At 38.0% G+C, this 72,089-nt stretch overlaps 2 protein-coding genes across 3 annotated transcripts; one reads left to right on the top strand and one right to left on the bottom strand.

Moving 5' to 3' along the window:
• Window positions 1-37,970: 37,970 nt before the first annotated feature.
• On the top strand, window positions 37,971-38,576 carry LOC107783667 (stearoyl-[acyl-carrier-protein] 9-desaturase 6, chloroplastic-like). The gene has a single exon (XM_016604673.2). It carries the CDS (start codon window positions 37,971-37,973, stop codon window positions 38,574-38,576), a length of 606 nt encoding a protein of 201 aa, XP_016460159.2.
• Window positions 38,577-52,416: 13,840 nt separating this feature from the next.
• LOC107812165 (alcohol dehydrogenase 1) lies at window positions 52,417-58,668 on the bottom strand. 2 transcript variants are annotated; one of them, XM_075232977.1, is made up of 11 exons: window positions 58,457-58,668; window positions 56,156-56,585; window positions 55,254-55,390; window positions 54,285-54,331; window positions 53,868-54,193; window positions 53,697-53,779; window positions 53,523-53,598; window positions 53,366-53,427; window positions 53,172-53,267; window positions 52,898-53,080; window positions 52,417-52,745 (listed from the first exon to the last, which is right to left on the bottom strand). In XM_075232977.1, the coding sequence occupies exons 2-11, from the start codon at window positions 56,193-56,195 to the stop codon at window positions 52,629-52,631; spliced, it is 1,167 nt and encodes a 388-aa protein (XP_075089078.1). In that variant the 5' UTR covers window positions 56,196-56,585; window positions 58,457-58,668; the 3' UTR covers window positions 52,417-52,628. The 2 variants fall into 2 exon arrangements, with proteins under 2 accessions (XP_075089078.1, XP_075089079.1); XM_075232978.1 differs by having other exon boundaries at window positions 52,919-53,080.
• Between the last annotated feature and the right edge of the window lie 13,421 nt (window positions 58,669-72,089).

Genomic DNA, 72,089 nt, shown 5'->3' with positions numbered 1-72,089 from the left:
CTCTAATACTTCTATGAATACAGTCATTTATGGAATTTATGCATTTGCACGTTTTGTTTGTGTCGTGTAGATCATGCCAAAAAAAAAGAAGGGATAGCCTTAACATACCCGGGGAAGGAAAAACTCCGATTGTGAGAATCTCGTTGTTAATATCTTGTAGGAGCTTGAATTTTATGAATGTTTCTAGCGTTCTGCTTGTGACCTTGATGTAAAGATATGAGAAATTAATCTCTTATTCAAAGCTTTGAAGTTGACGTTTTGGATTTGGTTGAAAGATGTTTCTGCAAAATGGCTAACACTTGGTTTGGTCCTTTTCTTTTTGTAAGAATGAATATTATGTTATGGAAAGTCTTTACTGATTTTGAGATTTAAATGAAGGTGTATTTTGCCACCTATCTTTACAATGTGGCTAGCTGCCACATCACTTGGGTTGTAATTTTATTAATTTTTATCCACTTATTAGTTAACCGGGTAATGTCCCGTTACCCGGTAATTAACTAATTTCTCGAATAATTAAGAATTATCTCAACTTAATTAAAATACTACTCACTTTTAACATACCTTATACACCTTACTATCATGGCCATGTGGTACCTTGTATGGTACTAGTCCATAAATACAGGGTATTTTAGCTCAGGCCATATTTTATCCCATCATGCAAACTTTGATGAAACTCATTTTCTTTGATTTAGTTTCCCCTCTCACCTTCACGAATTTACTCGTCACTTTTGAAATAGCATAATCCTTATAATCTCCAAATAATCTTTTACTTGGACTGATGTCAATTACCTTACGATAAATTTAACGTAAAATATTACATGGTGCAATATCGTCGTAACTTAATACTGCAAAGCATGACATTACCATATTGTAATACTGCAGGGTGAAACATTATCGTAACTTATTATTGTGAAGCGTAACATCATCGTAAAGTAATATTTCAAGGCATAACATCATCATAATATAATACTGCAAGACGTAACATTATCGTAATATTGCGGGGTGTAACAGTCGGCCCGGGCATCCACGACCTCGGCCTTCATCTCCAAAAGGTCGGACTCGGGCCTTGCAATCATGCTCATCTTAATCGAGCTATTTTTACGGGCATTCTGGAGTTGTACCTCGAGGGAAGAAACCTTGGCCAAAGTATTCTTCTTGGCCGCAATATGTGCATCTATTTGAGCCTTTAACTCGTCACACTCATGCATGGCCTGGCCAACCTCTCCCCAAAGGCATTCCAGATCCTCTATCTTACTCTACAACTGCAGTATCAAAATATTAATCTCTGAGGATAAAAGAGGAAGCATGCATTCCCTCGGAGAAAAGGTTACCTAGTTTTCAAGATGGCTTTCGTAGTTCAGGCTTCGATTCGCCTCGTACCGCAGGTATACCAACTCCTCTCCACTTTTGTCACAAAGAAGCCTGAGGGATTTCTCCTCGTCCAAGGCTTTTTGCAACCTGGATTCACAGCGAAGCAGCTCAGACTTAAGCTTGTCAAAAGCCTACGAAAAAAGAGCTCAATAAGTAAATGAAAGTGCAAAAATATAAAACCAATACAATCGACCAAAACTCACCACGGAACAGAGCCGCTGAGCCTCCTCAAAGGTTGAACGCACACCTACCGGTATGGTCTCATCGGCCGTAGCAGAACCGCTCCTAATAGGAATGTGATCGTTCGATACCTCGCTTGATTTAGGCAGCCCCTGGCCTCGAACACCCCCCGAAGTATCTTAGACGGGAAAAGAAGACGGTGGCAGAAAATCCTTGTCCCTCGAAGTACCTTTGATGGGAAAAGGAGACGATGGGAAAGGAGGAACCATTTTTCTAAGGCTAGAAGCCTCGAGTGTTGTAGGCTCAGCCGAGACATCTTCTCTAGGCCTTCGGGCAGGACTTGTCTCGCTATGAGCACCTTCCCCCTGCAGGGGTTCCTTCTTTTTGTTATTATTCCTCGATCCCGAAGCCGATGACTCGTTCTCCTCTCCGAGGGAGCACGATCTTAACTCAGGAAATTCTCCAATGCCTACGGTGGCAGGATTAAGAAATATAAAAGAAAGTACCTTTAAAGAGAATAAACTACGCAGCACGTACCGTGGTGTTTTGCCTCCCATCTACCCTTCGACAAGTCTCGCGAGCTGCCAGCTTCCATCTAGATCGAGCAAGCTGCCAGCTTCCAAGACTAATCCGCCAGGTCGGGGACCTCGTATGGCAATCAGGGGATTGTTGTACAAAGGAAATGGAAAACATCTTTACGGAGTCTGCCTCCATTATGAGCAAGATGATAAAAATGCAAGTGTACCACTTACGTGTGAAATTCTATTCCTCAGGAAATGGCAGGAACTCCACAGGGATAATATCGACAGTCCGTACTTGGATAAATCGATTTATCCACCCTCGGTCCCCATTTTCTTCATCATCGGCAATAAAGGTCCTGGTGGATCGGCATCGCAAAGCTATCAGGCCTCAGCAATGAAAGGACCGGTACAATCTGAAGAGATGGCTAAGGGTGAACTCGAGCTTGGCTTCCTCCGCAAAGAACTTCATTATCAATACTATCCTCCAGAACGACAGGTGAACCTGTGCCAGGGTAGCTCGATATCTTCGACAGAAGTCAAGCACGACTCTATCGATAGGGCCCAACATGAAGGGGTATGTGTACACGTTCAAAAATAAACTCTGCATGAGCTGTGATGTTCTCTTCCGGGGAAGGTACCTATAGTACCACCTTTTTGTCGTGCCCCCTTTTTTCCCTCCGCAGAGAGAAGTCCGGGTTTCAACATTCATGGGGGTAATAACTCATTTCCTTTTGAGAATTGGGTATTTTAAGAGCCGCCACCTAACGGATTATGGTGCGTTAGGGCACCTAGAGCGATTAACTCTTGGATTGGTTTGCATTACCAGAGATTTAGGGTAAGGGCTCGAAATAACCTTGAGGGGAAGGTGTTAGGCACCCCTCTCGGTCCACAATGTTGGGTCCCTGCCGAACTTATACTTATGAACAAGTCTATTAACAAATAAATAGTTTTAAACACATAATTACAAATAAGAGCAGGTTTCGGACATTACATGACTCAAATAATGAGACAAAGGAAAGGCTTAAACAAATTGTATACACATGAAGAGTAAAGGGAATTTAGGAAGGAGGGGTCGTAGGTTGGTTAGCCTACAGCATCACCCCATGCAATGTCTGGTAAATACTTCTCAATTAGGGGCTACACATGACATTAGCGCGTAGTCATCATATCCATATCTACCCTTCCCACCCCTCAGCGGTTATTAAGCGAATGTTATTTAGTGATCTTTATGTGTGCTATTACTCGACCCTTCTTAATGGTCCTGGAGGAAATTAGGACCTCTACCTATAGGCAGTTCTAGATAAACCCCTAAGGTTTAAAAGAGAAAATACTAAGGCGACAAGCAAGAACACATAGTACTTTAGCAAATAAAAGCAGGAAGGAGTAAATAAGAGGCTCAGGTTTACCTCCGCAGATAATGCATATAAACAGCACGACTCCAACACAAACAAAGGCAGTATTATTAAATAGGATCCTAAGACATGTCTAGGTGAGTATCATAACACAAGAGACATGCAGATTTTTTTAAAACTTAGAAGCAGGGGCCTAATCAGTTTGCCTACTGATTTTAAGCATGTTAACCATTAAACAGTAAACAAAAAGAGGCAGTTTCTAGTTTTATAAGAAATTTGATTACCTAAGGCTTGCCTAGGCATGGGATAATGCACAATTGTTACAAGAACTATTAAAACAAGGTAGGACATAGTTTACCTAAAGCATGATGTTCTAAGTTTTACAAGATACATAATAATTACCAGTTTTACTTGAACAGGATAATTAGACGTGAGACTGTTTTATATCTTTTTTAATGCATCAATAGTTTAATTAGGTGTGACTGAGCAAGTATGAACGAGATCCTAAACATGGTATCTAATATGCACATATAAGGTTCAGAATGGTTTATATGCAAAATTCCTAAAGCAGGATTTCTAAATACACAGTAGGTTACAACATGATTTCAAAATATGCATAAGTAACAGTTTATTTTAATGTTGTCGTTTATCCTAGAAACAACATGTCTAAGTGATAATAAGGATGTCAAAATGAGATGCTGAAAACAGTATACATGAAACCTAGGAGCATGGTATCTAATGCATGATATGCTTTGCATGTATTGGTCCTAAACATAAATTCTAATGCACATACAGAAAAATATAAACCTAAAGCATGTTTTCTACCCTTTGATAACATGTATAGCTATCCTCCCCTTTCTCACTGGGCCAGCTCCAATATTTGTTTAAAATGAATATTATAAACCAGCATTGAATGAATTATATTAATAGATAAAGAAAAATAAGAAGTTACACTATAAGGAGCCTGCAAGTAGGCCCAGATTTCCATAACCTCAACTGCTCAGATTATTTCATAGCCTTTCTCAATATCTGAGTGTGTCAGAGTTCCCCAAGAACCTCAAAGGATCCCGGGCAATGCTCACACCCAGATTTCACAACCATATTTGAGTAAGTGTAGTGTGGAAGGGCCAGCTCTAATGCATCATAGTTTAGAGGGATCTCATAGGGATCCCTAAGCAGTCACACATTAGAGGGGCAGATCTTAGGGATCTAAGAATAGAATAAGAATGCTTAACATAGTTTTGGAAAAAAAAGTTTAAATAGGAAAACAATTTGAAAAGAAACTTGAAAATAGTCTTGTAAAACAATAGAGAAATTATTCAATCAGACAGTTTTGAAAAGATTAGGGCAATCAACAAACAACAGACCAACCTCAGAACCAAAACAGGTTTAGCATCATACATAGAACAAAGAACAAAGACAGGTTTAGCACCACAAGCCTTCACACAAGGGTAAATGGGAATTGGGGACAGGTACAACACATAATGGTAAACACATAGTAGATAGAAGTCTTTGGAATTGGTACAGATATGCTCAAAAACACTGATTAGACACAGTCAATCAACAATGCTTAAGGGGTTCAGTATAGGATCAACATAATTTAAAATCAAACCTAGAATCATACAAGTTTAAGAGTGCAGATTACTTTACAAGGAGATTTATACCAGAAACCGGATAGAACAAGATCACATGGAGACAGACTACATAAAGGGGGGTAACATGTTCGTATTGATCCTAAGGAAGAGGAGTACATAACATGCTAATAATGTAAACATATCAGCTATAGGTTCCACAGCAAAACCATAAGTAAAAGCAGACCAGAAACATGATGAATTGAAGTGATAAAAGGACCATATTATTTTTGGAACTTGAATTTAAATCAGAACATACTAGGAAAGAAGGTAGTAAACACAAATTGAGGAGCAAAAGAGTAGAGTAATCAGCCTTGGCTTGCAGTCGACTGACTTAGAACAATAGCAAGTAACCAGAGAAAAGAGAGCAGAAGAGAGTTTTTGTGTGAGAGGGAGTTTTTGAACCAATGTGTTCGTGTCTTTGTGCTAATGAAAGAGCAAAGTACTTATAGTTTGAAAACAGGTAGAAAATAAGGCAAGAATCATAGTTCAGTAGTAATTATGGAACTATGTACTAATTAGAATAAAATTAGTATAAGTACTTCCTTTAATTAAGGAGTTAAATTTAAACGGTAACAGGCAAAAACTAAATAATGAAGGAAATCACATAAGGCTGAATATAACAAATAAGGAAATATTTTCAGCATTGTACAAGTACACAACATGTAATAGAGACTAGGTTCAACATATTCTAATCAAGAAAAATACTTAAGAATTAGTTGACAGCATGCATGACCAAAGATTAAGGTAAGAAAATATCTTAAAGGTTAAAATCAGTAGAGAATATCACAAAAAATCAATGAAGGATCAGTCACAGAGATTCAAAGATTCAAAAATAGCAAATATTACTGATTTAAGAGAAATTAACACAAATTTATGAGAACAAGCGGAATAAACGCATAATATGCAAGAATCAGAAACCCTAATAAGCCAAATAGGGTAAAATCACACAAAGTTAGGGATTCACATAGAGCATAGCATGAATTAATAGAATAAACATGACATAGGTGGAAGAAGTAAAAGTCAGAGACACTGATGAACAAAATAGGGTAAAACCACACAAAATCATAAGGCTCAAGAGAAACAAGCACATATATAGATTAAGCGAACATATTATCACAAAACAGACTCAGAATCCAGGATTAAAACCAAGAAACTTAGGGTTTTCAGCATAATAACTCAGATAAAAAGAGAAAACTCAAATAAACATTTAAACATAGTGAAAATCATAGATTAATACTAAAATCAGAAGGAAAAGCCATTTTGAGAAGGGGTTAAGAAACCCTAGTTTGAAGATGAAGAGTCGTTTTAGAAAAATCAGAAAATCTTTAAGGAAAATAGCAAAATAACTTGGAATACACCCAGATATATTACAGATCTAAGAAATTAAGAGCTAATAGTTAGGGTTTCAAAAACATAACCCAAGAGAAAGAGAATCGGCCTAGAAACCACAGGTTCTAGCCGGAGATGGAAGGATCTTACTCGGACAGGCCAAGATTGACCTGAGAATGACATGAAAAACCATGGGGGTGAGTTGAACCACCTCTGGTTCCTTTGAGGACCTCAAGGCAGCAGTAACCCGACATAGGAAGGAGCCATAGGGGCTGGGATGGTGGTGAGACCACCATAGTTACCGGCAAGTCGACGGCCAGTAAGAGCTTTAGGTTTAAGAAGAGAGAGTTTGAGAGGTGAGGGGAGAGTGTAATGGCGGAGTGAAAGAGAGAAATGAGGGGGAAGGGGGGGATAGTCTCTAGGGTTAATTAAGGAAAAGAGAGATTTGGACCGTTGATTAAAATTGATCAACGGTCCAGATTAGACAAGGGATTGGGTTGGGTAGGATAAGGTATTGGGTCTGGGGTATTTGGGCCGTTTTAATTGGGTTGGGGTCTAATTTAATTAAGCTATAATTGAAATAAAATTGTCTAGTTGTTAAATACCCAATGCAAATTAATTAAAACAATTTACAAAAATAGCTGTTAATGATAAAAATGAATTTCATGTGTAGAAAATAATTTTAAAATGTTTATTTAGTATTTAAAAAATATACATGATTAATTTCTGGATGAAAATAGTACAAAATCAGATGATTGGGCTATAATTCCAAAGTTATTGTAATTATAGCCAAAAGGTATCAATTTGGCTAATTATGAAATAATTTGGTCTTAATAGGACCAAAAATAATACATTACATCAAAAAATGCTTTTGAAATTATTTGTGAGGTAATTTTGTAATTATTTCTTGGAAATAAAATGCTGGATAAATTAATAAAAATATAGAAAAATTGTGGAAAAATATCAATTGCTAATCAATGCATGATTTTGAAGACATATATGCAATTTGAAATATTGTTTGGGAAAAATTGGGTATCAACAGCTGCCCTTCTTTACCCGAAAAGGATGAAAGAGTTTGTCGGGTAAAGATATGATGGCCAATTTTAACCGAGCGAAATGGTTCGAGAGATTAGGCTGTATCCTGGCTTCTGAGATGCCTACATATCCCTGGTTTTACAAGAATCAGGCCATATGTAGTTCCGGATCCATCGGCGGAGTATACCGGTGAAGTCATTATAATAACGGACACAACATCTAGGGCTGGATGAACGAATGGTTTTATGGAAGAGGTTAGGTTTGATATGGTCGGGAGAACTGGAGCAGGATCTCTCCTGCTGGGATAGATGTTGCTCGTTGGGTTACCTACAAATAGAAGCAATACAAGTGTATACTGTGCTTAAATTTAAACATGATGCAAGTTCCCGTTGGACTATGAATGTTGTCTTTGGACGGTTAGGGATGACATCCTTAGACCATGACATCCTGGGCCATGAATTGCTTGATGAGAGATTCGCGGGCCATAAAATGATGTTCTCGGGCCATGAGCCTCTGAACTATGACGCCTTTGAATAATGATATGCAAAATTGAGGGATCCTTAGGCCATGGCATGGTGTCTTCTGTCTATGAGGATGATGCCTTTTAGACTATGATGCCTTCGGATAGATTGGCGATATTTCAGCCCATGATATGCAGTAATGATGTTAACAAGACAAAGATTAGTCTTGTGAAATGAAGGGCAGAGCTTAGCCCGATTTAAAAGCGAGTAGATAGTACTAGAAATAGAGCAATATTTGTGTGAAGAGGGACAACGCTTAGTCCCATGCAGATGGGGAGGAAAGGATTAGCCTCATGCAAGTATGGAGGCAAGGATTAGCCTCATGTAAGTGGGGAGCCGGGGATTAGCCTCATGCAAGTACAGAGGCAAGGATTAGCCTCATGCAAAATAGGTAGGCAGGATTAGTCTCATGCAGGTATGGAGGTAAGGATTAGCCTCATGCAGGTACGGAGGTAAGGATTAGCCTCATGTAAGTACAGAGGCAAGGATTAGCCTCATGCAAAATAGGGAGGCAGGATTAGTCTCACGCAGATATGGATGAAGGGATTAGCCTCATGCAGGTATGGAGGTAAGGATTAGCCTCATGCAGGTATGGAGGTAAGGATTAGCCTCATGCAGGTATGGAGGTAAAGATTAGCCTCATGTATATATGGAGGCAGGGATTAGCCGCATGCAGATATGGAGGCAGGGATTAGCCTTATGCAAATATGGAGGCAAGGATAGCCTCATGCAGGTATGGAGGCAAGGATTAGCCTCATGCAGGTGTGGAGGCAAGGATTATCCTCATGCAAATAGGGAGGTAGGGATTAGCCCCATGAAAATATGGAGGCAAGGATTAGCCTCATGCAGGTATGGAGGCAAGGATTAGCCTCATGAAAATAGGGAGGCAGTGATTAGCCTCATGCAAGTATGGAGGCAGGGATTAGCCTCATGCAGGTATGGAGGCAAGGATTAGCCTCATACAAGTGTAGAGGCAAGGATTAGCCTCATACAGGTGTGGAGGCAAGGATTAGCCTCATGCATGTGTGGATTCAAGGATTAGACTCATACAAATATGGAGGCAGGGATTAGCCTCATACAGATAAGGGAGGCAGGTATTAGCCTCATGCAGGTATGGAGGCAAGGATTAGCCTCATGCAGGCGAGGAGGCAAAGATTAGCCTCATGCAGGTGTGGTGGTAAGGATTAGCCTCATGCAAATGTGGAGGCAGGGATTAGCCTCATGCAGATAAGGGAGGCAGAGATTAGCCTCATGCAAGTATGGAGCCAAGGATTAGCCTCATGGAAGGAGCGAGTAGCTAATAAGAGTAGTGTATGTCTTAGCTGGAGATACATTCGATGTCTAATGTCCTGATTGATAGCGAATTTGTTACGTTTATGTATTTGCGGATGTTATTGCCATGTCAGATATGCATGCGTTCAAAGAAAAATTGTAAGTTTTGTGGGGGGGAGGTAGGTTCGTGCTTCGTCTGCCGGCCTTGCTTTGCTCCACCTTGAAATCCCTTTTCGAGTTCCCCTAAGTAACGCCTGACTGTTATGGAAATAGAGTTTTTCGAAAAATACGCAATTGTTGATAAAAATAGAGTTATTTCAGAAATATATTGATACATTTAGATTAACTAGTGACTGTAACACGTCTCAAAGGCATTGCAGCTCTCTTATGTCAGAATTTGAGGACTAATTACTGACTGTCTGACGCATGTTGGTTGGACTTGCTCCGGAATTTTGAGGACCCTTCTCAAAATTTTGCCCCAGTTTCTGATCTTGGGGGAAATGACAATTTTATTATGATATGACCAAACTCATAAGGCTGCCTATGTATCCCCTCTTAAATGGGAATCAGGTCAAGCATAGTTCAATTACATTAGATGAGAAAAATGTAAATAATCTAAGCATAGTATCTTTTGACTACGTCTGAATTGATTGGTTTTGGAAAGATTTCTCCATCCATTTCTGCCAGTATGAACGCTCCTCCCGTCAGCACCCTGTGAACCATGAACAGACCTTGCCAGTTGGGGGAGAATTTCCCTTTGGCTTCATCTTGATGTGGGAAGATCTTCTTCAGCACCAACTAACCTAGGGCAAATTGCCTTGGTTTGACCCTTTTGTTAAAAGCTTTGGACATTCTGTTCTGGTAAAGCTGACCATGACATACTGCATTCATCCTTTTTCCATCTATGAGGGCCAATTTCTCATAGCGGCTCCTTATCCATTCTGCATCGCTAAGTTCAGCTTTCTGTATGACTCTTAAAGAAGGAATCTCTACCTCGGCTGGGATGACAACCTCAGTACCATAAACCAGCATGTAGGTAGTTGCCCTGGTTGATGTGTGAACTGTTGTGCGGTATCCCAATAAAGCAAAAGGTAGCTTCTCATGCCATTGTTTGTGGTTCTCTACCATCTTCCTTAGTATCTTCTTGATGTTTTTGTTGGCGGCTTCTATGGCTCCATTCGTCTGAGGTCTGTAGGCTGTGGAATTCTTGTGCTTGATTTTGAAAGTTTCACACATAGCTTTCATCAAATCACTATTGAGATTGGCGGCATTATCAGTATCAATGGATTCAGGAACACCGAATCGGCAAACAAATTAATCCTTGATAAAATCTGTGATGACTTTCTTGGTTATAGCTTTGTAGGACGCAGCCTCTACCTATTTTGTGAAGTAATTAATGGCTACCAGAATAAACTTGTGTCTGTTTGAAGTAGTGGGCTCAATCGGACCAATAATATCCATTCTCCAAGTGGTGAATGGCCAATGTGAGCTTGTTGCATTGAGCTTGTTGCATTGAGCTCGTTTGGCGGCACTTTTATCATATCGGCATGCACCCTGCATTAAAAGCACGTGCGGACATACTGGATGCAATCTGTTTCCATGGTCATCCAAAGTAACTGGCCCTAAGTATCTTCTTAGCCAAGACGAAACCATTCACAAGTCCCAGTATGCACATCCTCAAGTAGTTTAGAAGCTTCTTTTGTATCGACATATTTTAGTAAACCCAAATCAAAAGTTCTCTTATACAAGTTTCCTCCGTTGTGGAAGAAGTGATTGGACAAGCTCCGGAGGGTGCGTTTCTGAGTGTGGTTTGCATGCTCTGGATATTCTCTCTTTGACAAATACTCCTTGATGTCATGAAACCAAGGCTTTCCATCCGCTTCTTCTTCAACATGAGCACAATATGCCGGCTGATTATGGATCCTCACCGGAATGGGATCAATATAATTCTTATCTGGATGTTGTATCATAGATGACAAGGTAGCCAATGCATCGGCAAACTCGTTCTGAATTCTAGGCACATGTCAGAATTCTATCTTCGTGAACCTCTTTCCTAATTCATGCACATGGTGCAGATATGGCAATATCTTGGAATTCTTGATGGCCCACTCTCCTTGTACCTGATGCACAAGAAAATCTGAATCACCGATTACCAGCAACTCCTGAACATTCATGTCGACTGCCATGTTGAGCCCTAGTATGCACGCTTCATATCTGCCATGTTGTTGGTGCAGGTAAATCTAAGTTTAGCAGATACCAGATAATGTTGACCCATTTTTGATACCAAAACTACTCCAATGCCCACTCCTCTGAAATTTGTAGCTCCATCAAAGAACATCCTCCAATCATCGTATGCTTCGGTAATGTCTTCTCCTACAAATGATACTTCTTCATCAGGAAAATACATCTTCAAAGGTTCTTATGCGCCTCCCACCAGATTTTTAGCAAGGTGATCTGCCAATGCTTGCCTTTTGACTGCCTTTTGAGTTACATAGACGATATCGAACTCACTTAATAGTATCTGCCATTTGGCCAACTTTCCAGTCAGCATGTGCTTTTGGAATATGTACTTCAGAAGGTCTATCTTGGATATGAGGTATGTAGTGTAGGCACATAAGTAATGCCTCAACTTCCAGGCCGTCCAAGTCAAAGCAAAGCAAGTGCGCTCTAGCAGAGAGTACTGTGCTTCCTAAGGTGTGAACTTCTTACTCAAGTAACATATGGATTGCTATTTTCTTCCTGTCTCATCATGTTGTCCCAAAACACATCCGAAAGCCCCATCCAACACAGATAGATAGAGTAGCAAAGGTCGTCGTGGCTCTGGCGAGACAAGAACTGGTGGTGTGGACAAATACTCTTTGATTTTGTCGAAGGCCCTCTGACAATCCTCTGTCCATCTTGTTTCTACATCTTTCCTTAGCATTTTAAAGATGGGCTCACATATGACTGTGGACTGTGCTATGAATAGACTGATGTAGTTGAGATGTCCTAGAAAGCTCACCACGTCCTTTTTGCTCTTACGTGGTGGTAACTCCTGAATAGCCTTGATTTTAGATGGATCCATCTCAATCCCTCGACGACTGACGATGAATCCCAATAATTTTCCTGTGGGAACCCCAAAGGCACACTTTGCGGGATTTAGTTTCAAATTGTACCTCCTTAGCCTGTTAAAGAACTTTCTCAGGCCTGCTATGTGATCTACGGCTCTTTTGGATTTGATAATGACGTCGTCCACATACATTTCTATTTCTTTATGGACCATGTCATGGAAGATAGTTGCCATGGATCTCATGTAAGTGGCCCCCACATTCTTCAAACCGAACAACATCATCTTGTAACAGTATACACCCCAAGGTGTAAAAATGTTGTCTTCTCTGCATCTTCTTCATCCATCCAGATTTGGTGATAGCCCGCAAAGCAATCTACAAAGGATTGGAGTTCATGTTTGGCACAATTATCGATCAGGATGTGTATATTTGGAAGTGGGAAGTCATCCTTGGGACTTTATGTGTTTAAATCCCGATAATCAACACATACTCTGACCTTCCCATCCTTTATCAGAACTGGCACAAAGTTAGCTAACCAGGTTGGGTACTTATCCACCCTGAGAACTTTGGCTTTGATCTGCTTGGTAACTTCCTCCTTGATTTTCAGGCTCATATCTGGTTTGAATTTTCTAAGTTTCTGCTTGACTGGCGAATACATGGGATTAGTGGGCAACTTGTGAGCCACTATAGACGTGCTCAAGCCGATCATGTCATCATATGACCATGCGAAAATATCCTCATACTCTTTTAAGAAGCGAATGTACTCTTCCTTCTCTGTTGGTGACAAGTGAATGCTGATGCGAGTCTCCTTGATGGTCTTGGCGTCTCCCAAATTTACTGCTTCGGTCTCGTCCAGATTGGACTTAGGCTTATTCTCAAAGTTTTCAACCTCCCTGACAATTTTAACGGGTATCTCATCTTCTTCATCTGAATCACTATTCTCATGTTGCGTTGCCTCATAACATGTCACAGTCACTGGTTCATCAAGAAAAGTAATAATAACGCTGTAGAAAGGAAAAATGTAAAGATAGTAGTGAATAATAAAGAGCAAATGCATTTGATTAAAACTTAAAAAATCATCTAGACATAGTACGGTTTGATGAATCGAGCATTTATTTTGAAACAAGTAAATCTTAAAACAAAATTACGAGAAATCAGAATGGCTATAAAAGTAAAATCTGCCAAGCTATCTAGGGACTCGGCGGGCTCGAGATTGTGTAGCGGTCCAATTCCTGAGAACAACTCCTTTCTTTATGGTCTGAATGGTGAGGCCTTCTTCCTCCTACCCCTTAATTATGGCATTGCAGTACATGTCCTCATCCTCCAAGAACAAATTCTTTAACCCAGCTAGTGCTTCCTCTGCAGTCCCCCCATATCGTATCAGCTTGTTGAAAAGCTTGTCCCAAACGTGGCACTGGTTGTTCGAGAGGGTAGTACAGACCACACCATGGAGGTGACCAATTTCTATATTCTTGCCATGTGTACTAGTATCCGAGCCCAAAGGTGGTACCATGATTTTTCAACTTATTGGTTTGGTGATACCTTGGAGGTTCTTTCCCAATCCTTTGTCGGGTTCATGTCTAGGCCAAGCCAATATGCTTTCTATTTTACTGCTCCACCATTTATCCTTCTCGATGGCATTGACCCGTTCAATGTGATGATAGGTTTCCCCTCCTAGCCTTCTTCTATGTCTAATAGCCGGGATGGTTTGACTAGTGTAAATGGGGTTACTCCCATCTCTGTGAATGATCACCTCCCGACGATTCCATTCGAACTTCACGGCTTGATGCAGTGTGGAAGGCACAATTCCAGTGGCATGGATCCATGGCCAACCCAACAGAAGATTATATAAGGCTGGTATGTCAAGCACCTGAAACTCGACGTCAAACCAAGTTGGCCCCATCTGCAAGCAAAGATTGATTTCCCCGTTCCTGGCCCTTTGGGACCCATCAAAAGCTTTCACGTTCATGCTTCCTACTCGTATTTCATGGAAACCTTTTCCAACCTTTTCAGAGTGTCCAATGGACAAATATTTAGGCTTGAACCTCCGTCAACAAAGACCCTGGCAATGAATTTGTCTTCAAATTGCACTGTAATGTGCAATGCCTGATTGTGATTCAGCCCGTCAGGTGGTAGTTCATCTTCATGGAAGATAATCTTATGACTTTCCAATACTTGCCCCACCATGTTGTCCATTTCTCCGCCAGTGATGTTATTGGGTACATAAGTCTTGCTCAGCACTTTTATTAAAGCATTCTTATGCGCCTCTAAATTTTACAACAGTGACAGGATAGATATCTGAGCTGGGGTTTTGTTCAGATGGTCAACAATGGAATACTCCTTTGCATGTATTTTCCTCCACATGTCATCTGGCCTGTCCCAATGACGGGCTTCCTGGTAGTGGCATCCTTGCTTGATCCTCCCAAGTGCTCAGGCGTATAGACTCTTCTAGTCCTAGTCATTCCTTGTGCGGCGTTAGATTCCTCTACCTTGGATTTCCTTTTTCGTCGAGCCTTGGCAACATAATCCCAGGATATTGCTTTTGAGTTGAATGGAGGTATGGTCAATACTGTCACAGTGAAAGATGTGACCACTTCTACTTCAAATGGAGCGGGGGTGGCTGCAGACGGAGCCACCTCCACCTCGAATGGAACTGATGCAGTTACCTCAACCTCGATTGGTGACTGAGTATGTACCACAATACGAGTAAGTGTGACTGCAACTTTAAATTCATCACTTTCTCGAATAAGTCCAATCGACCCCTCAGGGTCCCATTCTTCATTTGTCTCTATCACATGTACACCATCACCTCTATGGTCAGGGAGGGGGTTGTTGCAGACATTAGGTATGGCTTCCTTTGCCTGTATGACCTTATTGTCAATCAGTGTCTAGATCTTATCCTTCAATGTTCGGCACTTAGCAGTGGTGTGCTCTTTCATACCAGAATGGTACGCACAAGTTTTGTTTGGATTGACCTATTGGGATAGGTTTTCTTATGCCACAGCGAAAACAGGAGTGACGTAACCCACGGCTTTCAACCTTTCATACAACTGTTCGATGGGGTCAGCAATGGCAGTGTGCTGTCTAGGTGGCTTGTGGTCGAAGTTGGGTCTTGGTCTTGGAATGTTTTGGCGAGTTGAAGGTGATTGGAAATGGGATGGTTGGGAGTTATAGGTGTGGTATAGATTTCGGGACTTGGGCCACCATTATAGCCCCAACATCTCTCTTCTTTGATATGTTGCCTGATTGTAATGCCTTATTTGTGGCCTGTAGTGTCTCAAAATTTGTTACCATCCCGCTCTTGATTGCTTCTTTGATTCTTTCTCTGAGTTTGATGATATCAGAGAATTTATGATTTTCGATAACCATCAACCTTTCATAATATTGTGGATCCTGTGCTCTAACGAAGATTTTGTTCATTTGTTCCTCGTCCAAAGATGGCCTGACCTTGGCCGCTTCTGACCTCCAACGAGTAACATACGCACGAAAAGTCTTGGTAGGTTTCTTCTTAAGATTCTGAATGTAGAAAACATCCGGTGCATTCTCTATATTGAACCTGAACCGGTCCATGAAATTTGATGCCATACTTACCCAATTGGACCATTTCTTGGGATCTTGGCTGATGTACCAAGACAAAGCATCCCCGGGAAGACTCCTCATAAAGAGTTTCATTTGGATCATTTTGTCTTTCCCTACCCCAACAAGTTTGTCGCAGTAGGTCCTTAGATGGACTCTCGAATCACCTGTGACGTTAAACATCTCAAACTTGGGAGGTTTGTATCCCTCTGGCAGTTCTACTTCTGGTTGCATGCATAGGTCTTCATAATTCAAACCTTTTATTCCTTTGCTGCCTTCAACACCTTGAACTCAGCTTGTCAACTTCTTGAGTTCTTCAGCCATATTTTTAATGAGCAAGTCCTTTTTGGAGGATTCTAGTGTATAGGATGTGGGTTGGATAGAGTGAGGTACAGTTTCTACGTACATATGGTTGCTTTGATGGGTGCCAGGAACTTGGGCGTAATGGTGGTCGGTTGTGGAGTTTTGGGGATCGGGAATGGGTTGTGGTGTGTTTTGGGGAGTGTGGTAAGTGGAGGTTGGTGGGTACTGAGTTGGATGATGGTGATGTTGTGGCGGAGTCGGTATTGGCAATGGATTGAGATTTTAGGGTGGAGTTGTGTATTGATTTGCTGAGCTAGGATTTTGTGGATGTTGGTTTTGTGTGTTCTGGGGAGGTGTTGGGTTCTTTGTGTTTTGTTGGTGGATGTCGGGGACATTTAGGGTGAGTGACAAGTTTGCCAAGTTGCGAACCTGCTCAAGTTCTCCATGCAATTCCAATATCTTTTGTTCCAATCTGAGGACTAGATCATTGGGGCTGGATTACTACAGTCATCTGAGGTTTCTACATTCTCAATATTCTCCTTTCGAATACCACTTAAGACGTCCATTTTTGCTTTTCCTCTGCCTTTTGTGTTGCTTGGAGGAGGAGGAGGAGGAGGGCCTCTAGATCTGGTGTGGTATACTGACGAGGCCAGTATGAGTGAACCAACCTAAGGGGATGGGTCTAATCAAAATAAGCAAAAACAAAATGCAACAAGTCAGTGAGGGTCCTGAAATGTTTACAGTATTTAAACACATATTGCGGAAATGTAAATTCATGTCCTACTTTGGGAACCTCGTTGTGCCTGATGTAGGCCTAGCAACAAATAAATTTGAAGAACATTAAATGCTAATGAGTTCTTTATTTCATAATATAAAAATAGACGAATCCCAAAACGATACTAAGACAATAGAAAAGTAAGTCACTACTGGCACTTGACCTTATTACATTTGGAAAGCGAGTAAACCTAATCTATTTGGTCTCAGAAGGACATTCCTCAGGTTGAATGTTCCTATTGATCAAATCCTCCAGTTCGTATAGGTTCATCAGTATCCAAAAAAGGTTAGGACCTTCTCTCCCACCAGACTCGACCATTTATACATTCATGATTAGCATTTTGGCATTTAGTTCTCCAAATTAATGCACAGAACGTGGTAGTGTCCGTTGGGATTATGGAAACTCCGGTGGACTTTGGATAAGGCTCATCTTAAAGGATCATTATGTGGATAACATAACTGATCCGACTAGGTTTGACCATGATGCATGCACAATTTCAATCAGAGTAAGGTTACTATGGGGTTTTAGACTGGTACCCTCAAGCGGACAACTTGAAAGGGAAAGGCACAGAACCGTCGACTGCACTGCTGATCGACTGGTTTTACAGCAAATAAGCCTTTCCGAATTTAAGGGTAATAAATAGGAAGAGTGCAACCACTCATTAAGCGTTGCTATAGGATTTGATACGCATGAGTGGAATATGATGTGGAGCATGATTTATGCACCAATTAATAGCATGTAGTCAGGTATTTGCACGTAGGAAAAAATAAATACAGTATTTAAATAATTGAAATACAGTTACGAAAAAGGAAAATAAAGAGACAAGTTTGTTTCATGAATAAAAGAAACAAAAATGCTTAAAATAGGCAGTTAAATTCAAATAAGGGGAAAGGGTACGGGGTAAAACATTCTTGGACTGATTCACAAAAGACAAGTTCGTTATGGTAAGAGCCTAAAGGTCTCCCCAGTAGAGTCGTCATGATGTCGCGCCCCCTTTTTTCCCCTCCGTGGAGAGAAGTCCGGGTTTCGATGTTCATGGGAGTAATAACTCATTTGCTTTTGGGAATTTGGGTATTTGAAGAGTCGCCACCTAACGGATTATGGTGCGTTAGGGCACCTAGAGCGATTAACTCTTGGATTGATTTGCATTACCAGAAATTTAGGGTAAGGGCTCGAAATTACCTTGAGGGGAAGGTGTTAGGCACCCCTCTCGGTCCACAACGGTGGATCCCGACTGAACTTATACTTATGAACTAGTCCATTAATAAATAAATAGTTTTAAATATATAATTACAAATAAGAGAAGGATTCGGACATTACATGACTCAAATAATGAGACAAAGGAAAGGCTTAAACAAATTGTATAAACATGGAAAGTAAAGGGAATTTGGGAAAGAAGAGTCCTAGGTTGGTTAGACTACAGGACCAACCCACTCAATGTCCGGTAAACACTCCCCAATGAGGGCTACACATGACATTAGCATGTAGTCATCGTATTCATATCTACCCTTCCCATCCCTTAGCGGTTATTAAGCGAATGTTATTTAACGATCTCTATACGTGTTGTTACTCGACCCTTCTTAATGGTCCTGGAGGAAATTAGGACCTCTACTTATAGGTAATTCTAGATAGACCCCTAAGGTTTAAAGGAGAAAACACTAAGGCGACAAGAAAGAACACATAGGACTTTACCAAATAAAAGTAGGAAGGAGCAAATAAGAGGCTCAGGTTTACCTCCGCAGATAATGTATGTAAACACACGACTCAAACACAAACAAGGGCAGTATTATTAAACAGGATCCTAAGACATGATGTCTAGGTGAGTATCAGAACACAAGAGACATGCGGATTTTTTTAAAACTTAGAAGCAGGGGCCTAATCAGTTTGCCTACTGATTTTAAGCCTATTAACCATTAAGCAGTAAACACAATGAGGCAGTTTCCAGTTTTATAAGAAATTTGATTACCTAAGGCTTGCCTAGGCATGGGATAATGCCCAATTATTACCAGAACTATTAAAACAAGGTAGGAGATATTTTACCTAAAGCACGTTGTTCTAAGTTTTACAAGATACGGAATTATTACCAGTTTTACTTAAACAAGATAATTATACGTGAGACTATTTTATATCTGTTTTCATGCATCAATAGTTTAACTAGGTGTGGCTGAGCGAGTATGAACGAGATCCTAAACATGGTATCTAATATGCACATATAAGGTTCAGAATGGTTTATATGCAGAATTCTTAAAGCGGGATTTCTAAATGCACAGCAGGTTACAACATGATTTCAAAATATGCATAAGTAACAGTTTATTTTAATGTTGTCGTTTATCCTAGAAATAGGATTTCTAAGTGATAATAAGGATGTCAAAATGAGATGTTGAAAACAGTATACATGAAACCTAGGAGCATGGTATCTAATGCATGATATGCTTTGCATGTATTGGTCCTAAATATGAATTCTAATGCACATACAGAAAAATATAAACCTAAAGCATGTTTTCATCCCTTTGATAACATGTATAGCTACCCTCCCCTTTCTCACTGGCCAACCCCAATATTCGTTTACAATGAATATTACAAACCAACATTGAATGAATTACATTAATAGATAAAGAAAAATAAGAAGTTACACTATAGAGATCCTGCAAGTAGGCCCATATTTCCAAAACCTCAACTGCTCAGATTATTTCATAGCCTTTCTCAATATCCGGGTGTGTTAGAGTTCCCTAATGACCTCAAGGGATCCCGGGCAGTGCTCACACCCAGAATTCACAACCATATTTGAGTAAGTGCAGTGTGGAAGGGCAAGCTCTAATGCATCAGAGTTTAGAGGGATCTCATAGGGATCCCTAAGCAGTCACACATTAAAGGGGAAGAACTTAGGGATCTAAGAATAGAGTGAGAGTGCTTGACATAGTTTTGAAAAAAAAAGTTTAAATAGGAAAACAATTTGAAAAGAGACTTGAAAATAGTTTTGTAAAACAACAGAGGAGTTATTCAATAAGACAGTTTTGAAAATAGTAGGGCAATCGACAAACAACAGACCAATCGCAGAACCAAAACAGGTTCAGCATCACGCATAGAACAAAGAACCAAGACAGGTTTAGCACTACAAACCTTCACACAGGGGTAAATGGGAATTAGGGACAGGTAAAGAACATAATGGTAAACACATAGCAGGCAGAAGTCTTTGGAATTGGTACAGATATGCTCAGAAACACTTATTAGACATAGTCACAGAATTAGCAATGCTTAAGGGGTTCAGTATAGGATCAACATAATTTAAGATCAATCCTAGAATCATACAAGTTTAGGAGTGCAAACTACATTACAAAGAGATTCATACTAGAAACATAGAGTAACATCACATGGAGACAGACTACATAGAGGGGGGTAACATGTTCGTACTGATCCTAAGGAAGGGGAGTATATAACATGCTAATAATGTAAACATATCAACTACAGGCTTCACAGCAAAACCATAAGTAAAAGCAAACTAGAAACAGGATGAATTAAAGTAATAAAAGGACCATATTATTTTTGGAACTTGAATTTAAATTAGAACATACCAGTAAAGAAGGTAGTAAACACAAAGTGAGGAGCAAGAGAGTAGAGTAATAAGCCTTGGCTTGCAGGCGGCTGACTTAGAACAATAGCAAGTAACAAGAGAAAAGGGAGCAGAAGAGATTTTTTGTGTGAGAGAGAGTTTTTGAACCAATGTGTTCATGTCTTTGTGCTAATGAAAGAGCAAGGTACTTATAATTTGAAAACAGGTAGAAAATAAGGCAATAATCATAGTTCAACAGTAATTATGGAACTATGTACTAATTAGGATCAAATTAGTATAAGTACTTCCTTTAATTAAGGAATTAAATTTAAACAGTAACAGGCAAATACCAAATAAGGAAGGAAATCACATAAGGCTGAATATAACAAATAAGGAAATATTTTCAGCATAGTACAAGTACACAATATGTAATAGAGACTAGGTTCAGCAGATTCTAATCAAGGAAAATACTTAAGAATCAGTTGACAGCGTGCTCGACCATATATTAAGGAAAGAAAATATCTTAAAGGTTAAAATCAATAGATAATATCACAAGAAATTAGTGAAGGATCAGCCACAGAGATTCAAAGATTCAAAAATAGCAAATACTACTGATTTAGGAAAAATTGACACAAATTTATGAGAACAAGCAGAATAAATGCATAATAGGCAAGAATCAGAAACCCTAATAAGCTAAATATGGTAAAATCACACAAAATTAGGGATTCACATAGAGCATAACATTAATTAATAGAATAAACATGACATAGGCAGAAGAAGTAAAAGTCAGAGACACTGATGAACGAAATAGGGTAAAACCACAGAGAATCATAAGGCTCATGAGAAACAAGCACATATACAGATTAAGCGAACATATTATCACAAAACAGACTTAGAATCCAGGATTAAAACCAAGAAACTTAGGGTTTTCAACATAATAACCCAGATAAAAAGAGAAAACTCAAATAAACATTTAAACATAGTGAAAATCATAGATTAATACTAAAATCAGAAGGAAAAGCCATTTTGAAAAGGGGTTAAGAAACCCTGGTTTGAATATGAAGAGTCGTTTTAGAAAAATCGAAAAATCTTTAAGGAAAACAGCAAAATATCTCGGAATATACCCAGATCTATTACAGATATGAGAAATCAAGAGCTAATAATTAGGGTTTCAGAGAGATAACCCAAAGAAAAAGAGAATCAGCATAGAAACCACAGGTTCTAGCCGGATATGGCAGGATCTTACTCGGACAGGCCAAGATTTGCCTGAGAATGACATGAAAAAACATGGGGGTGAGTTGAACCGCCTCTGGTTCCTTTGAGGACCTCAAGGCAGCAGTAACCCGACGTAGGAAGGAGCCATGGGGGCTGGGATGGTGGTGACACCACCATAGTTACCGGCAAGTCGACGGCTGGTAAGAGCTTTAGATTTTAGCAGAGAGAATTTGAGAGGTGAGGGGAGAGTGTAACGGTGGAGTGAAAGAGAGAAATGAGGGCGAAGAGGGGGTAATCTTTAGTGTTAATTTAGGAAATGGGAGATCTGGAACGTTGATTAAAATTGATCAACGGTCCAGATTAGACAAGGGATTGGGTCAGATAGGATAAGGTATTAGGCCTGGGGTATTTGGGCCGTTTTAGTTGGGTTGGGGTATAATTTAATTAGACTATAATTGAAATGAAAGTGGCTATTTGTTAAATACCCAATGTAAATTAATTAAAAACAATTTACAAAAATAGTTGTTAATTTTAAAAATGAATTTCATGCGTAGAAAACAATTTTAAAATGTTTATTTAGTATTTAAAAAATACACATGATTAAATTTTGGATAAATATAGTACAAAATCATATGATTGGGCTATAATTGCAAAGTTATTGTTGTAACGACCCGGCTAGTCGTCTCATGAGTTACCGCCCCGTTTTTGCTTCTTATTGCTTTGTATAATGATTCTATATGTGATCGGGTTGATTGGTTAGGGTTCGGAAAGGGATTGAAAAGGTTTGAGATACTTAGTCTCTTTTGAGGAAGGTTAAATTGGAAAAGTCAATCGGATGTTGACGTATGTGTTAGATGTCTCGGACGTTTGTTCTGATGGTTCAGTTAGCTTCGGGAGGTGATTTGGGACTTAGGAGCGTGATCAGAATGAGTTTTGGAGGTCCGGAGTAGATTTAGGCTTGAATTGGCAAAAGTGGATTTTTGGTGATTACCGGTTGGTAGGTGAGATTGTAATATAGGAGTCGGAATGGAGTTCCGAGAGTTGCAGTAGTTCCGTTGTGTTATTTGGGATGTGTGTGCAAAATTTTAGGTTATTCGGACGTGGTTTGGTTGGGTTTTTTATCAAAAGCGGAATTCAGAAGATTTTGGAAACTTAGGCTTGAATCCGATGTGTTTCGGTTGATTTGATGTTGTTTGGGGTGTTTTGAAGATTTGTACAAGTTTGAATAAGGTTTTGGGATATGTTTGTACAGGGGGCCTCGGAGTGATTTCGGATGGTTGATGGGGAGTTTGAGGAATTGTTGCAGGTGCAGATTTTGCTGCTACTGGTATTTCCGCACCTGCGGATTGGGGACCGCAGGTGCGACGCCGCATATGCGGGAAAGGGGTCGCAGAAGTGGAATTTGGTAAGGTGTCAGGAAACCGCAGAAGTAGTTATAGGGACCGCATCTGCGATGCCGCGGATGCGGGAATGGCACTGCAGATGCGGAAAGTGGTGAGTTAAGTGAAAAACCGCAGAAGCAGTTGTTTGGCCGCAAATGCGGTACTGCGGAAGCGGTAAATAGGGCCGAAAATGTGAAAATGTCTGGGCAGAAGGTATAAATTGTGTCCTTCACGATTTTGAGCTATTTTCACCATTTCTAATTCGGGTTGGGAGCTTTTTGGACGATTTTGAAGAGAGATTTCAAGGGAACTTAACTGAGGTAAGGAATTTGGACCTAAAACTCGTTTCTATGCTATTATTTCACGGATTAGAGCTATGATTAATGGAATATAAGGGCTAAAACTGGGGAAACTAGGTCTTGGAAACTTAGACCTTTGCTTGAGGATTTGAAGGACAATTTGAGGTCGGATTTCAGAACTTTTTATATGTATGAACTCGTGGGGAGATAAGAAATCTATTGATGTAAAAATTATCTAATTCCGAGACGTGGGCCCGAGGGTCGGGTTTTGGAAATTTCGAGATTTTTGTCGTATTTTGATTATTTTCGCTTGGGCTTCGTTCCCTTAGCATATTTTGACACCGTGATTCTTATTTTGGATAGATTCGACGCGAGTAGAGGCCGATTCAAGGGGCAAAGGCGTCGCGAGCTAGAGATTTGACCGGATTGAGGTGAGTAATGATTGTAAATGATATTCTGAGGGTTTGAAACCCTGAACTGCTCATCGTTGTGCTATATTGAGGCGACGCACACACTTGATGACGAGCATGGGGAAGTGCATTGTTGGGGATTGTGACTTAGTCCATTTTGAATGACTATTTTACTGCGTATTTGACTGAAATCTATTTGCTATCATCATGATTTGGACTGAATGCCATATTTGGGTCTTGTGCCAACTATTTGAACCATTCGGGGATTTTTATTGATATCTCCTCACTGTTTTAACTTTATACTTGAACTTAGTCATGATATATTTCATTGTTTTCGTACTCAACCATGTTTATATGTTTTAAATACTTAAATGATCTTTTAAATGATAATTGGGCTGAGAATTACTTTTTTACTATTGCCTGAGGGGTTTGTGAGGATTTTGACTAAGTAAGGTCGAGGGCCTATGTTGTGAGGAAACATTTGATACTTATTATGAGATATGTAAGCCACGAGGTGGATTGATTAATATGAGGCTGAGAGCCTAGTGATGATGCCACGAGATGGTTTGATATTGCGCTTGGGCTGTAAGAGGCCCCTATAGGAGTCTGCACACCCCAGTGAGCGCGGGTACCCATTATGATGTGAGATTGAGCCCGAGGGGCTGGTATTGTTCTGAGATATTGCCCGAGGGGCGGATTTGTTGATACTATGCTCGTGAGGCAAACCTTTCTTAATTGACTGTCAATTATATGTTTAATTGTTGAAATAAGCTTTTCATGAAGTTATATTTGAGTTAAAGGATTTTTACCTATCTTTCACTGGTTTATTTTTTTTAAGGGTTTTACTATATCATTATAGCATGCCTTGTGCCTTATGTGATTTCCTGCTTTTAGTCTTTATTTATGATTATTACTCACTGAGTTAGAGTACTCACTTTACTCCCTGCACCCTATGTGCAAATTCAGGTGTATCTGGTCCCGCTCCCGAGTATAGATCATTTCCAGCTCAGGCGGATCCGATGAGTCTCTAAGTAGTTGTTGGCGTTCACAGCCCGGAGCTCTTCCCTATCTTATTCCTTCATGTTCTTAGCTTTTGCATTAAACTCTATAGTTTGATTTGGAGTATTTTGGATTGTTTAGATACTCACAACTAGTGACACCCCAGTATCGAGCTGTGTTGGGTTGTATTCCGCAAATTATGCTATTAACTACTTAAACCTTCGTTTATTTGATCGTGCTTAGACTATTTCTTAATGCTTAACTGTTAAATACTGAAATGGGTAGTGTCGGTTGGCCTTGTCTTCACGAGAAGCACCATCACGACCGGGTCCGGGTTTAGGGTCGTGACAATTGCAGTTATAGCCAAAAGGTGCCAATTTGGCCAATTATAAAATAATTTTGTCTTAATACGACAAAACAATAATACATTACATCAAGAAATGCTTTTGAAATCATTTGTGAGGTAATTTTGTAATTATTTCTTGGAAATAAAATGTTTGATAAATTAATAAAAATATATCATCAAGAAATGCTTTTGAAATCATTTGTGAGGTAATTTTGTAATTATTTCTTGGAAATAAAATGTTTGATAAATTAATAAAAATATAGAAAAATTGTGGAAAAATATCAATTGCTAATCAATGCATGATTTTGAAGACATATATGCAATTTGAAATATTTTTGGGGAAAAATTGGGTATCAACACTTTTCTCCCCATCCGCAGTCTCTCCTCATTGCCTCGAGGTGTCCCTCTCCTATTGATGAAGTGAACCTTGATGCATGATCTCAATGGACTTCAACATTGGGAGGTCTCTCTAATGAAAGGTCCCTCCTCGAGACAAAGCATCTTGAGGTTAGCTCTCCAGACACCGGCGGTGTACCACCGATCGAGCGGGAAGCAGAGACGAAACTCTCCTATTCTGGGTGAACAAGTTTGGGAGTGGAAGCCACAACTGTGGTGGAACAAGAGAAGGGAAATGAGGACTTAGGCGAAAGCTTTGAATTAAAGAGATGAAAGAGCTGAAGCAAGGAAAAAGAACTCTTTGAAATAGGATAGCTGCTCAAAGTAGCGGGACCCTCAAATAAAGGGAGAGAAAACTTATATATAGAGCAAACGATGACTATCCGCCTTCTTTAAAGGCCAATTAATTCTAACTAGGCCAGTATCGCTTTTGGGGAAGTATACCGGTAGGACCATCCCGGCCATCTCGTGACAATGTCAAGCGGATGACATTGTCATACAGCGTTCAAGGGATCTGAGATTCCTATGTCAACCTAGCCTCGAGATGGTGCCCGATCTCGAGGATCTCCTCTACCTCAAAGATGAGTTCTAAGGAGCCAGCAATACCAATCTAGCCTTGAGGTGGTGCCCGATATCGAGGATCTCTATCAGTAGAAAATTGGGCTCTAAGGAGCTATCAAAGCCAGTCTAGCCTCGAGATGGTGCGCGATCTCGAAGATCTCTATTACTATAACCATGAGCTCTAAGGGGCTATCCTCATAAACCTAGCCTCGAAAAGGTACCCTATCTTGAGGATCTTATCTACTACAAGTGCGGGTCATTCATCCAATCCTTCGGCCCCCGGGCCACCTAAGTCCAAGCTAGTTCTCACTCGAAAATTATTCATAAAGCCTCGGGGCTATCTCTACTGCGAGCTCGAACCGACACCTGCTCGGGTATTAAGCCCAAAGGCTACCCGAGTTTGAGCCAATTCCGACTCGAGGGCCACCTAAGTTCGAATGCATCCGTGCTCGGGAACTATCTATAGCGCCTTAAGGCTATCTTTATTTTAAACTCAAGGCCAATTTTCGCTCAGCGGGAGGCCACCAGAGTGCAAGAAAACTCTCACTCGGGGACTGTTTCTAAAGACCTAAGGGTTATTTAAATTACGTATTTTTAGAACCACAAAATCAAATCTAATTGTAATTACCATTTTCAAGGTAAACAAGCATCCTTCTGCAAGGCGACAATAATAGCCCAATCAATTACGTAGGGAGAAACATCCTGCACCACATCTGTAGTACCATTACAATTCCTCAATTCCCAATTGATAACAAGCGCTTCACGTCGCATAAGATTGAATAGAAGAGAAATAAAGGCATAAGCCTCAAGGGAATCAAATCGCACGATAAGGAATCAACAAGGAAAGCGCTCCTAACGGACATGTAGCACCTCAAAGATAAGTACAGACGTCTCTGTACCGATCCGCAAGACTCTACTAGACTTGCTCATGACTCGTGAGACCTAAGTGAACCTCCGATACCATGTTGTCATGACCCAAAATCCATTACAGCTCGTGATGGCGCCTAACACAGCTGTCAAGCAACACAACAATAATTAATTAACTTAATTACTCATTTTAGTATTTTGAAATCATAATTTCCTTCAATTAAATAATAAGAGATAAATTTACGGAGTAAATGATAATGTTTTCACCACTACAATCCTGAACAACTCATAAGTACCCCTAAAAGTCGGTGTCACAAGTGCATAAGAATCAACTAGGGAGCAAATTAAAATATAGCATCTGTCCGAAATACAAATTAGACAAGAAAAATATGAATAATTCTGTAGGAGAATTTTCTGGTTGCAGATCGTAATATGGAATACAAATTACCTAAGTCCCCGCAAATAACCACATCTCTGCGCCCACAAGGCCACTAGACCTATATGTACCTGTACAAAAATGTGCAGCAAGTGTAGTACGAGTACATAAATCAATGCGTACTCAGTAAGTATCCAGTCTAACCTCGAAGAAGTAGTAACGAGGGGTCAACTTCGGCACTTACTATAGGCTAACAATAAAATATCGATATTATAATTAAGCATGGATTATATAAAACAACCGAAAATTCAATAACAAGAAGTAAGTAAACAATTCTTTTATTAACAGGAAATTTCCAAATTTAATTTCGTCGTTTAACAATTTATATCTCAAGCCAATGAAGCAATATCAATTATTATTAGTTCCAAAGATTTATCATGCGCAAATCATGTTGAGGTCGTACGACTAGATCAAACATAAATATTTAAATTGTGCACTGCCGAGAGGTCAAACGACAAAAACCATAGTTGCATCTATCCGCTACCGAGGCGTTCGGCCCGCTCCACAAAAGAGAAAATACATTTAAAACAACCAATACAAAATTTATTAAGGGGAAATTATTCTAGAAAATACCAATTCTCATTAATGGTCAAGAAAATGAAGTTTAACCCATTACAATTCATTTACCAAGTTTCACTATGATTTAAGCAATTAAATTAACAAGTAGGTTACAAACATCGCAAGTATAACATGATTTGAGTCCTAGACTACCCGGACATAAGCATAATAGTAGCTACGCACGGACTCTCGTCACCTCATGCATATGTATCCCCCATAAATAGAAGCACATATTAAATCAATGCACATATGGGGTTAATTCCCTCTTACAAGGTTAGAAAAGAGACTTACCTTGCTCCAAAGTTCCATAACCAGCTCCAACGCATTTCCAACAACTCAAACCGATGCACATCGCTCCAAATCTAGTCAATAAATATGTAAATCCATAAATGTATACTCTAATACTCATAATAATTCAATTTACAACAATTCCAAACTCCACTAGAAAGTCGATAAAATTACTCTCAGGCCCATATGCCCGGATTCCAAAAAATTTCGAGGATAAACATTACTCGTAACCCCACAAACTCAAATATGTAATTTATTCCCATTTCCATGCCCAAATTCGTGGTCAAAATCCAAAAATATCAATTTCTAGGTCTTACTTCAAAGTACAAAATTTCTACAAATTTTCATGTCTAAATCCATAAATATACCTTGTATTTAAATCACAACTAGTAGAAATCACTGACCTCATAATAGATGATGAAATCTCATCTTCTAAAGCTCCAAAAACTGCCCAACCAAAATGAAATATGAAGGAAAATTGGCCAAATCCCGTCTTTAAAATGACACTGCCCAACACTGCCCTTCTTCGCGATCACGGAAAGGCCATCGCGATCGTGAATGCCAAAAATGCACTTCCTCTAACTTCCCCTACGTGTTCGTGATAGCCTGGTCACATTCGCGGACCTTTGACCACCCCCCCTTCACGTTCGCGCCATCAGCCGCGTTCACGAAGGCCAATCGCTCCAGGCCTGGCTCCCTCTTCCTTTTATTGCGTTCGTGGCCGACCTCATGCGTTTGTGTAGGCTGTTCCAGACCCTCTTTCGCATTCGCAGACCTTGTGCCGCATTCACGATGAACAAACATAGTAGCCCCCAAAAATCTTCTTCGCGAATGTGGGACTCCCTTCGTGTTCACGAAGGACACCACCAGAACCAACAACAGCAGCAACCAAACATCCTGAATTGATCTGAAACCACCCTGAAACATACTCGAAGCCCCCCGGGACCAAGTCCAATCACACCAACCAGTCCCATAACATAACACAAACTTTCTAAAGCCTCAAATCACATCAAACAATGTCAAAACCATGAATCACATCCCATTTCAAGCTTAATGAACTTTAGAACTTCAAACTTCTACATTCGATGCCGGAACCTATCAAATCACGTTCGATTGACCTCAAATTTTGCACACAAGTCACATTCGACATTATGGACCTACTCCAAATTCTAGAATCAGAATTTGACCCCAGTATCAAAAAGTCCACTCCCGATCAAACTTTTCAAAATCCATCAAATTTCCAACTTTCGCCAAATGATCCTAAAGGACCTCCAAATCTACTTCCGGACGCGCTCCTAAGACCAAAATTGTCTGTTGCAGTTAGATTACTAAGTATCAAATTTGATTAGAATATTTCTCAAGCAGCCATGGATTCTTTCATTGACCTTATATGTGAACTAGTTGACGAGGAAATCGAATTACCTGGTGATTTCTATAAGGCAAATAGATTAGTTTCTAAGTTAGGACTTTCGTCAATGAGAATTGATTGTTGTGAAGATGGTTGCATGTTATATTATAAAGATGATACAAATTTAAGCAGTTGTAAATTTTGCGGAAAGTCTCGTTTCAAGAGGCTTTCCAGCGGGAAGATGGTCGCTATCAAGGCGATGCATTATTTACCTCTTATACCTAGGCTAAAGAGGTTATATGCATCGATGAGTTCTGCTCCTCATATGAGATGGCACTTTGAAAATAAAAGACCACCTGGTGTTATGTGCCATCCTTCAGATGGAGAAGCTTGGAAGCACTTTGATAGGACATATCCATGTTTTGCTAGTGAACCAAGGAACATTCGGTTAGGTTTGTGTGCGGATGGATTCACGCCTTTTTTCTGTATCTACGACACCGTATTCATGTTGGCCTGTCTTTCTTACACCTTATAATATACCACCCGAGTTGTGCATGACTAGTCTATATATTTTCTTAAATTGTATTATCCCCGATCCACGTAATCCGAAAAGTTTGATAGATGTATATTTACAACCTTTGATTAATGAGCTAAAACAATTGTGGTACGATGGTGTTGAAACATATGACATATCAACCAAACAGAATTTCAATTTGCGTGCTAATTTAATGTGGACAATTAATGATTTTCCTGCATATGGAATGTTGTTTGGGTGGATGACTGCTGGGAAGCTAGCTTGCCCTTACTACATGGAAAATAGTAAAGCATTCACTTTGAAACATGGCCGAAAGCAATCATGGTTTGATTGTCATCGTCAGTTCTTGCCTGAGGGTCATGAGTTTAGAAGGATGAAAAATGCTTTCAAAAAGAATAAACTGGAATATGATTATCCACCTCCGATACTTTCAGGTGATGAAATTTGGGAGAGGGTCCAGAACTTCAGTAAAGTTACTGAAGTTCCACCGCATAGATTCCCCGGATACGGTGTTACTCATAATTGGACCAAACAGAGTATATTTTGGGAGTTGCCTTATTGGAAGGATAATCTTCTCCGTCACAACCTTGATGTCATGCATATTGAGAAGAATTATTTTGACAATTTGTTCAACACAGTGATGGATGTTAAAGGTAAGACAAAGGATAACCCGAAAGCTAGAATGGACTTACAAGAATATTGCAGGCGACCTGAATTACACTTGCAAACAGCAAACAATGGTAAGTTATTCAAGCCCAAAGCAAGTTACACATTCACTTTGGAGGAAAGATGGCAGATTTGTGATTGGGTAACGAAATTGAAGATGCCTGAGGGTTATGCGTCAAATTTTGAGAAAAAAGGTGATATGGAGGTAGGGAAGTTGAGCCATTTGAAAAGTCATGACTGTCATGTTTTCATGGAGACCTTAGTGCCTATTGCGTTTTTGGTTTGCCTGAAAGAATCTGGAAACCCATCACTGAGATTAGTTTGTTTTTCAAAGACTTGTGTTCTTCCATATTAAGGGAAGAAAACCTACGTCGGATGGATCAGAAAATTCGTGTAACTTCAGGTAAGATGGAAAAGATATTTCCATGTGGGTTTTTTGATGTGATGGAACACCTTCTAATCCACCTTTTACACGAGGCACTACTTGGAGGGCATGTTCAATGCAGAAGGATGTATCCCTTTGAGAGGTAATATTATAGTCCATATATAATTTTCTGTTTTATTTGAATGTTCTTGGTTAACCTAAAATTATGTAGGGCAATTGGCAAATGCAAACAATTTGTTAAGCAGAGGAATAGAATTGAAGGATCTATATGCGAAGCTTATCTTGCAAAAGAAACTGCTCATTTTTGTTCTTATTATTTTGAGAGCAACGTGCCATGTGCTAGGAATAGGCCCAACAGGCACACGGTCGCCCTTACGAATGATCCATTATATCTGCCTATGTCCATTTTCAATCAACCAGACCGATGTTCTAAGGATGGTAGAAAGAGAAATTTGAGTGATGTGGAGTTCAAGTCAACTACACTTCATGTGTTGCTAAATTGTCCTGAAGTAGTACCATTTCTCAAGTAAGTATTGATTTAATAGTTATCAAAATGTAAAATTTACTGTGATTACATCTCAATGCAACTACTAAAAATATTTGATGTGTCACAGTCACTTCGTGGGTCAATTTGGCCAAGATGCTGTATATACGGCATTTCATAGGTGGTTCAAACAATTTGTAAGTATATCCTTAAAATATTCTAACACTATGTAGGTAAACAATGTTTGGAAGTTATGCTAACTTATGAATTTTGTTAACAATATGTAGGTAAATGATCCAAATAATGGTGTAAATCAATTTTTGAAAGATATATCTTGGGGACCTGGGGTTGAGGTCACAACATATTCCAAGTACGTTGTGAATGGTTATAAGTTTCATATAGAGGGTTGCTCTAAAAATAAAAAAAGCAACAACAGTGGGGTGTGGGTTCAAGGTGGTGATGGCAACCAAGTTGGAGATATTGATTATTATGGTGTGCTCAAAGAAATAATAGAACTAGAATATTCAGGTAGGCCATTTAAGAAAATTATTCTCTTTAGATGCAAGTGGTTTGACCCAAATCCAACAAGAGGTACGAGAGTACACAATCAATATAACATAATTGAGGATAATCATACGAAGGAGTATGATCGCTATGATCCTTTCATAATTGCACATAATGTTAGGCAAGTGTATTATGCTCCTTATCCATTTCGGCGGAATAAGTCTTATTGGTGGGTTGTAATCAAAACTAAGCCTGTAGGTAGGGTCGAAGTTGAGAATGTGTTGGATGTTGCATATCAAAATGATATCTCCAGTGTTCACCAAATAGTGGACGAACTTTTAGAAAATGATTTGGAACATCCTGAACACATATTGGAAGAAGTTGATATAAATGAAGTAAGAATTATAGAAAACGAGGAAGAAGAATCAACTGATGAAGCTCAAACTAGTAAGGAAGAAGAATTCTCTGACGAGGAAGAATACGTTGATGAGCTTTAAAAAGTTGGTTTCTTCGATAACTCTCGTTTATAGATAGTTTCCTTATATGTTTCAATCTAAATATGTATTATATTATGCAGATGACAGGCAAGGATCGAGGTAACAATGAAGGTAGTGGTTCTCGGGGTCGAGAAAAGGCTATGAAGCAAAAGAGGAGGGTAGAAGATACTACTCATCAATCTTCGATACCATCTTCTAATTTGCCTATCACTATGCCACAGCCTCTACCCCATGGCTATACTGAGTTGCCACAGCATCACCGGCCCTACACCTTCGTGCAGACCCCGGGTATTTCTTCACAGGGCCATTGGACTGTGCGTCCGACATACAGTCCACCTGCCTCACTACCACGTGGATCCCGCCCAGCAGCATCACATGGATCGCATAGATCCATGTCACAGCCACATGGATCACAGTCATCAGTGTCACAGCCAGTCGGATCACAGCCACTTGGGTCACAGCAGTCAGTATCACAGCCAGTTGCGATCCGTGCAGCTATGTCGCAGTCACAGGGATCACATCTATCGTCATCAGCGACTCCACCTATTGGAGGCCTTCGCTTGCGGGATAGTAGCTCTGACCCCCCTACTAATTCCACACATGCCTCTGATACACATGTTTCGGACGATGATACTGATACTGCTACTGACGAGGAGGTACATTATGATCAGTATGGCAGGATCATCATAGTCCCTGAGGGTGATGGGTAAGAGTTATTTGTTATTTTTATGTTTATTTTTTTGTACAGTTTTTACTAAGATATTAATTTGTTTTATTTATTAAATTGCAGGTTCCTCCCGAGTAATATTACTACGAGGATAATCACCAAAGCAACCAGAAAGCTTTATGATGCCCCTTATGCGTCTTGGCGTGAATTCCCATTCTCACTGAAGGAGGCAATTTTCAATGAATTTAAGGTATAAATGTTCTTTTAAGCAGTATAATTATTTATATTTATGATATTTCCATATAATATTTAACTTTTGAAATACAGAGCAAGTGTGTATGGGAACACCAGTATAGCGCGGACGTGGCTGCAAATTTTAATCTCAAAGCTCGCAAGCGGTTGTCGCATTCTTTCTCCATAGCTAGACAGTTGAACCAAAAGCCTGGCTGGTTGCTTCAGGAGTTTTGGGATGATTTGCAAAGGCAATGGCTTACTGCAGAGTTCTTATAGACGAGCGAAAAGGGAAAGAAAGCTCGCGCATCTGAGAAGGGAGGATCATTGCACCTTGGAGGTGCGGTCAGCCAGGGGACAATAAAAAGAAGAATGGTACGTAATTACTTAATTTATTTTAATTTTCAAAGTATATCTATTCTATTTATTAATTAAAATTTATGAGTTTTCAGGAAAAGAAGTTGGGTCGTCCGATGAACCAAGATGAGCTATTCAGGGAGACTCATATTGTGAAGAAGAAGAAAGAGACGGATCAAGAAAGGTGGGTCGAGGGACGTGCCTCGACTGTACATGTAAGTTTTCACTTTTCATTAAGTATTTTCATTTACTTTTATGTAAATTTTGAAATACTAATTCAATTTACTTTTTCTTATAGGATCGCTTCAGAGTTGAAGCTGAGGAATTCATACGCAGCCAGCCACCTAATGAGTCGGGCGCGCCATTCCAACTTTCGACCGAGGATGTTGAAAGACTATGGACGCGGGCTGCAAGCGGTCCAAAATGGGGGAAGGTATACGGCATTCATACTAAGACATTCCATCGCTATATGTGTGGAATGCAAGGAATAGGGACTTCCTCGCAAGCCGAGCAACTTGATGGGGAGAGCATCTCCGCTATGCGGGAGACTGTGATAAAGCACACATCCGAGCTAGAAGCGTCCAAGGAAAGAGAAAAGCTTAGAGATGCTCAGTATATTGGCGTGGTCGCTCAGTGCCAGAGCATGCAAGAGCAGATCAAAAATCTCCTAGCTGGATCTTTTTCGATTCCCCGGTCTCGGCCATCATCGCCAGAGGTTGTCCGTCCCCGTGCTCGTTCGTCCCGTCCTCTAAGTGGTTGTTCCTCCCGTCCTCCCGGTGATCATTCTTCCTGTCATCGACAAGTAGACCCTTCTCAATACCGTGATGATGATGAAACTTCATCAGACGGTGATGATAATGATGTACCAAACAATGAATGAATTTTAGACAATTTGAACTAGACAAATACAATTTGTTTTCCATTGGGTTGTAATAAGAGTTAACTTAGTTTGGTAGTTCTATTGAAATTTACACTTTCTTGGTTTTAATGTAGCTTTTAATGTTGTTTTTGTGTTGTTGTTGTTGTTGTTGGGTTGTTGTTTGGTATTGTTATTGGAATTGTTGTTTGAATTGTTGTTGTTGTTGCTTGTTAGGGTTTTGGTATGACTGGCAGGTGGTGTAGCTGCCAAAACAGGCAATTTCTGCCAAAATAATACACAGAAAAGCGACCAAAGTTGGTCTCTATTTGGTCGCTTTTCATGTTAAAAAAAATAATTTTCTGGAGAATAGCGACCAACGTTGGTCGCTATATACCCAGATTTCTACAAAAGGCGACCAAACTTGGTCGCTATTTCATTAAAAAAATAAAATTTCTGGTGATATAGCGACCAAAGTTGGCCGCTAATATTTAAAAAATAAATTAAATTCATGTATTTAGGGACCAAAGTTGGTCGCTAGTTTAATAAAATAAATAAATAATTGAATAAAAAAGCGACCAACATTGGTCTCTAGTTTCCAGATTTTAAAATATAATATTTGGATTAGAGACCAAAGTTGGTCGCTTTTTAATGATTAATAATAAATAAATAAATAACGTATTTTATATTTAGAGACCAACTTTGGTCGCCAAATTTATATTATTAAATTAATAAAGCGACCAAAGTTGGTCTCTATAGTCAATATCCGGAAAAATTGGTCCATTTAGTTTAGAGACCAAAGTTGGTCGCTAATTAGCGATCAACTGTGGTCCCTAAATAAAAGGGACCGTCAATATAGCTACCAGGCCCCTGTGGTCGCTTTTTAGCCCAATAGCGACCAACTCTGGTCGCTTTTTGTGGTCGTTTTTCCCCGGATTTCTAGTAGTGTCTGTTGCAGCAAAATAGTAACTATTTTTTATTGACTTGATAAATGTTGGCTATTTTTAAATAACCAGTCCGAAAACTGGCTAGATCGTGCTAATTTTACAATTTCTACATAGAGAGAAAGAGGACTACGGAGCAAGTTTAGAATTATCTTGATTTTTCTATTTCGGTCTTTGAATTAACTGAAAATGTGGACCATGCATGGAGCAAGTTATTAATTACACATTGAAAGTCCTTTTGGAAGTTCATTCAATTAGCACATTAAATTGTAGCTTGTACACTTTAAAATCTTTAAATGCATAATTGATAATCCTAGCCTATGTAATGGCCAAGTAGCTATAGTTTGGCTGATCAACAAAAGGGAGATGTTCATACTTTATAGTCATGTCGGGTATTTATTTATTTTAAGTTTTATATCTTGTTGATTATATTTAATTGAAGAATTCTGATGCCATCTCACGTAAACTTCTTAGTAGTTCCATTCCGTCGTGAAAATAGCACGGGCTAGCCAGTTTTCGGACTAGTAATTGAAAAATAGCCAGCATTTGTAAAGTTATTGAAAAATAACCACTATTTTGTTGTAACACGGAAAGTTTCAGCATAATATACTGGAGATTGATGCACCTATTACTTCCAGCATGACACATGGAAAGTTTCAGCATAATATACTGAAGATTGGAGCACATGTATATGAATTTCCAGCATATTATGTTGGACCAGTGTATCGTACTGGAACTCCAGTATATTATGCTGGAATGTTTTTCAAATTTTGAACAGTATTTTCGTTCAGACTTATCTTTATATGAAAAGTGATTAAATTATGATTACTTTTGAAACGGTAACTATTTTGCAATTACCACTTATAAATCTAGCTATTTTTTAACCAAATCTCATTCCCTCCCCTTCAAATGGATCGAATTCACTGCCTCTCTAATAGATGCGCTGACGTGTGAAAAGTATTTTTACAATTATATAATTTATTAGGTAATTAAACAGTCAGCACATGTAATGTTTATGATCAATATTAATTCTTAAACTGATAAAAATAACAATTAACTAATTATTGCACGTTAAACTACATTAATAGTATATAAAGAAATTTATACGAGTACTATCTAAAACTTAAATCTATTACTATTTTCCTCTCATAATGAGTTGAATTAGTTCCTTATTAAGAAGAACGGTATTTTCCAAAAAAACAAAAAAATTTAATTTCAGAATTTACAAGATTTCATATGGCATTTGTTTTGTTGATTTCTCCAATGGAAAGCTTTTTGGAAAAGTTTATCGGAAAAAGAATACTATTTTATGACACTTTTTAATAGACCTTCTTAGAAGGGTACGTTTTACTTACCGATATGATCACTGATTTTTACTCATTATGCCGGTTAAATCATAAAATTATTTTTTAACACACTAAAGTAACTGAACTATGTCTTTAAATTGGTCAAAAAATACATATAACTGGAAGATCAAATCTCTAGTCCGAGTTAGGACACATCACTCGTTAGCTGTCACTTTACCATTCTTTAAATTTCACATTAGAAAATATAAAAAACAATCCCACCATGTAAACATTTGATTACCAATAATTAAACCCAAAAAAAAAAAGGTAAAGGGATAATGTCACTTGTGGTCCCTCAATTATTAGTAAATTTTAGTTTTGGTCCTTGTAATTTCTAATTAAGTACATTCAATCTTCATTTAATTGAAATGTGTCCTTGATTTTTGTCATTTTATGTAGGAAGCATATAATATTTGGACTAATTTTGAATTATATTACCGTCAAATATGAAGTAACAATACAAGGTTAACATAACACATAAGTAATTAAATGGTTGAATGGTTAATAATTATGATAAATTTATGAATATTTAAATCAAACAGCTAAAAAATTGCATATTTCAATTAAGTAAAGTATAAATATATTTAATCAGATATTACAAGAGCTAAAATTAAAATTTATTTACCAATAACTAAGGACCAAAATTAGTCCTATTCAAAAGGAAAAAAGAAACGATTGAAGTGTTATAAAATTTGTTCAGTATTCGTTTTCCTTTTTTCCCCCCTCATTGAAATGGGATTTATGCAATATGTTATGTACTCAACATTCAGGTCAAACTATATTCCTTTTTCCCCCAAATAGGAGAAATTGGCCAACTCTAAGCTCTCAACCATTATTCTCTACTACTAGTAAAACGGCTATTCCAAATTTAAAATTATACACCATGCAACTCACTGCTCTCTCGCACTTTAGCTCCCACCCCCTTTCATGCAGTCCGTGGCGGCCGCGCCACCACCTTGTCCGCCGTTTACCTCATCCTCCGCCGCGTCCTTACACCACGAAATGATTACCCACTCAATGCCACCTGAAAAGTTAGAAGTGTTCAAGTCATTAGAACCTTGGGTGACCCAAAGCGTTCTCCCTCTCCTCAAGCCCGTTGAAAATTCCTGGCAGCCCAATGATCTCCTTCCGGACCCATCTCAGCCGTCGGATGAATTCTTCGACGAAGTTCGGGCCCTGAGGCAACGGACTTGTGAACTTTCAGACGATTACCTTGTAGTGCTTGTGGGAGATATGATAACTGAAGAAGCTTTGCCAACTTATCAAACTTGGATTAATACTTTTGATGGGGTTCGTGATGATACTATGTGCAGTTCATCTCCTTGGGCTATTTGGAGTAGGGGCTGGTCTGCTGAGGAAAATAGACATGGAGATCTGCTACGAACATACTTGTACCTTTCTGGTCGTGTGGACATGAAGATGATTGAAAGGACTGTGCAATATTTGATTGGATCCGGAATGGTAAGTGTTTTCAATGTGTACAAAGAGTATAAGCTCCGTGCATTAATCTGGCTAAACTTTTTAGGGGTTTAGATAACTAAAAAACGATAAGTAATCTTTTACAATTGATTAAATTATACTCTTACATTTTGGTGTATATGGTACACGTACGTAAATACTTTAACAAAAGGGGTGGTGATTTTCTATATGATTCCTAACAGTTGTAGATTTTGCTCGGCCTGTTTTGGCTTGACCATTTTTGTTTGGAACAGAACTACCTCATTGCATAGTTTGCTTGCCAAGAGGCAAATAAATTAATCTCTGTCTTTTAAATTTTTTAAAACATTTTGCTCTATTTTTACTAGTAAAGTTGTTAACAGACCCGAGTAGATAGTATTTCGGTGGATAAATGTAATGCGCTCCTTTCTATTTGAGTACTATTTTTTTTACTAGTTTGTTTCAAAAAATCGGTATATTTCTATATTTGAAAATAATGAACTTTAAACTTCTCGTGTTTTTTTTAATGAGAAGTTTTTATAGCTACATAAATACTTTGATATATTTAAGATCACAAATTTCAAAAATCTTGTAGTCATTAAATATATTTATTTTTTAAAATTCGTGCCGTAGAGCCGTAGAACTATATCAAACAAATTATAACGAAAGTGAGGAAGTACTTATTAAATTAAAAAAGGTAAATTTGCATTTTCTGTACTTAATTAGTCTACAGGGCGCCGTGCATCTTTCGTTAAGTTAGGACATAAGAGTAATAACTACTCCCTCCGTTTCATATTAAATGAGTTACTTTCCTTTTTAGTCTGTTCCAAAATAAATGACACATTTCTAAATTTGGAAATAATTCAACTTTTAACTCTTTCATTTTACTCATTTACTCTTAATGAGAAGCTTTTATAGCCACACAAATGTCATGGTCCCACAAACTTTTTACCCCTTAAGCTTTTAAGACCACAAGTTTCAAAAGTCTTCTTCTTTTTTCTTAAACTCCGTGCCGAGTCAAACTACCTCATTTTTAATGTGAAACGGAGGGAGTAACATTTACGTGGCAAAAAGTGACCGCTTACGAGTGTTTACTTATGGATGGAAAAGAGTTAGCATATGAAATCGCTGATCCTCCCCAAAGGTGGAGGAGTAAAGGAGCTAGCGACGTCCGACTAACTTAATTCTACTTCACCTCTCAAGGGTTTTATCGAACAAGTTTGCTAAAGGATGAAAATACTTTAATTTGGAAATGAACTTCAGCTAAAAGGGGATATTGCGTTGTAGATCAAGTTTTGATTTTCTTGGTAATATATTCCCATAAAGTGATAAGTTCAGTTGCTGCCAACTACCAATTCTAGAAGCCCACCATTGTTGAAGCCACCAACCCATTCTAGAAGCCACCATTGTTGAAGCCTCCATTGTTGAATGAAGAATTCAACCACCAACCACCTTCTTTAAGGCTATAAATAGAGCCTTATGTTTTACACAGAAACATCAATCCAGAGAGATTGAAATACAATCCAGGAAGAGATTATGAGAACAAAAAGAGAGTTTGGTGAGGTTTTTTGTAGAGAAAAATTCTTGGTGTAAATTCTCTATAATTCTATTCTTGTGAAATAGAGTTGTTTTTCCTCCCAAATAATCTTCATATTGATCCGAGAATCACAACAAGTGGTATCAGAGCCTTCGATTCTGTGTTCATCGAGAAATATCGGAACACTGAAAATTTCAACCCGGATTTACGTTTTTTCGAAAACGTGATCTTCGGTGTGTTTTGATCATTTCATTAGATTCCTTGCGTCGATACGAATTCAACGCAATTTTTCGGAGGCCAAACAAAGCTAAAACGAAGAAGTTATGGCAATTTTTTTTCTGCCCAATCAGCGCCACATCATCATCTAGTCAGCGCCACGTCAGCATCCAGTCAGTGCCACGTCAGCATCCTATCAGCGCCACGTCAGCATCCAGTCAGTGCCACGTCAGCATCCAGTCATCATAAAATTTTTAGAAATTTATGAAATAACCCCTGAAGTTACTAAAATTATAAATCTGCCCCACAAGTTCAGTATATTTTCGATTTAACCCCAACAGTTTGGTGTAAATTTTGAAAATTTTCTGGAGGCCCTATTTTGACCCAAGAAGAGTCAATCCTACCATTTTTCACCATTTCGGACGTGTTGGTGAGTTCCGTTTGGTGAGATTCTGCTCCAAAATTTGACCAAGCCATTTTAAAGACATAATGGAAGAGTCATCATCATCTGGAGCTATGATAAAGCTTACTGCCACAAATTACACATTGTGGAGACCTCGGATGGAAGATCTCCTCAGTTGTAAAGATTTGTTTGATCCTATAGAAGCAAAGGGTAGGAACCCCGATTCCACCAAAGAAGCAGAGTGGAAGAAATTAAACAGAAAAACTATCGGTCAAATTCGACAATGGATTGACGATAGAGTTTTTCATCATGTTGCACAAGAGACAGATGCGTATGCCCTCTGGGTGAAGTTAGAAGGGATGTATCAAGCCAAGACCGCTAGGAACAAATCCTTGTTGATGAGGCGTTTGGTAAATTTGAAGTTAAAGCACGAAACTTCAGTTGCCGAGCATACCAGTGAGTTTCAGAGCTTGATAAATCAATTATCGTCTGTTGACATGCCGCTCGGGGATGAGATGCAAGCCCTACTACTTCTTAGTTCTCTTCCTGATAGTTGGGAGACGCTGGTAGTCTCTCTCAGTAATTCAGATCCTAGTGGAAATCTGACCATGTCTATGGTTAAAGATGCCTTATTTAATGAAGAAGCCAGAAGAAAGGACATCGATCATAGTGAGTCGCATGCCCTTATTACAGAAAGAGGGAGACAACAAGAAAGAAGTCAAGATAAGAGGAGAGGCAGAAGCAAGAGTAGGGGAAAATCCACGGATGGTAGGAAGTCATCATATGCGTGCTACCACTGTGGAATAAAGGGCCATTTAAAGAAGAACTGCAGAAAATTGCATAAGGAGAAGGAGCAGTTGAAGCAAAAGGATGGAGATGCATTAGTCACTACCCACGGAGAGGTAGCCATTTGTTCCATCCAATAAGAGACATGCCTTCAAGTCTCAAGTCAAGAAGAAAACGAATGGGTGGTAGATACTGCAGCATCATACCATGCCACATCCCGAAAAGATTTCTTCACAACATACAAAGCAGGAGACTTTGGAGTAGTGAAGATGGGGAACACTTCTTCCTGTGAGATAGTTGGAATTGGTGATATCAAAATACAAACAAATATCGGGAGTACAATGATATTGAAGGATGTCCGTCATGTGCCAGATCTTCGTCTAAACCTAATATCAGGTATAGCTCTTGACAAACAGGGCTATGAAAGTTATTTCGGAAAAGGCACATGGAAATTGCTGAAAGGGGTTATGATTCTCGCTCGAGGACATATTTGTGGCAACTTATATAAAACTCAGGTGAAGGTATGTTCAGACAGCCTCAATGTTATGGAAAAAGAGGCGTCTCAAAACCTGTGGCACCAGAGACTCGGTCACATGAGTGAAAAGGGGATATCAATTCTAACGAAAAAGCAGCTTATCAGAATGGACAAGAATGTTGCTTTAGACCCTTGTAATCATTGCTTATTCGGAAAGCAACATAGAGTCTCTTTTACATTTTCTTCAACCAGAAAATCAGAGTTACTCAGTCTGGTACACTCTGATATTTGTGGTCCCATGGAGGAGAAGTCACTTGGCAGCAATAGGTATTTTCTGACTTTCATTGATGATGCTTCTCGAAAGGTGTGGGTGTACTTCTTAAAGACAAAGGACCAGGCTTTTGATTATTTCAAGATATTTCAAGCCATGGTAGAGCGTGAAACGGGAAAGAAATTAAAATGCCTTCGCTCAGATAATGGAGACAAGTATACTTCCAAGGAGTTCGATTCCTATTGCAAGAGACAAGGGATTCGACATGAAAAGACGGTCCCACGCACCCCACAACACAATGGAGTAGCCGAGAGAATGAACCGGACAATTATGGAAAGAGTCAGAAGTATGATCAGTATGGCAAAGCTGCCTAAGCCATTCTGGGGAGAAGCTGTTCGTGCCGCTTGCTACCTAATCAACCGATCACCATCAGCCCCGTTGAATTTTGAGGTTCCAGAGAAAATATGGTCGGGTAAGAATCCCTCATATTCTCACTTAAGGGTATTCGGTTGTTTAGCACATGCACATGTATCCAAGGAGCTCAGGAAGAAGCTTGATGGTAGAACTATACCATGTATCTTCATAGGCTATGGAGATGAAGAATTTGGGTATAGATTATGGGATCCAATACAGAAGACGGTGATCAGAAGTAGGGATGTTGTATTCCACGAAAACCAGACAATTGAAGACATTGAAAAGCCCACAATGTCTTATGAAAGAGGTTTCAGTGCCCAAAAAGTTGGTCCAGATCCACTACCATTGCAGTTTGACACAAATAGCATGGGGGAGCATGAAGCAGTACCAGAAGCAGAACAGGAGGATGTTTGGCAGGGGGAGGCACAAACCCCTCAGGAAACTACAGAACCATCACAGGGGAACGATGATGGTACACATCCTGAAGCTAATAATCAACAACCTCGTCGATCTGAACGAGGTCAGATTCCATCAACTCGATACCCAGAAACCGAGTATATTCTACTTTCTGAAGATGGAGAACCAGAGAGTTTCCATGAAGCTATATCTCATACGGATAAAGAAAAATGGCTGCAAGCAATGACCGAAAAGATGAACTCTTTACAGAAAAACAACACTTATGAGATTGTGAAACTTCCACAAGGAAAGAAGGTACTGAAGAGTAAATGGGTATTCAAGCTGAAGAAAGATGGCAGCGGAAAGGTGGTGAAGCACAAAGCCCGGTTAGTAGTCAAAGGATTCCTACAGAAAAAGGGAATTGACTTTGATGAAATATTTTCACCAGTTGTAAAATTGACTTCAATCCGCATCATCCTTGGATTGGTAGCCAGTTTGAATTTGGAGCTTGAACAAATGGATGTCAAGACAACATTTCTTCATGGTGATCTAAATGAAGAAATCTATATGGAGCAGCCGGAAGGTTTTGAGGTTTCAGGAAAAGAAAACCTCGTCTATAAGCTCACGAAAAGTTTATATGGCCTAAAGCAAGCACCGAGGCAGTGGTACAAAAGGTTTGACTCATTTATGGTAAGTCAAGGATATAAAAGGACTGCTGCAGATCAGTATGTTTACATTCAGAGATTTTCGGATGGCAATTTTGTTGTACTTCTACTTTATGTAGACGACATGTTGATCGTCGGACAAGATGCAACAAAAATTAGACAGTTGAAGAAAGAACTCTCTAAGTCCTTTGAAGTGAAAGACTTAGGTCCAGCTCAACATATTTTAGGATTGCAGATAACTCGAGATAGGAGAAACAGGAAGTTATGGCTATCTCAAGAAAATTACATTGAACGGGTGATCAAACGGTTCAATATGAGTAATGCCAAACCGGTAGGTGTCCCTTTGGCAAATCACTTCAAGTTGAGCAAGAGTTTGTGCCCCTCATCCAAGAAAGAGATTGAGGAGATGTCTACAATTCCATATTCTTCAGCAGTTGGAAGCCTGATGTATGCCATGGTTTGTACGAGGCCAGATATCGCACATGCGGTAGGTGTGGTAAGTCGTTTTCTTTCTAACCCTGGAAAGAAACATTGGGAGGCAGTTAAGTGGATTTTCAGGTATCTTAAAGGTACTTCAAAGTCAAGTCTGTGCTTTGGGGGAGCTGATCCAGTCTTGGAAGGCTATACAGATTCAGATATGGTCGGAGATCCTGATGGAAGAAAATCAACCTCAGGATATGTTTATACTTTTGCAGGGGGAGCTGTGTCATGGCAGTCAAGATTGCAGAAGTGTGTTGCACTATCCACAACTGAAGCAAAGTATATTGCTGTAGCGGAAGCTGGAAAAGAAATGTTGTGGCTAAAGCGGTTTCTCCAAGAACTAGGGATAAATCAAACAGAGTATAAGATACATTGTGATAGTCAAAGTGCAATTGATTTAAGCAAAAACTCAATGTATCATTCTCGGACAAAGCACATCGACATTCGCTATCACTGGATACGCGAGGTGATGAATCAACAACTGTTGAAACTAGTGAAGATCCATACGAAGGAGAATCCAGCAGACATGTTAACAAAGGTAGTCACTCAAGAAAAGTTAGAGCTGTGCAGAGACATAGTTGGAATAACTTTCAATTAGTAGCTGCGTTGGAATGCATCTGAAGGGGGAGAATTGATAAGTTCAGCTGCTGCCAACTACCAATTCTAGAAGTCCACCATTGTTGAAGCCACCAACCCATTCTAGAAGCCACCATTGTTGAAGCCTCCATTGTTGAATGAAGAATTCAACCACCAACCACCTTCTTTAAGGCTATAAATAGAGCCTTATGTTTTACACAGAAACATCAATCCAGAGAGATTGAAATACAATCCAGGAAGAGATTGTGAGAACAAAAAGAGAGTTTGGTGAGGTTTTTTGTAGAGAGAAATTCTTGGTGTAAATTCTCTATAATTCTATTCTTATGAAATAGAGTTGTTTTTCCTCCCAAATAATCTTCATATTGATCCGAGAATCACAACACGAAGGAGTCATTAGTGACTGCATGCAAATTCACTCCTCAAAAGAGTTTAGAGTTTATGTTCTGACGGTGCAATTTACACAATTATCACTTATAAAGTTATTGTACGTAAATCTCTATGATAAGTGTTCAATATTTGTTAATCTGAGAAAAATAGTAGTAATTGACATGTTAAATAGGTTAAATTATATTGATCATGTAAAAAAAGAATTTACATTATGTATATCCTCACTCTCTTCACTAGATTTGGTGAAATCTGGTGCCGATAAACTATTACGCAGACTGGTGTTGAAGTTTGGCAAAATGCCAAAGTCCCACATTGGTTGGGAGTTAAGTTTGGGGGGATTTTTCCCCTATAAAAGAAGGCCTAATGTTTAGGATTGAAACACACCTCTCATTTGCCTTCTCATCTGTTTAAGGCATTTGTATCTTCTCTCTTTAGTATTATTTCACTTGTATTTTTGGAGTGGAATAAAATATTGGTTGTGTCCGAGGAGTAGGCAAAATTAGCCGAACCTCGTAAATTCTGGTGTTCCCTTTATTATTGCTTTATTGTCTTATTTATTATTTGGTGGCTGTCATAATTTTTGGTATAGTAGTTGTGACTTATTCACACTCTATACATTTGGCTTCCGCAACAATTGGTATCAGAGCCAAGGTACTGTCTAAGTATGCTCTGTGGTTGCAGCATAGTCTGATCTTCCACATCAGAAAAGATTTATCTTGGTAACTGAGTCAAGGTTCTGTCTGAGTATGCTCTGTGGTTGCAGCTTAGTCTGATCTTCCACACCAGAAAGGAAATAATCTTGATTTGTGTCGTCAGCTATTAAATAATATTTGTGTCAAAGATGGGAGACAATAAACAAGAAGAATCTACATCAAGTGTCAACAATACGTCATCATTGGCATCTTCGCTTATGACAAGAATTGTGTCAAATGCGAAATTTGCGGTCGAAATATTTGACGGGTCCGGACATTTTGGGATGTGGCAAGGCGAGGTTCTAGATGTCCTTTTTCAACAAGGGCTAGATCTGGCCATTGAAGAAAAGAAACCAGATGTTATTGGAGAAGAAGATTGGAGAATTATCAACCGTGTTGCTTGCGGTACCATTCGATCCTACCTTGCTAGAGAGCAGAAATATCCATACACAAAGGAAACTTCTGCAAGTAAATTATGGAAAGCACTGGAGGATAAATTTTTGAAGAAAAACAGTCAAAATAAATTGTACATGAAGAAGAGACTGTTTCACTTCACCTATGTTCCTGGTACCACGATGAATGAACATATCACCAGTTTCAATAAGTTGGTTACAGATTTGCAAAATATGGATACAACTTATGATGATGGTGACTTGGCCTTGATGTTGTTGGCGTCACTTCCTGATGAGTACGAGCACCTTGAAACTACTCTACTCCATGGAAATGACGAAGTTTCTCTCAGAGAAGTTTGTTCGGCTTTGTACAGCTATGAACAAAGAAAGCGAGAAAAACAGAAGGGCGGAGAAGGAGAAGCACTATTTGTGAGGGGTCGTCCTCAAAATCAAACGAGGACAAAGAAGGGAAGATCCAAGTCAAGATCCAGACCCAGCAAAGATGAATGTGCCTTTTGTCGAGAAAAAGGGCACTGGAAGAAAGACTGTCCGAAGTTGAAGAATAAGGCCAAACATAACAATGGAAAGGCCATTATGGATTCAAATGTAGCTGATTGTGATGATTCAGACTTCTCATTAGTTACAACAGAGTCATCAACATCTTCAGACATATGGTTGATGGACTCGGCTTGTAGCTATCATATGTGCCCCAACAGGGACTGGTTCGTGGAATTTCAAGAAGGAGAATATGGAGTCGTCCACACAGCGGATAATAGCCCTCTTACCTCATATGGCATTGGTTCAATACGATTAAGGAACCATGATGGAATGATCAGAACATTGATAGATGTTCGATATGTACCGGATTTGAAGAAGAATCTCATCTCTGTGGGAGCCCTAGAATCAAAAGGGTTCAAAATCATTGCAGAAAATGGAGTGATGAGAGTATGCTCCGGTGCACTAGTGGTAATGAAGGCTAATCGGAAGAATAATAATATGTATCGCTATCGTGGCAGTACAGTTATTGGGACAGCGACAGTGACATCCAGTGACGACAAAGAGGCAGAAGCAACCAAGCTATGGCACATGCGCTTGGGACATGCTGGAGGAAAATCCTTGAAAACTCTATCAGATCAAGGATTGTTAAAAGGAGTAAAGGCTTGCAACTTGGAGTTTTGTGAGCATTGTGTCAAAGGGAAACAGACAAGGGTTAAATTTGGTACAGCGATCCATAATACTAAAGGCATTTTGGATTATGTACACTCTGATGTTTGGGGTCCTTCCAAAACACCTTCATTGGGTGGGAAGCACTATTTTGTAACCTTTGTTGATGATTTTTCTCGAAGAGTGTGGGTGTATACAATGAAAAACAAAGATGAAGTGCTGGGAATTTTTCTCAAATGGAAGACGATGGTGGAGAATCAAACAGGCAGGAGGATCAAGTGTATTCGCACAGACAATGGAGGTGAATACAAAAATGATCATTTCAATAAGGTCTGTGAAAATGATGGCATCGTCCGACACTTCACTGTTAGACATACACCACAACAGAATGGAGTGGCAGAACGTATGAACCGGACCTTGCTGGAGAAGGTACGGTGTATGTTGTCCAATGCTGGCTTGGGCAAAGAATTTTGGGCTGAGGCAATTACATATGCATGCCACCTCATTAATCGTCTACCATCTGCTGCTATTGATGGCAAAACACCATTTGAAAAATGGTACGGAAAACCTGCTGTAGATTATAACTCTTTGCACGTGTTTGGCTCAACTGCATATTATCATGTGACGGAGTCAAAATTGGATCCAAGGGCAAAGAAGGCTATTTTTATGGGAATTACTTCTGGAGTTAAAGGATATCGCTTATGGTGTCCTATGACAAAGAAAGTAATATTCAGCAGAGATGTTACCTTTGATGAATTTGCTATGGTAAATAAGGTAACAGAAGATACCAAACAAAATGAAGGTGCTTCTAAGCAGGTGGAGTTTGAGGGAAAATTTATTTTTCCTACACAAGAAGCAGAGGAGGAAACAAATGAAGATTACCCTCTGGAAGGAGAGCCAGTAGAGGAGATTCCAACTCAGGAATCTCAACAACAACTTGAATCAATAGCAACCAGCAGGCCAAAAAGAACAATAACGAAACCTGTTCGTCTCATAGAGACGGTTGCTTGTGCAACCTCAATTGTAGCTGATGATGTTCCTACTACTTATAAAGACGCTGTTCAAAGTTCAGAAGAAGATAAGTGGAGGATTGCCATGAATGATGAGATACAGTCCCTTCATCAGAATCATACATGGAGATTGGCCAATCTCCCGAAGGGAAAGAAAGCAATTGGGTGCAAATGGGTATTTGCAAAGAAGGAAGGATTTCCTAACCAAGTAGATGTTCGCTACAAAGCAAGATTGGTGGCCAAAGGATATGCTCAAAAGGAGGGAATTGATTACAATGAAGTGTTTTCTCCAGTTGTAAAACATTCCTCCATTAGAATTATGTTGGCTTTGGTAGCACAATTGGATTTGGAACTAGTTCAGATGGATGTAAAAACTGCGTTTTTACATGGAAACTTGGATGAGGAAATCTACATGACTCAGCCAGAAGGATTCAAAGTTGCTGGAAAAGAAAATATGGTGTGCAAACTTGAAAAATCGTTGTACGGATTGAAACAATCTTCTAGACAATGGTACAAGCGATTTGACGAGTTTATGTTGCGGCAAGGGTACAAGAGAAGCAAATACGATCATTGTGTGTATTTGCACAAGCTTAAAGATGGTTCCTTTGTATATCTTCTCCTATATGTTGATGATATGTTGATAGCTTCCAAGAATTCGGAAGAAATTGATAAGTTGAAGATTCAACTGAAGAAGGAGTTCGAGATGAAGGATTTGGGTGAGGCAAAGAAAATTCTTGGCATGGAGATAATTAGAGATAGACGTTCAAAGAAACTCTGTTTATCTCAAAAGGAATATTTGAAGAGAGTACTTCAACGTTTTGGCATAGATGACAAGACTAAGCCAGTTAGTACTCCACTTGCTTCCCATTTTAAGCTAAGTACTACTATGTCGCCAATGGATGAAGCTGAACGAGAGTATATGTCAAAGGTACCATACGCAAATGCTGTTGGTAGCTTGATGTATGCAATGGTTTGCACAAGGCCTGACATTTCACAAGCTGTTGGAGTTATTAGCAGATATATGCACAATCCAGGAAGGAGCATTGGCAAGCTGTGAAGTGGATTCTACGGTATATTCATAATACTGTAGATGTCGGGTTAGTTTTTGAGCAGGAAGACAATCAGTTTGTAGTTGGATATTGTGACTCAGATTTTGCGGTGATATGGACAAACGAAGATCAACTACTGGTTATGTGTTTACTTTTGCAAAGGCACCAGTTAGTTGGAAGTCTACTTTGCAGTCAACAATTGTTTTGTCTACAACAGAGGCAGAGTACATGGCTATTACAGATGCTGTGAAAGAGGCAATTTGGCTTCAAGGATTGCTAAAGGAGCTTGGTGTTGAACAAAAAGGTATCACAATTTTTTGTGATAGTCAAAGTGCTATTCAATTAGCGAAGAACCAAGTTTATCATGCAAGGACGAAGCACATTGATGTTCGGTATCATTTCGTACGAGAAATCATAGAAGAAGGTGGAGTCACGGTGAAGAAAATTCATACTACAGAGAATCCTGCTGATATGCTGACAAAGGTGGTGACTGCGGTCAAGTTTCAACATTGTTTGGATTTGATCAACATTGTTGAACACTGAAGATTGAAGATGAAGACACAACCAAAATTTGTTATTGAGAGAGAATTGAAAATGTGGAATTTTGCCAAGGTGGAGATTTGTTGAAGTTTGGCAAAATGCCAAAGTCCCACATTGGTTGGGAGTTAAGTTTGGGGGGATTTTTCCCCTATAAAAGAAGGCCTAATGTTTAGGATTGAAACACACCTCTCATTTGCCTTCTCATCTGTTTAAGGCATTTGTATCTTCTCTCTTTAGTATTATTTCACTTGTATTTTTGGAGTGGAATAAAATATTGGTTGTGTCCGAGGAGTAGGCAAAATTAGCCGAACCTCGTAAATTCTGGTGTTCCCTTTATTATTGCTTTATTGTCTTATTTATTATTTGGTGGCTGTCATAATTTTTGGTATAGTAGTTGTGACTTATTCACACTCTATACATTTGGCTTCCGCAACAGTAGGAACAGAGAACAACCCCTACTTAGGGTTTGTGTACACATCATTCCAAGAAAGAGCAACATTCGTGTCACATGGCAATACTGCTCGTCTAGCCAAGGGTGCCGACCCAATATTAGCACGCATATGTGGAACAATAGCAGCGGACGAAAAGCGGCACGAAAACGCCTACGTCAAGATGGTTGAGAAATTGCTGGAATTGGACCCAAATGACTCCATGCTAGCTATTGCTAAAATGATGAAAAAGAGGATTACGATGCCTGCCCACCTAATGTACGATGGGTGTGATACAGATCTATTCGAGCACTTTGCTGCTGTGGCTCAAAGGTTAGGAGTGTATACAAGTCATGATTATGCAGATATATTGCAGTTTTTGATCGATCGATGGGCATTGGAAAAGCTTGAAGGAATTAAGGATGAGGCGAAACGCAAGACTTTGTGTGTGGATTACCACCTAAGATAAAAAGGTTGCAAGAGAGAGCCGATGAGAGAGCTAAGAAATTGGAGCTGCGTCAAGTGAAGTTTAGCTGGATTTTCAACAAGGAAGTGAGCGGAGGCGGATCCAGGATTTAAATTCTATGAGTTCAGTTTTAATGTTTTTAACATTGAACCCATTATATTTTTAAATTAAAGTTATGGGTTCATATCTATTATTTTTGCAATTTTAATGAATTTTTACATATAAATTTTTACTCCGCGTCGAAAGTTATGGATTCAGTTGAACCCGTAGTTAATACACTACATCCGCCTCTGGAAGTGAGTGTATAAAAGAGTTCATTTGTGAAAAATGTACAACATTAGCCACACGGGCAGCTATATATGCCTAGATATGGAACTTGAAAATGGTAATGGAATGAATGTGTAAGTGTCCTAATTTGGTTTGACATATTACTCAAACTGATGTCAATAATAAATTTTGCCTTCGATACCGATTGTTTGATTATCATTAGTACTTGCGCTCCAGTTCACGTGGCAATTTTGTCATTTCATCGGCTTTGTAAAGTTAAATTTTTTAGTTTACTCCAAGTGAAAAGCTTTTATATTTACACAAATATTATAAAATAATTAATATAACACTATAAGTTTCAGAATTTCATAGCCATACAAATATTATGATTATCATAAACTTCAAAAGTGGTGCATTACAGTTTCAAAATATTTGGTCTTAATCTCTAGACTTATTATTAGTAATGTTAAAAACTCTACATGGCTGTCATAGAGAGATAATTATATAAAGAGTGTACTGTCATAAAGATGATGTAATTGTTGTAGGTAAAAAATGTTATAGAAAAGTAAAATTTAACATAAAAGCTGTTATCGTACACAAATCTATGATAAGTATTATTTTGTAACTTGATAAAAACTATAATTAATTAACATGTTAAATTAAGTTATACTATTGATCGTGCATAAAAAAATCATTACAATTGTATGGGTACGTACGTAGCTTAAATCCTTCATCAAAAGAAGTTAACATAGTCTATATATATATCATTGACTTTAGGATCCAGGAACAGAGAATAATCCCTACTTAGGCTTTGTGTATAAATAGAGCAACATTTGTGTCGCACGGCAATACTGCTAGGCAAGCCAAAGAGGGTGGAGACCTAATATTAGCAAGCATATGCGGAGCAATAGCAGCGGACGAAAACGCCTACGTTAAGATTGTCGAGAAATTGCTGGAATTGGACCCAAATGATGATGAAAAAGAGGATTACAATGCCTGCTCACCTAATGTACAATGGGTGTGACCCACGTCTATTCGACCACGTTGGGACCCAAATTGATTCAATTCATATATTTGCCTTGAAAAGTTCATTTATTAGTTATAAATTAACAATTTAGAACCCAGTAACTTAAAATGCTTAGAATAATGAACCTGCAATCTTCAAATTCAATTCTAGCTCCGTCTAGGAGCTCGCCCTCAAATCCCTAATTATATTTAGTTACCTCCTTTTTGGTGATTTAAAAACTAAAGAACAGAGTTTTCTTTTTCCCCTTAAAACTGAATCTGCAAGACAAGCAAGGTAACAGCGGAATAGCATAATATAACATGGAAATCATACTTAAGCCGTTCAAAACATAAGAGTAAAATTATTACATAATATGGAAATTAAACTAAAGCCTTTGACAACAGATATGTTTTGGCTTCAAACACTACTTACATCATTACTCTAATAAAATATTGTTTTATTAGTATGAGACTATAAATACTAGGTCTTTACTTCCTAGTTAACATTTCAATGTCCCATGGTGATCATGCAACGTAGACCTTCCCCTTTCAGCATATACTCAAATGCTTTGTTGATCTCTGAAAATGGAACTTGGTGGGTAATGAATTTCTCCAGCTCTAGCTCCTGAAATTTTTTCCAGCTCACCAATTAGCTAAAAACATAGACTGATAAATCTAGAAATAAAGTTTAACTTCTATGCCCTCACGGCCAAAAAGACACGAGTAAAACTTCATTGATATTGTAAACATTCTTTAAAATGTCTGTGTATAGGTTACATTGTTATGGTGTAGAACCACCTTATTCATGTACTTGCCCACCACAGATGGAAGGTCAGTTTTGGGCTTGTAGTTGCCAAAGAAGGTGCCCTTGAGAGTCCTCTCATTCAACAGATTCATTGGATGAGTTTTGAACGCATCGTCTTTGTTTGGCACGCCAACAAGCACCGCCACACCCCAACCCTGTAATCAAGTAACATTAAGTTGAACTTACATTTGTCTCTACCGTGTTAGAACGTAAGAGATCAAGAAGATTTTCAGATATTAAGTTTACATCATGAACACATTCAAAAGCAGAGATCATGGCGTTGACATTTCCAGTACACTCGACACTTCGGTCAACACCTCCATCTGTCATCTCAGCAATGACCTGAAAATCATCCCTCCATTAATAAAAGTAATGTTGTAAGGAGTTAACAGACTCCCAAAGATATGCTATGTGTAGTAGTGAAGATGTGAAGGACAAACCTGCTGGACAGGCTTATCATAATCTTTTGGATTCACAAACTCTGTCACACCAAACTTCTTGGCTGTGAAAATTTTAAAGGAAAGCATAGAATCAGTGCCAAAATTTAATGAGAAATAACTATGGACATTCTTGTTCATAGAAAACCAATGCACTCACCATCATTGAACCTGCTGGGATTCAAATCAATGCCAATGATCCTAGAAGCCCCAGCAATCCTAGCTCCTTCAGCAGCCTAATAATTTTGTCAAAATGACAAGAAAACATTCTCAAATTTCACACGGCCATGACAACGAAAACTACATAAGAAAAATAGGTGGAATATGTACTCACAGCAAGGCCAACAGCTCCCAAGCCAAAAATAGCTACAGTAGAACCTTTGGTAGGTTTGGCAACATTCAGAGTTGCACCAAGTCCTTCAGAGTAGATGAACTCCATCAGATATCCAATTATAACTACTCTTTCATTTAACAAATGAGTAATTGGCTACAGTTCAAATCCAACCTGTTGATATCCCACAACTCAGAACACAAACTTTGTCAAGTGGTGCCTGTGGATCAATCTTGGCGACGCATCCAGAATGGACAACGGTGTATTCACTAAAGGTGGAAGTTCCAACAAAGTGATATATTGGCTTGCCATCTTTGGAGAATCTTGTCTGACCATCATGGATCATAACTCCCCTGTCTGTGTTTATTCTAAGGAGGTCACACATGTTGCTTTCCTCTGATTTACAGTGTCGACACTGCTGGCATTCACCAGTGAACACAGGAAGAACATGGTCTCCTGGTTGGAGATCTGTAACACCTTCACCTACACTCTCCACAATTCTATAGCCACACAAATGGAAATGTATTTTAGAATATACTGATTAAGTTTGAAAATAATTTAAGAAAATTTGACTAATATAAAATGTCATACCCTCCAGCTTCATGTCCGAAAATACGAGGAAATAGTGGTGTTTGCCCCTGCAACAAAAGAGGAGATTTCAAATCATTAAGTACACCAATTAGATGGACAAAAGGGATAAGGTGAAACATTTCAAAAAGGAACACTATAAAATTCCATTACAGGAATGACCATCATTGCAAAAACGAGTATTAGCAGCATAGAGAATTAAAAGCACACATGAAACAATTTAAAACAGAGAAGACAACTAAAGGTTTGAAGAAAACCTCATTAAAACAATTCTTTTGGTATCACATGGTTAACCATAAGTATAGCATTGTACATTCCAATAGGGTGTCTGGTTAATGTAATCATTCAACCACACTTTTCCATATATTGAATAGATTCATTTGCGCTTCTAGCACCCAATAACCATGGTCAATAAAGAAAATTAAAATTGAGAATCCAAAGTTTACACAGTTATGTAAATTATCGTGGTGGTTAGGCTCTCACCCTATAGAAACCAGATCGTCGCATGATTTTCTTCTAACACTATATTAAAAATCAAATGCAAAAGTACACTTATGACTGCAGCATTCCACAAATCCTTACAATTCACAAACTAACAATGCCACTGTGAAAAGGACCAATTGCAGTATTCCACAATTCAAATACTAGCACTGGCACTGTGAAAAGGTCCCCGTAATAACAATGGGGAATTGGTTATCGACTACCAATAATTTGGTGACATGTTCTTATAGGCCCGTGCAAAAATCATTGGAAAGCTAGGAGAAACGACTCGTAGCCAGCCCAACTGAAATACCTCTTAATTCAATGACTAAGTGCGGTGTGCAGGAGCTGGAATAGCTTTGATTACCATTTCCCAGCGCAAATACACATATTACCATGTAAAACACAAATTAGTTGAGATTATGCCATCACCAAACAATGAAGTCATAAAATGTATAGCGGCAAGCAAAAGTAGAAGCTTTAAGAAAGTACCTTAGCTTCCCAGAAGTAAACATCAGTATGGCACAAGGAGGTGAAAAGAATCTTGAGGCGAACTTCACCTTCCTGTGGTGGTGCCACCTCCACTTCTTCAATCACCAATGGCTTCCCCGCTTCCCATGCAACCGCAGCTGCATTATACATTCACATTGACAACACAATTATCACTCGTCCGCGGACAAATCAATCAAACGTACATAAAAAAGAACTTAATTTTATCAAGATTTGCTCAACTATGGATGCCGAAAAGGAAATTAAACGGAAACTTTTTACAATTAACATTTGATTCAGAAAAGGAAACCACTTGTCAAAACACACTCATAATCACACACAGGAGAACAAATGATCCAAACAGACCATGCAAATACAACAGCTCTGAGTTATCCATGAACACGCATGACAAAACTACTTTATCAAATACCTCTGTTCTGAAAAGAATGACACAGTTTGGCTTCCTAGCTCAAAAGCACTTAGATTACTCAAGAAAATACATTTATTTTTCATGAACAAAAACAATCTATATTCAGTGACTAGTGACAACCGAAAGACTTTACTATACTAATACTAAACAACTCATTTATAAGAATGTACAAAAGAGTGTGGAATGGTACTAACAAATAACTAAGCAAACTTTAACAACTTCGTCTAAATTACACATCTAATCAGAATCCGTGATACATCAGAAATCATTATACAAAAATAAAAATAAATACTACCCATAATTAGGCCCAAAAAAAAAGTTCCGAAAAGAAATCAGAAAAAAGAGGCAAAACCAGATCAATTTGTTTGTCAAAAGATACTAACAGAAAACCTCATTAATTTGCAACAAAATGACCTGATCAAAAAATCCTCCCCTAATTGGACAAGGGAAAAAAAACTGAGATCAAAGGAAGTACCTTTGCAACGAATGACCTGACCAGCAGCATTGCTTGACATTGTTGTTGGTATCTTTTTATCTGTCTGCTACAGTAACTTATTCTTTTGTTCAAGAGTAGTAATTTTAATGAACTGACTATATTATTCTCCTATGTGATTGCGGATATATATATATTAGAGTAGAGAGAGTGAAGAAGAGAGTGGGGAAAGTTGATTACTACACACCGTCAGAATAGTGTTTTGAGGTAACAGTGGACGAGAAAACCGCTCACTTCAATTGAATACGTACGTTTTGCACGGGAAAATGGCACACAGTTTGTGCACGTCCTTCTTTCTCTCTAAATCCAATGGCTTTTTCTAACTTTTTCTTATGTCACTTTCTCTATTTTGGACCTTTTCTATGCGACGTGTCTTCTTCTTCTTCCACATGACTCACCTATCTTCTATCTTCTGTGTATTATTAAAAACCAAAAAAAAACTCACATTGAGTCAAGTGGCAGACAAAAAAAGTTACATGGCATAATTAGTTAATAATTAATTATTTAATTAGAATTATTTATTGGTTATTATTTTTAATTTAAATATCTATAAAATTCGAAGGCAGTATAGAAAAAAGCCACATGACATAATTAGTTATTTAGTTAGAAATTATTTATTAGTTATCGTTTTTGAATTTAAATATCTATAAAATAAAAAAAAAAAAAAATTGCCAATTCAAATTGGAGAGTTGTTTCAAGTTAGAGTTTTTAAATATTTTAAACTAAAAAAATAAAAAGATTCAATTTAAATTTGGAAGTAGTTTCTTCCTAAAATGATAGCCTATATACATAAAAAAAAATACGACAAAATATTAAACAAAATAATATGCTAATAAAAATTTCGATTAACAATGTAATAATACTAAACATTGGATAATATAATATAAAAAAAATATAAACAAAAAAGTTATTCGATAACTATATAAGTCCCTTTAATTTAATAGAGATTTTATTATTGAGAATATCGTATTGACAAATAAGATGACAATTGAAACTTATTAAAGTAATACGATCTATAATGTTCAAACAAGCCCGGTTACAATTAAATTTAACTAATAGTTTTTTTTAATATTGACTGTGCATTACACGGGTACGACTACTAGCTTGTTCACTAATAGGAGTTAACTTTTTCTTTCGAACTCGCTTGTAACGTGACAAGTGTCACAGATTCATTCATCCTTTAAATCAAAATCAATTTATTTAACTATAATATTTTAAATTAAAGTGTGAGTACTTATTACTTTTAATCTTTTATGATTGAATTATGAGAACTTACATACAGTATATATTTTGTATTCATTAATTAATTTAATAGTGTGTGTAAGTATATTTTTGTTGAATAAAAAAGGGGTAAATTTTATAAACGAAATATAACTAAGACGAAATAATCATGCATTGAATGCAACAACTATTTTAGCCTCTTCTAACTTCTTTGCAAATGGGTGATCAAGTAGATTTCAAAAGGAAAAAAGGAATCCGATAAAAGTGTATCATAACAAAATGTTTTCTTTGCAAAATTATATCTAGATTATTTTTCGTGTTTGGTTAGATATCAAATTGTTTGACCTATTATATTGTAATTGTGCAAGGTGCAGAATTGATATGAGATAACGATTTTGTGATAGTGATTTAAACTAAAAGAATCCTTATATTTTCAAATGTTGGTTCGAAATAAAAGATACATTACACAGTAAGAGTTTTCTTTCCGCCCATCAAAGACAGATAAATGTCTTTCCAAAAGATTTTAGTTCCTAATCTGTTATATCAAATATTACTATTATGGTAAAACTGGGAAGACTCATAGTAAAAAGTTAATAAATCAAAATGCTCAGGTAAAGTTAAAAGAATTTTTAACCTTTAAACAATACTTTTATAATGTTTTGTATAAAAATGTGAATATGCTTCTAATTAATACTGATTAATATATCATCAAGCATTATGGTATGATTGATAGAAATCTTTTTATGTTTAATCAGATATTTCGAATTCGAGTGTTGAATATAAATTCTTATAAGAAGCACTTTCGAATGTGAAACCAAAAAAAAAAAAAAGAAATAGTAGTAGTTCTCTTTTAATACATTAAAAGCCATATATCATTACAGTACTCATCTTAAATAAAATTCATATACTTGAACTATCTATATTCGGATTCGTTTCGTGCGAGAACATTTGGGGGAAGCAAATGAAAAGACTACTATTATAGTATGTCATATTTATGTGGAACATGAATAGAAATTACGAAGAGCCACATGCCTAGAATACTTGAGAAAATTTTAATTTTACCTGATGCTCCTGTTTTCATTGTTGTAAGCCATTCTTGAATACTTGGTCGTTGAAGAAGAAGAACGATTGATATCTTCCAATTTCTTCATTCTTGCCACATACTCATATGCTAGCTAATTGAGATCATTGATATTGGATTCAAGAGCTAGAGTTTTGTTTCAGGAGAAAAAGGTTTTCATAAATTTATTCGTTTCTGTTTCCTCTCCTGGTTCAATATTTATGAGTACAAGTAGCAGGGTTGTTGCCCCAAGTCTCTCTCCATGTCGTCATAATTTGTCATTTTAGACAAGAAAAGGATAAGAGAATTTATCTTCTTTATATACACTCCATTTTCCACTTTATAAAAATAAACGGAAAAAATCAAATATATTTAAATGTGTCAATATATTATATACTAGCATCTATAAACATGTGTTGCACGTTAATAATGGTACGTGATGATTTAAACATTTATTTATATGAAGGAACAATAAAATGTAATTAATGAGAGAAATTTTATGTATAATAATACAACAATCGTCTAAATGCCGAAAAATATTATTACGTTAACATAATACATGAATTAAAAATAAAAAGACATCATCAAAACTTACACAAATGATCGATTTTGTCATGTTGTTGGATAATTATTTATTATAGTTTAAAAGTATTTAATGTGATGGTATCTTAACGAACACTTCTTTGTGGACAATATTTTTTTGTGTATGTTTCCTCCTAATGTTTTGGTTGCTCTGCCTTAACCAGAACTCTTGTTGTTGACTTGATATCTTTTTTAAAGTGCAACATACAGTTGTTCGTGCAAGAAAATATATTGCGGTAAATATAGTCCAATATTTAGGATGTTCTTCCTTGTGCATTATTTATTATATTTGCAAAACATAAACGTACTAAAAATTATTTTCATACAAATTCAAAAGGATATTCCTTAGTTTCGGAAATGAAGTTGAATTTAAGGATAAGAATATATCTAGAAGCACATTGACCAGTATCATAATTTTTGCATGTATGACGTTATTGTCAAAACTTCTATATACCATTTGTGTGCTATTAAACTATTCAGAGTATCTAAGTTTAAAAATAGTATGACGGGCATATTTTTATTCAAAATCAACTTATATGCAATAGAAGATCAATTTTAACTGAGTCTATTATATAAACGATGACACTAACATACGTAAGAAATAATAAACTTGACAACAAACATGTATGGTAGAAGGTCATTTGGTATTAAAGTATTTAAGTATTTTTTTTTTGTAGTAATTATTGGTATCATTTTCTGCTGAGTCAAAAACAGAATAATATTTTGTTTTTACTATAAAATTCTGCAATCAACCTTTTATTTAGTTGATCAACATATTCATTTCTGCTAGTTAAGTTATCTTTTTAATTCTATCATGCGATTTGCACAAATTACGCTTTAATCTAATGGTAGAAATATTTCTCTTATTAAATGCACAACTATTACCATTGGTATTGATAACCAAGTGTTCAGGAAGAGCCAAATCATCTTTTAATAGATGCTCTTCTTTGTTTCTGACATGAAGCAAGAAAACACTGAATACTGGATCTCTTCTTACTTTATATTTCTTGTCAGTTGAATCTTTTTCATTTGAGGCCAGAAGTATAACTTTAGCAAGCTAGCTTTTACAGTCTCTGCTTTTATAGATTTTGGAACTACAGGTAGTTCTTGACATAAATCACATCCCAAACCATTAATTTTCCATCAAACGGTTCATTAATATCAAATATATATATCTAGAACTACGGGCAATTATTTCGATCGTTTGACACTTAGCCATAAGTGCTTCATTCCATATTATCAATTTTGTTTTCCTTATAAATTTAGCACCATTGCTCTTCTTTGATATATTTGTGATGGTTATTTAAGTTGTTTGAAAAGGTTTATAAAATCTAAAGTGGGTGGCCTCGCAATAAAATCGTTGTTAGTATATCACTTGCTATTATTGCTAATAGTGTCATGTCTCTTGATATGATATTTACGAATAATACATGACATAGAAATATTATTTTGATTCTGTCGGAGGCATCTACAAAGAATAATCCTGTTATAATAGTGTTGACTCTTTATAGTATAGTCTTGAAAGCTTGTTCTTGTTTAGGATTTAGCTTTGATTGTGCTTCCTCATATACTTGTATAATATTTTGATTCTCAATAATATACTAACATTTTTACTATCACGATACCAAAACCGACCCTATCGTGATGACGCTTATCGTGAAACTAGGCCAGCCAACATAATTCCTAAATCAAACCATTATTCTATAAAAGTCATTTTTAAGCCATTAATTAATAAGAAATCTCAAAACATAAGTCTAAATAACTAGTGCGGAATAAATACATTAGCCCGACATCGGGGTGTCACAAGTCATGAGCATCTACTAAGGTCTGAATACAATAAAGAGTCTGAAATTATACTAAAAACAATCTAAGGAAGATAAGAGGGAGAAGAGCAGGGCTGCGAACGTCAGGCAGCTACCTTGCTAACTTCGATGAATCTACCACTGAGAAATCAACACCCGCTACCGGGTTCAGAAATAACTGAATCTGCACACAAGGTGCAGGGAGTAATATAAGTACGCCAATTCAGTAAGTAATAAAAGTAAATAAATACTGAGCAGTAAGAAAATACATAATCCACATCATAATGCCACAGTGAGTACAGTATGTCTCCAAAACAATACAAAATCAATTTCCTCGTAAATCAAGCTCAGTTTCAGTAAAACCTTTTCTTATTAAAAAGAAAACATCTTTCAATAGTTTAAAACGAGTGATAAAATAGTGAGTAAAAATGATAGAAACGTAAATAGCCCTTCCGGCAAAAATATGTAACATAAATCGCCCATCGGGCATAATATCAACAGAACCAGCCCCTCGGGCTACCTCACAATCATTCGCAATTAGCCCCTCGGGCATAACATGAATCAAGAACCGCCCCTTGGGCAAAAACAAGAATCAACAATAGCCCCTCGGGCTACTTCACATCACTCACACTGGGTACCCACGCTCACTGAGAGTGTACAGACTCCGGAGGGGCTCCTACAGCCCAAGCACTATAACAAGCCATCTCGTGGTATAATCAATCAGGCCCCCGGCCTCACATAACAACAAGCCACCTCGTGGCATAAATCAATCAGGCCATGGGCCTCACATAACAACAAGCCACCTTGTGGCATAAATCAATCAGGCCTTCGGCCTCAGTAACAACTTTCTGCGGCATGCAGCCCGATCCCATAATATCTTCACAACACAGGCCCTCAACCTCACTCAGTCAGAAACCACTCAAGCCACTCGGGCAACAGTAAAACAGGAAACTCAGCCCAAAATAGCATTTAAAGTATCAAAACAGAGTAAATACGGCTGAGTTATGAAATCAGTAAAATACAGCATGACTGAGTACATATAATAAGTCAAAACAGTGAGGAATAGTAGTAAAAAGCCCCTAAGGGTCCAAAATAGTTGGCACGAGGCTCAAACATGACATCCAGCCTAAAACATAGAATACTTTCCAAAACACAATGATATCAAATAATTTTCAATCAAATACGCGACTTAATAGTCATACGGGACGGACCAAGTCATAATCCCTAACGGCACACGACTCCATGCTCATCGTCTAACGTGTGTGTCACATCAAAGTAGCACAACGATATGAAATTCAGGGTTTTATACCCTCAGGACAACACTTACAATCATTACTTACCTCAAACCGGATAAAACTCTAACCCGCAATGCCCTTGCCTCTCGACTCGGCCTCCAATCGCTCCAAATCTATTCACAACCATAACAATACCATCAACATGCGCTAATGGAATGAATTCCACAAGAAAAACTATCAAATTAAGCACAAATCTCGAAATCCACTAAACCCGGCCCTCAGCCCACGTCTCAGAATCTGACAAAAGTTACAAAACTAGAAAACTCATTCACTCACGAGTCTACCCATACCAAATTCATCAAAATCCGACATCAAATGGCCATTCAAATCTCCAAAATCATCTCTCCAATTCTCTTTCATTCCCCCCCCCCCCCCCAATTTTCATCCCAAATTCCCAATTTAGATGATAAAAATCAAGATACAATCATGAAATTTAACCAAAAATAAGTGAAGAACACTTACCCCAATCGTTTCTCTGAATATCCCTTCAACAATTGCCTCAATCCGAGCTCCATAGCTCTAAAAATGCAAAAATGGCTGAAACCCTCGAAATAGAGTACTTTATAATCTGCCCAGGCATTTACCCTATGCTGTCGCGGACAAAATAATGCGATAGCCAAACACACAATTTTCCAGCCCTTCTTTTACCCTATGCGATCGCGGCCACCACCCCGCGATCGCGTAGAACAAATTTTTCCAACAGCCTTCTCCAAATCTTCCGGACAACCTCTAGTATAATAATCATAACATTTTGTACAAAACTCCAAATTACAATTGGTTTACCTTTCTGAAAACTGGAAATCAAGGGCTACAACTTTTATTTTTTTGGATCATCTTCAAAATCCTTATAAATTGTGAGATATAAGCTTCCAAAGTCGGGTCAGTGCAGCAGATATTTTACTATATGCGATCGCGGGAAGACTTACGCAATCGCATAGCACAGCTCCATTTTTCCAAATTTTCTCTATGCTAACGCGGCGAGATCTATGCTAACGCACTGTACACCATTGAAGCCAAAAAGCAGCAACTAAAAATGGTCTGAAACCACCACGAAACTCACCCGAGCCCTTCGGGACCCCGCCCAAGCATACCAACAAGTCTCAAAACATATCACAGACTTAGTGGAGGCCTCAAATCACATCAAAGAACGCTAAAAATACGAATCATACCTCAATTCAAAATCAATGAACTTTGAAACTTTAACTTCCACAACCAATGCTGAAACCTATCAAATCACGTCCGATTGACCTCAAATTTCGCACACAAGTCACATTTGACATTACGGACCTGCTCCAACTTCCGAAATCGAAATCCGACCCCGATATCAAAGAGTCCACTCCCGGTCAAACTTTTCAAAATTTTCACTTTTGTCATTTCAAGCCAAATTCTACTACGGACCTCCAAATCATAATCCGAACGCGCTCCTGAGTCCAAAATCACCCAACGGAGCTAACCAAATTATAACGCTCTTTTATAGAATAAATTTATGTACCCTAAGTTTTTTTTATAACTTGAATAAGAATTTTACTCATATGATGAATTTAAAAAATAATTGAATTGGATTCTCTTGCTAAATAATTAGTTAAAAGATTTAACTATTTAGTTTTAACATAAAAAAATATTTATTCTGTCTTGATTCGGTCTTAATATTAGTTCATTTCTTGTTTAGAAAATTTAATCTTAATTATAATTTTATCAATCATAAATTTTATTTTCAAAGAGTAAAAGATTTTCACTTTTAGATCTTTATGTTTGTAAAATCATTGGTGGTATTGACTCTTACCAACCATTTTTTCTCTCTTTCTCACATATTTATATTCTTATGTTTTTTAATAATTGGGTATTTTTTAATATTAAATGCAAAATTGATAAAAAAATATTATTTGAGTAGAAAAATAGTTCAAATATAATATAAAAATATATTATTGTGGGGGTATTTTTTTTTCTCAATTTTGACTCTTTATGCAGTTCATTTAATATTACTTTTAATTTTTTGGTATAGGACATTATGGAGTGGTAATGTATTGCCAATATGGAGGATTCTTATGAAATTGATTTTATTAAACCTTCCTACATATTTTTAATAAGAATTTAATAGATAAAATTTTATTAATTTTAAAATCTTAAATATTAAAAATTGGCAAAGAAGGTATTGTAGTCCAAAAAATAGGTTATTGCAGTTATGTCCTCTTCCTATGAGTTCTTTAACTTTTTTCTTGTTATATGCTAAAAATAGTATGCATATGTCTTTCCAAGAGAAAAATTACAGGAGGTAACTCTCAATCTTTAGAAGCATATTGTTGCACCATCCATCTTTTGCCACACAAATCACTCCAATGCCGATATATTCTTCTTTATTCTTGTATAATAGCTTTCTCTCTTCATCTTTTATCACTCTCGGGTTTTTCTCTAAACTTAGCCCATGGAACTACTTTGAGTTTCTTTCTCTCTCAATTCAACTCGTCAGAGTCACTAATAATATTGCTTAAAACCCACTCATTAACTTGTAGAGCTTAATTTATCTCCCTCTACTTTATGCATGTTCCTGTTGAAACTTCTTTTTTCCTACTTGATAATCTTATAATAAAAACGTGAAAAATAAAATAGGAAAAAAATAAATAAAATATTCATAAAAATTCGGATGTAAATCCTATAACCCGATCACACGTGCGAGTGGGTATTAGAGGGCACACTTGTCCCTCATTGATCATGTAAAGGTGTCCAAAGGATAATGATATGGGTCATTCCACTTGTAATCTTTTTGGTTTTAGGTACATAAAAATGTTTTCCAACTAAATAAATTTTTTAAAGTTTCTACGTCTATCACGACCCAAAATCCAACTAGTCATGATGGAACCTAAACCAACCCGCTAGGTAAGCCAATTAACAACTATCCAATTCCAATGAAATTTAATAAGACAATTAAGTGAAAGAAAATATTTGAATCTTATACATTTCCCAAAGACTGGTAGTACAAATCATGAGCGTCTAAGATTTAGAATTTACAAAGCTGGTATGAAATAAAGTACATCATTTGTTTGAAATATACATGAACAGATCTTTCATAAGTCTAGAGTTACCATGAACAAGAGGCAGCTATAACCGGAGCGCAGGTACATCTTCAAATCTAGCTCTCGTCAAACACAGCAACATCAGCATCCAACATCTGTACGCAAGGTGAAGAAGTGTAGTATGAGTACAACCAACCCCATGTACTCAATAAGTAACAAACCTAACCTTAGGTTGAAAGTAGTGACGAGCTGGAACAAAGGTCGGGTCCAACACCAATAGCCAACAACAGTTCATAACAACGTAAAACAAGTAATAAAAGGAGTAACTCAGAGATAAAATGCTCAACTCGTTTACAGTTCTGGAAATATAGGCATGCTTTTCAAGTATATTAGTGAAAATCCAATTCTTTTACCGAAATCACCAAAATATGAGTAGGATTGTAAAATTGTAATTTTTTCCAAAACTTTTCAACAATAAATATGATGTTCTATTTTTCAGATAGCATGAAGAAAGTACATCTTTATGCCTATATGTCACTATGCATGTGAAATCATGAATGTCATCAAAATCGAGTAGCAGAAAGAAATGCATTTCTATGCATATATCTCAAGTATGCATGTCAAATGCAATGTATCTCAGTGATGAACTCATGTACTCACACTCTCAGAATACTCAATCTCATTGTCTCACACTTTCCACTCATCATGCTCAATCACTCGACATGCTTAGTCACTCACTACTGTATATGGCCAATCTAGCACAGGGAAGATCCATCCTAAATATATATATATCAACTGACAGTCAGTCACTTAGTAGTGTATAAGGCCAATCAACCTAGGGGAAGATCCATCCCCAATATAAATGATTCGGGCAATATCCATGCCTGGGGAAGATCCATCTCGCAATATAAATCAATTTCGCTCACTGGGGATGCCTCTGCCCAAGCGCTATAATTAGCCAAATCCAAGCATAAGTCAATAAAGCATGCTGCGGCATGCAGCCCGATCCTATAAATATCACTCACAATTAGGCCATCGGCCTCACTCAGTTATCAAACTCTCCAGTGTCTCGGGCTCACAATGTCATGAAACTAGCCTAAAAATGATGATATGATGTATCAATAAAGAGCAACAGAGACTGAGATATGATATGCAATGAATAAAGATGACTGAGTCAAAACTTCAATTTAAACATATAATTCAACAACAGAAATGACCTCAGAGGGTCCCAATAATACCAATATATGTCTAAGTATGATTTCTAGCATGAATTACAGCTCAGTTGTTCTAACACATAGAGTACAGTAAAAATATACAGAGAGGATAGCTACACAGTTCCATGGAATCGACTAAATCACAATTCACACGGTGCACACCTACACGCCTGTCACCTAGCATGCGTGTTACCTCAATATTAATCACATAACATGCAATTCGGGGGTTTATACCTTCAGCATCAAGTTTAGAAGTGCTACTTACCTCGAACAAGCCAAATCCATTACCGAGCAAGCCAAACGATGCTCTAAAATGCCATCCTGTGCGTACCGACCTCTGAACGGCTTTAAACCATCCAAAAGCAACTCAAATATATCAAATAATTTCAAAGGGAACAAACTCAATCGATAAAGGTCAAATCTTTAATCAAAATTCCGAAATTGACAAAAAGTCAAATCCTGGCCCGTGCCTCAGAACCCAATAAAACTTACAAAATCTGATAACACATTCAATTACGAGTTCAACCATACTAGTTTCACCCAAATCCGACTCCGAATTGATGTTCAAAATTCAAAAATTCACTCTATGAAACTTTGGACAACCCCCCCCCCAATTTTCTCTTTAAAATTCACAATTCAATTACCAAAAATGAAATTAGATTCACGAAATATAACCAAAATCGAGTAAAAATATACTTACCCAATTCATACGGTGAAAATCGCCTAAAAAATTGCCCAAATCCGAGCTCTCCAACCCAAAATATGACCAAATAAACAAACTCTCGATATTAAATATTTTTTTGCCCAGTTGTGTTGCCTTGTTTCGTGTGCCAAATAATCCTAAAACTCGCTTTTGATGCTTCTAATGGATTTCTTATGAAATTTGAGTCAAGTTAAGCTTTTGAATCACCCAATTTGGCCTTAAAATAAGGGAGATATGATGATTTGAAGTTTTAAATGAAATCTGGAAATTTAAGGGATAAAAAATGACATTTTCATAGTTATTTTACACCAGAAAATTAGAAATGAAAGATTTTCGTTTTAGCAAACCATATATAAACCATATATACATTTCAATCATAAAACATGCTACGAACATGCTCGCGCCCTCAAAACACCGAAAAGAGGTCATCATGACCCGATATTAACCATGGTCAAACTCCAAATCTTTAACTTAACTAGTTTCTCAACCAATGATCCAAAACACACCTGAGCCCTCACGACCCCATTCAATCATACCAACAAGTCTTAAATCACGATACAAACTTATTCGAAGCTTCAAATCACATCAAACAACATAAAAAATCACAAATCGTACCTCAAATCAAACTTAATAAACTTTTGAACTTTCAACTTTCAAAACTCGTGTCGAACCATATCAAATCAGCTCGGAATGACCTCATATTTTGCACACAAGTTTCAAATGACATAAAGAATCTATTCCAACTTCCGAAACTAAAATCTAAACCTGATATCACCAAAGTCAACTTTCGGTCAAACTTATGAACATTCCAAAACTCCAAATTGCCAACTTTCGCCAATTAACGCTAGAACCTTTAAGAAACATCCAAATGCAAATCCGGGCATACGCCCAAGTCTAATATCACCATTCGGACCTAAAGAAACCCTCGAAACTCCGATCTGGGGTTAAATACACAAATGTCAAACTTGGTCAACTCTTCCAACTTAAAGCTTCAATCATAAAGTTCATTCTTCCAAATCTATTCCGAACAACTTGAAAACCAAAATCGATGATTCACATAAGTCATAATACATCATGCGAAGATACTCGTGTCCTCAAACTACCAAGCGAAGTGAAAATTCTCAAAACGACCGGTCGGGTCGTTACATTCTCCCTCACTTAAGCATACGTTAGTCCTTGAACGTGCCAAGATTCGTTCCAAGGCCATCAAACCGCCGTGTAACCTTACCATGCACATACCTAGGGGTGATCGCACGTCACCTTAATCCATATAAGCCTGACAACACAACATAACTGAATATCATTACTCCAACCTTAGAATCGAATTTCCACATCCAAAATTCCTTACAATACCCGAATCTCGCATATACACATTATTTAAGTCTGAACAAGCTATATCGATCCATAACCATAACCAATAATGTAATCACATGACGTACCACATAACTCAGATGCTTACAACTATACCTTTTGACCACAACAGCTGCTAAAAACACACCAATACCTATAATGAATCTCATATCAAACAAAACCTCGTTCTAAAACCTTCGTACACTGACAATGATGAAAGAAACACGTAGAAACTAATAACTACTCATCAGACCAACAAGTCATGGAACCCTCTCTCGTCCAATCAGAACCAAAGCCAAATCCCAAGCTGACTCCCGATATTATTCCTCCAAACACACTTTAATCAAATCCGATAGCACTCATTCTAGGTCCAATGACGTCATCTTATCAAATACAACCACCCTACTGACATGCCACACCAATAAAACCTTAAGCCACAAATCGTGCAATTTGTGCACCAATACGCAACAATTTAAGTGTAGTCAAACATAGAAAATGACTCAAATGAGAGAACCATACTACAAGCTCAACAAGTACCACCAGAACGCAATGCTAAGAACCCCTCACACACCGTAGAACCAAAACACATGAATCAATCACAAAGGATCATATCCGGACATACCCCATCTGCAATGCGTGACCCAATCCAAAAACTGGTCTATATGAAATACCTCCAGACAAAATGCTTAAAATCAATGACCACGCGCAATTCAACATCCAGTACCCAAGGTGCATGACCATAACCACGGAGGAACCAATAACACAATACCACCGACCGGAAAGAACATCACCAAATGTGCAATCAGTTATTCAACACCCTAATACCCATCTCGTTCAAATTCTGCTATAAAGCCCAAATAGAACCGCAACATGTGTGCATATAGCATAGAAGAGTAACTCATAGAACATATCAGAACACGAATAAGCTCAACTCTAACCGACTGACTCACCCCTCAAACACTAACTGTGGTGAGTCAACAAATCCGACCCCGTGTAGGATACACATCCTCAACAGGCCTACCAATTGGCCCCGAATCAACTCTGGTCATCCATAAATAGATAAATAACCCACCAAAGTCCTCAATGATCTAATCATAACATATATCACCATCTAGCTAACTTTGGCCACATCTTCATAGTCCACAACATCAAAAGCCCATTTATGCATTATGGATGGACTACCTGTGTACATCATATTTGCTTGCTTGAAAGTCTGGTTTCTAGGTTGATATTGGGCCTGCTAAGGCTCCCTATAGTGTAATGAATAGCTTTGTGTAATTCATTCATATTGGTCTGTAATGATGTAATAATCCTTATAAAACAAATATGGGGTTATTAGTAAAAGTTGGGGAGGGATTTTTATATATCTTTATCATGATCGGGTAGAAACCATATCTGTAGGTTGTTGTGATGATTCTTCGTGTGCATACTATTAGAAATCATGCTTATAGGATCTTGTCTCAGCGCTTGAAATCTGGAGTTCATACTTGGCATCCTAGAATCCTGTTTATCGGTTGTTTTATCAATTCTGCATCAAGAACTCATGTTTCACGCATATTTTCAAATCTCAATATGCATTAGAGATCACGTACTTGTGCAAGTTACTAAGTTTGTATGACATTCTGTTAACGTCTCTGCCCATTTAGATATCATGCCTATAGGAAACAAATAAAAAAATTCGCTCTACACTTAGATATCATGCCTATAGGAAATAAACATAAAATCAGTTTTGCACTTAGATATCATGTCTATAGGAAATAACACTAACTATCAGTTTCAACACTTAGAAATAATACCTATAGGGGTAATTAATTCTGTAAATTAGAAAGCATGCCTGTAGGATTTAAAGGATAAAATCTACCTATTAAAATCAGTGACCCGTTTATAAACTGTAGTCCTTAATTAACAGTTTAGATACCATATTTATAGGATTCTGCCCGGTTATTACTTATGCAAACTGATAGGGTAATTAAAGAATTCTAGGACTAAAATTGTGATTTCTTGCCATTTGAAAACGTGCCCAGATACAGAGTATTAATAAAATCAGTAGGCAAAACTGATAGGTCCAGATGCCCGCCTTAGTAAACTGTTGTTCTGCATTCTATTTCTGCTTATCTAGATACCCTGTCTACAGGATCCTTAATTAAAGAAACATGTTGATTTAACTGCGTGCATTTGTTGTCTACTTGTGGAGGTTAATATGAGCCCTTATTTGCTCCTTACATGATAGTCCTATTTGAATTTTGTTTGTCGCCTAGCTTTTTCTCACTTTAAACAATGTAGGTCAGTCTAGAACTATCCAAAATAGAGATCCTAAATACCTCTAGAATCATAAGTAAAGGACGGGTAGTGCACACATAAAGTACGCATTAGAAGCTATTAGAACGCTTAGGTAACAACTGAAAGATAGTAATCGGGTAGTAAAGGAAATGATGACATGTGCGTTAACGCTATGTGTAGCACCCCTACTTGGGGAAAGTTACCAAGTATTGCATGGAAATGATCTTATAGTCTAAAAAACGTAGGACCTCTTTAATTCTTGTTTTAAAGTAATTATCCATTTGTTTTAAATTGTTTAACTTTCTTTCAAAGACTAATTCGCTTAATTTAGTTCGGTCGGGACCCACCGTGGTGGACCTTGAGGGGTGCCTATCACCTTCCCCTCAAGGTAAGCCCTTACCCGTTCTCTGGTGACGTAAATTGGTTGTATTAGTTAACTGTTTTAGGTGCCCTAACGCACCTTAATCCGTTAGGTGGCGACTCTTCAAATCCCTTACCCAATTCCAAAAGGAAAGGTGTTGTCCCAAAAATGTCAAAACCCGATTTCGCGAGAAAAAGGGGGCGCGACAGACATGCCCTCACATCTGCGCTCCTGCCCAGCTCGCCCAGCATCGCTTATGCGACCCTCATGGCCGCTTTTGCGTCTCCACACCTATGGCCAAAACCTCGCAGGTACGGTTACACCAGATAGCAGCAGCTCCAGAATTCGTCCAAGTCCAAACTCGATCAGTTTACCATCCGAAATCTACCAGAGGCCCTTGGGACCTTAACCAATTATACCAACACATCCCAAAACACATTACGAACTAAGTCAAGCCTTCAAATCACATCAAACAACATCGAAATCACGAATCGCAACTCAATTCAAGCTTAATGAACTTTAGAACTTCAAACTTCTATATTCGATGCCCAAACCTATCAAATCACGTCCGATTGACCTCAAGTTTTGCACACAAGTCACATTCAACATTACGGACCTACTTCGACTTCCGGAATCAGAATTCGATCCCGATATTAAAAAGTTTACTCCCGATCAATCTTCTCAAAAACCTTCAAATTTATAACTTTCGCCAAATGACTCTGAAATAACCTACGGACCACCAAATCCACTTCTATACGCGCTCGTAAGACCAGTATCACCATACGGAGCTATTCCCAGACTCTGAATCCCAAACAAACATCGATAGAATTGAAATACACTTCAATCCAAATTTATTAAATTCTTCCAAACGTTTGCCCTCCCATCCTTATGTTGGCTTTGATTCCAGTGATCAAGCGAGTCTTTAGTTTAGTGGGCTAGGTCCTCCGGCCTTCCATTAGCTTTCGATTTAGTTTGCATTCAAAAATACCAACTCCCACAATAGGCGCCGAAACGCTCTCGGTTCATTCAAAACCTGA

This window comes from Nicotiana tabacum, chromosome 16 (genome assembly GCF_000715075.1).
Source record: "Nicotiana tabacum cultivar K326 chromosome 16, ASM71507v2, whole genome shotgun sequence".
Lineage (NCBI taxonomy): Eukaryota > Viridiplantae > Streptophyta > Magnoliopsida > Solanales > Solanaceae > Nicotiana > Nicotiana tabacum.
The sequence above is the reverse complement of the archived record's forward strand: the minus strand, read 5'-3'. Positions and strand labels throughout refer to the sequence as shown.

What these genes read in the sequence shown, in the direction of transcription:
- LOC107783667 (XM_016604673.2), top strand. Translation starts at nt 37,971, where the DNA reads ATGCAGTCCGTGGCGGCCGCGCCACCACCTTGTCCGCCGTTTACCTCA.
- LOC107812165 (XM_075232977.1), bottom strand. Translation starts at nt 56,195, where the DNA reads ATGTCAAGCAATGCTGCTGGTCAGGTCATTCGTTGCAAAG. An exon ending in TCAGGTCATTCGTTGCAAAG is followed by an intron (nt 55,391 to 56,155) that starts GTACTTCCTTTG and finishes TGTATAATGCAG; the next exon opens with CTGCGGTTGCATGGGAAGCG. An exon ending in TGGGAGCTGTTGGCCTTGCT is followed by an intron (nt 53,599 to 53,696) that starts GTGAGTACATAT and finishes CAAAATTATTAG; the next exon opens with GCTGCTGAAGGAGCTAGGAT.